The sequence below is a fragment of the Nelumbo lutea genome, chromosome 2 (genome assembly GCF_056320005.1).
Source record: "Nelumbo lutea isolate HS-2025 chromosome 2, American lotus-T2T, whole genome shotgun sequence".
Taxonomy (NCBI): Eukaryota; Viridiplantae; Streptophyta; class Magnoliopsida; order Proteales; family Nelumbonaceae; genus Nelumbo; species Nelumbo lutea.
The window spans coordinates 93052955-93125043 of NC_142685.1; the positions used below are offsets into that span (position 1 = coordinate 93052955).

The window sequence follows — 72089 nt, forward strand, 5'->3', positions numbered from 1 at the left end:
CAAGTAAAACGTTTATCGGAGCAATATCATCACTTTCTATTTGGTATCAGTATTACTCCGTATCTATTTTCATCACTGATACCCATTATAGGAATTTCATATCATTGCCCCATCATGTTCTCGTTGATAGCAACGAAATGCAATTTGAAAACAGGTCAAATTTGATTTTGCTCCAAACTACACCTTGATTTTTAAGGCATGGCTTAAAGCACTATTTTTTATAGAAAAACAATTCCAAAAACATATTGGCATTTCCTGGAACACCGTTTTTTTGATATAATGCTAATGTGATAGTGTTTTATTGAGCAACAACATCAATGCCAAATACACACCGAAAATTTGGAAAATTTGAGAGCAAGATACTTAGTGGAGTATGGTTGTGCTCCTCACTTAAGGGACATGTCATCTGAGCCAAGCTGTCGTTCATCGTTCTCCATGTCATCCGAGCTTAGGATTTGTGGTTGTTCAGATTGTCCAATTGTCCTTCCTCGTCAACAGATTATCCTATCAGAAATTGATCTCAATTTTGATTTGTACTTCAGGTTTAAATCTGTCGGGTGTCTCGTTAATGATGATGGTTGACACAAAACTATGAGGTTAGAAGTGAGGCCGATTAAATCGTGTATTTTGAATTGTTGTAAGTTTGAAATTCAGAATTCTGAGAATTCTGAGGTGGAGTGCAATGTAGATATTTTCTTTTTGTAAATTATAAACTCCTATCCTGTACCTTTCAAGCGATCTGTTTAAATTTTTGTAAATTATAAATCAAACTACGTATCCCTTTTCAACACTTTTTGGCAATTTCTTATTTTAGTTTCTCAGTGGTTTAGTTTATATATACTAAATGCATATTGTTTTTATTGCAATTCCAGGTTTTCATATATGTTTCTTGCTTTTTTGGTTGCAATTTCCTTTTTTTTTTCATAAAGAGTTGACAAGGTTTGTTATAAAAAAAATAATAATAAAAATAAAAATTTAAAGGCTCAGTTTAGAAAAAGTCCAAATCTAAATATATATAAGTATGGAATTCATCATTTATGAATTCCTCTCACACATAACTTGTCACATTTATTGAAAATTAATGCCAGAACAATACTGGAAAAGGAATCGCTTAATTTAAAGAATTGTGTAGACCTCTAGTTCATTTTTCACGTGGATATATCATAAAAGCTGGATACTTATCTTGATTTTAGTGCAGGAAATTTGATTATATTATATGACGTTAACTCATATCATGTGCCGTTACATTAAAATATATTCTAAATTAATTATCAGATTCAGTAAGAAAGAATCTTAATTATCACTTGTTCTATTCCATTCATTATGCTCTAACAACGTAATTAAAAAATAGACACGAAGCAAGCAAATGCAATTTATTTCAAATTCATGCAAATACAGACAGATGATGGAACCTTATGGTTTAATCTGATAAGCGAAGGTACTTGGACGTCCGATAGACGAAGGAAACAGGAATGCAATACATATAATAATACAAGCAACCTAGCTCTACTATCTAATCTTGTAAATTTTATTCTCCGAGTGGTAAGTGGTAAAGGCCTTTATTCATGAAGGTAGTAGACAAGTTGCAGAGTCATCAGGCTAAGCTGGTGGCCACGTATTTATCGCCCAAACCCTTGATTATCTCCTTTGCTCCGTCTAAAAATTCTTATTGAGGTCTCCGGCCGGGAGGATCTCCTTGATGAGGCCAACGCCCTGTCCGGCGTACATGACCATGTTCTCCAGCTCACCTGCAGTGGTGGGATTGGCCACTTGTCCGGCAAACCGGCGAAGAACAGTCTCCTGGGCATGAGAATGAACATGAATGTTAGTTAATAAACTTTTGGCAAATATATAGCAGGAATAATATATAGGAGACGATGAGATATTGATGAATAAAATGAATTACCACTCCATGGATGATGGAATAGCCTATGATGGGTTGTTCTTCATTGTTTTCGACAGACTCACTGCGTTTTTCCATTCTTGATGGAAGGGTATTGGACGAAGATAAGGTTTGCGAGAGTCCTAGGAGATCCCGAATCTGTATTCTGTATATTTCGTGTACAGTTAGGATTTAGAAGTTTTGTTTTTCTTTTTGGATTAGGAAGTCTTTTGATTTTTAGAAAGTTTTGGGAGCAAGAACTCCATCGAATTTGTATATATATAGCATAAGATCACAATGGAAGGGGCGCGACCTTTGGCTTCTGAAATTCTTGATGGTATCAGAGCGTGTGTTACTATTCGCTGCACAATCGGCGGTTATCGCTGCTGATCACTTTCGGGCAAGACGGTTCTCATCGTCATCAGGATTTCTTGATCTCCGATTCCTATTCTGGCTACAATAGAATATTTCTTCACAGAACTTACAAAGTTCTTGATGGAGCTCGTCATTGAAGATTGCTGTGTTTACAGAGTTTCTTGATGGGGCAGAATTTGACGTTCCTCTGTTTCTTCAAGGACTGTAGCTCATCCCCTTCCTTCGAACCCAACCCGGAAGACTGGTGGTGGTACTGTTTTCATCCTCTTCTCTCCTTGTTCGAACGGAACCAGCGATGGTACTGTTCATCTTCTCTGACCTCGCGACACCAGAACAGCGGCAAAATCTGACTCATTTGTCATTACATCTTCAATGATTCCTCACCATCTTCTGCAACCAGCGGCCGAAATTTCTCCTTTGCCAATTAATCTGCGGCAGAAATCTACTGCTCTCTAGTCAACCAGGTTGGGGTTTCTCAACTTTGAGTCGGAACTGCATCCAGCCCAAAGCTCAAAAGCAAGAGTTATCCAAATGGAGTTAATCTCTTCTCAACTCTGAAAGCTAGAAGTGGTTTGGAACTTCTGATGCCCGCAGAATCTAAATCCTAACCAAAGGAGATAACTGCCACCTACCGGTGACTGGTTACAGCCAAAGAACAAATGACAATCCCCTCATCTATGTCTTCTCTAAAAGAAATATTGACCTGCCGTCTAGTGGCAGCGACTATCTAGCTCACTGTTCTAGCTGGTGCAGCCCAACCAGCACCTCCTGTTGGCCCAGCTTGAAAACTGGGCGGCAGCTATTTTCGGAATCCACTACTCATCATCTCTGCGAATTGAACAGGGGTGGAGGCTGCCTCCTATCTCTATCTCTTTATTGCGTTCTCTAGACGAACAAATACAACCGTAGTAGACGTCATTACAAGTCTTGTTCAGCCGAGGAATCTCTGTAGCACCTCCCAGTCTAACAGATTTGATGCGTAGAGATAGTAGCAGCACCAGCACCTTTATCACAATCTCTTAAGTCACACCGGGTATTGTTGATCAGTCACCATGGCTGCCAACATTGATAGGAATGGTGAGAGCTCGACAAAGAATTGCTTCCAATTAATTGGATACCCTGAGTGGTGGGGAGACTGACCTCGTGGTACGTTGACTAGGCGTGGAGCAGGATGAGGAAAAGGGGGTGGACCCTCTGGCGGACATGGCTGAGATACGAAAAAAGCTCATGCTGCTCAGTCATCAGCGGGGCATGAGGTGGCTACTAATGCAACTGTGACAGACAGAGACCGGATTGGACTGAGCGGGCTTAATGACGAGCAATGGCAGACTCTTGTAATCATGCTTAATGCTTACAAAACTGAGACCAATGAAAAGCTCTCTGGTAAGAATTACTCTACTGAATGGATTATTGACTCTGGGGCATCACGTCACATGGCAGGGAATTTAAATGTGCTCGTCGACACCTATGATGTTGCACCTTGTCCTGTTAGGTTACCCAACGGTGCACACACCGAGGCCGTGAAAGAAGGCACTGTTGAACTTGGAAATAATTTTAAATTGTTGCACGTATTATATGTCCCAAAACTCAATTGTAATTTACTGTCAGTAGGTCGGTTACTCCGTAACACAAATTGTATTGTGACGTTTACTAATAAGTTGTGTGTGATACAGGACTGCATCTCGAGGACTCAGTTTGGTGCGGGTGAACAACTTGATGGGGTCTATGTCTTCAAGGGTGTGGTGTCGGTTCGTGCTTACAAGACAGATGGAATTGGATCATGCGATTTGTGGCATCGGAGATTGGGACGCCCTTCTTATCAAACAGTTAGTTTGATTCTTAATATCAGTAATAGTAAGAACAAAACCTATGATGTTTGTTTGAAGGCAAAGCAAACCAGAGATGTTTTTATTCAAAGCGGCAATAAAGTGACTGATTGTTTTACATTGATTCATTGTGACTTACGGGGTGCTTATAGAGTACCTGCATCTTGTGGTGTTGTAAATTTTTTGACAATTGTTGATGATTATTCTCGAGCGGTTTGGATTTATTTGATGGCTGAAAAAAGTGAAGTTGGTCGAACACAAAAATTTTTGTGCAATTATTGAACGACAATTTAATAAGAAGGTTAAGATGGTGAGATGTGATAATGGAACAGAGTTTAAATCCTTGAAATCATATTTTGACGAGTAAGGAATTTTATTTCAAACTTCCTGTGTTGGAACACCACAACAAAATGGTCTTGTGGAGAGAAAGCACTGTCATATTTTGAATGTAGGCAGAGCACTCAGGTTTCAAGCACATCTTCCGATCAATTTTTGGGGTGAGTGTGTTTTGACTGCAGGGTACTTGATTAACCGGACACCTTCAACCCTTCTGGTTATAAACATCTCAGAGTTTTTGGTTGCTTGTATTTTTCGCATACTCAAGACCGTGCCAAATTTGTTGCTAAGAGTAGGAAATGTGTCTTTGTTGGGTACCCTTTTGGGAAAAAGGGATGGAAATTATACGATCTTGAGTCTGGTGATTACTTCACCTCACGAGACGTGGTGTTTAGTGAGACCGAGTTTCCCTTTGCCACTCTGGAACATCAACCCTTAGTAACCAGTCCTCCCGTAGCCAAAGAAAATGTTAGGTTGCCTTGGCCACTCCTCCTGACATGGTATCTGAGTCACCTCATATAGAAGTCAGGGAGAGCGACACGATCGATGAAAAAGGACATTAGAGCACGGGTAATGATGAGAAGGTAGGTCCTCTTTATGAGACAAGGAGCCATATAGATTGCAGAAATAATGAAACTCCAGCTACTCCTCAGCCCACCACGGAGTTATTAGGCCACGGACATCGAGAAAAACGGCCCCCAGCTATTTACAGGGCTTTGTCACACACTATGTTCGTCATTTAGACCAGTCCACTGTTTCTCCCGCATCATCTCAGTCCTTAGGTACTCCTTATCCCATAACTCATTATGTGATGTATGATAATTTTTCTGTGAAACACAAACATTTCTTGGCAACTGTCACTACTGGCCGAGAACCTACTCGTTTCTTTGAGGCAATGACTGATGCTCGATGGTGCGAGGCTATGCGCCAAGAGATACAGGCTTTGCAAGACAATGGGACATGGACCTTGAAAGACTTCTCACCTGGAAAAAAAGGCAATCGGATGTAAATGGGTCTACAAAATCAAGTACAACTCTGATGGATCCATTGAAAGATTTAAAGCACGGTTGGTAGTCCTGGGCAACACTCAAGTTGAAGGTCTTGATTACAACGAGACGTTTGCCCCTATGGCTAAAATGGTCACAGTTCGAACCTTCTTAGCAGTTGCTGCTGCCCAACATTGGGAATTGCATCAGATGGATGTCCACAATGCTTTTTTGCACGATGATCTCCATGAGGAGGTCTATATGAAACCTCCTCCAAGTTTTTCAGCCTCCGGGACTAGAAAGGTATGCAAACTCCAGAAATCTTTGTATGGTTTGCGGCAAGCCCCTCGGAACTGGTTCTCTAAGTTAGGTGCTGCCTTGAAAACTTTTGGGTTTGAACAGTCCTATTCCGATTATTCCTTATTTACATATCGCAAGAATGGGCTTGTCTTGCACGTTGTGGTTTATGTTGATGACTTAACCGTTGGTGGGAATAACCTGGAGTTCATACACAAATTTAAACAGTATATGAACCGGTGCTTTCACATGAAGGACTTGGGTGTTCTTAAATATTTTTTGGGCATCAAAGTGACTCACGGATCATCGGGGATATTTCTTTGCCAAAGAAAATATGCACTTGATATTATTATAGAAATTGGCTAATTGGGGTCCAAACCTGCTCCCTTTCCTATTACTCAGAATCATAAATTTGCCCTTGCTAACGGAGCACTCTTGGATGACCCTGAACGATATCGACGTCTTGTGGGTCATTTCATTTATTTAACTATTACACGGCCGGAGCTCAATTATTGCATCCATGTCCTATTTCAATTTATGCAGTGCCCTCGTGTTGATCATTGGGATGCGGCATTATGTGTGGTTCGTTATCTGAAAGGACGTCCTGGTCAAGGAATATTTTTGCGCTCTAATAGTGATCTGCAATTATATGCCTATTATGATTCCAACTAGGTGAGTTGTCTTCTAACTCATCACTCTCTTACTGGGTACTTTGTCATGTTAGGACATTCTCCCATCTCCTGGAAGACTAAGAAACAACATACTGTCTCCCGATCCTCTACCGAGGCTGAATACCGGTCAATGGCTACTGCCAGTTGTGAGTTGAGGTGGCTGAAAGGTCTGCTGTCGTCTTTGGGTATATCTCATCCTCAACCTATACGCTTGTTTTGTGACAATCAAGCTGCTCTGCACATTGCTGTGAACCCTATTATCCATGAGCGAACCAAACATATTGAGGTTGATTGTCATTTCATTTGCAATGAGCTCCAAGCCGGCACCATTGCGCCTTCTTATGTATGTACTGGTGAACAAGTTGTCAACATTTTCACAAAGGCTCTCGGACAAAAACAGTTTGAATTTTTCCTTCCTAAGCTAGGCATTCGCAATCCTCATGCACCACCTTGAGGGGGAGTATTGGACAAAGATAAGGTTTGCGAGAATCCTAGGAGATCCCGGATCTGTATTCTGTATATTTCCTGTACAGATAGGATTTAGAAGTTTAGAAGTTTTGTTTTTCTTTTTGGATTAGGAAATCTTTTGGTTTTTAGAAAGTTTTGGGGAGCAAGAACTCCATCGAATATGTATATATATATCATAAGATCACAATGGAAAGGGCACGACTTTTGGCTTCCGAAATTCTTCAAAGAGGGTGTTGAGGCTCCTAACGGGGGCTCTCCAACTGGCACGGCTATACAGGTCGGTGCAGTCTGTGTCTGCTTCTGTGTAGTTGAGCAACTGTTGCTTGTAGTAATCGTTTGCATATGACCCTTGGTAGCCACAAACCTTGGATATATAGTCATAACATTGAATTAATGTACATTGATCATTAGCTAGAAGAAAAGATGATCAAATCAAATCAACTAAATTAAAGGTCATTCCGATCCCTTGAATTCGAATTCAGATTTTAATTATTTGGTTGGGTGGAATATGGGATCTCATCTCCATTCTTGGAGTGGCATTCTCTCATTTGAGGGATAGGCATTTCCTCGCTTGTCTGGAAAAGAAGAAATCTCATTCCAATTGATTCCAATTTCCATTCAGATTCCTGTCTGATCCAAACATATTGTGGGAACAGACCATCTTGATTCCAATTTTGATGGGCTTCGATTCTGATTCCAATGACTGTAAACCAAACGGACTCTAGCTAAAAGTTGTCCATATATGTATGATTTATTTTAAGTTTTTAATGTAACAAAGAAATACTTTGTTCCCATGCAAATCCCATCAGCACCCAATGACAAGGCAGCAACATAGCCGCGAGGATCAGCAATTGACCCAGCTGCTACCACTGCAATGTCCCTGTCGCCCACCAGATCTACTACTCTTGGAAGCAAAGCTATCAGCCCAACCTACGCGATGATCCAGTATTTATAGAGTTTGGTGTTATTTACTACTGGACAAATCAACTGAACAATTTTATGTAATATAAACCAGAAGCTCTTCTGTTAAGATACAGCGAACCCTACGGCAATGATATGTCCCCCTACTTCCACTCCCTGTACAATGATACAGTCGAACCCTACGGCAATAGCTTTCTCTACATCCTTCAACGATCCGATCTACAAGGAATATTGGATATAATAAGAAACAAGAGATTAACTTTGTTCGATCATCAGATTGGGTTAAAGGGTGTGCACGCATGTGAATGTGGCGCAGTGTGAGTTGCTCGAACAGCGATGGTTGCAGGAGCGAACCCTTCGGCCGAATGTTGGTCGAGAAACCGACCTCACTCATGAAGGAAACTCAACGTACAACTTCGATAGAACAACAGAATAAATTGATAAAGAAAATATTATTGTTGTTCTTAAAACTTAAAATAGAAGAAGTATTTATAACATGTCTAAGGATAAATTGTAGAATAAGAAAAATAATAGTTTTCAATACTATGTAGAAGTCTTCGATGCCCCTCATCCGACGATGGATATCTAGCATAGGAATTCCTTCCTAAGACGGATCTGGCGTTGGCTGGTCTCGAGCTGGCACTCCATCATTCACCTCCACTTGGAAAGGACTTGACCTCGAGTCATGATCAGGATATGCAAGTGTCACCTCAGGCAAATAACGATGAAGATCAACAACATTAAACGTTTTAGAAATACCCATGTGATTTGGCAAGTCCACTACGTAAGCGTTGTCATTGATCTTCTTTATAATCTTGTACGAGCCATACTTCCTAGGCTTTAGCTTGCTATGCTTCCAAACAGGTATGCGTTCCTTCCTTAAGAACACCATGACTTCATCACCGACTTCGAACACCTTGTATTTTCTATGCTTGTCAGCTGCCAGTTTATACTTCTCATTGGCTCTTTGAAGTTTCTGCTTTAGTTCCTCTTGTACTGACTGAATCTGACCTACCAACTACTCAACTGTAGTACTAAGACCTGGTACCTTGGGTAGCTTCACCAAATCCAAAGCATGGTTAGGTACTTTCATATAAACAATAGAAAATGGTGACCTACCTGTAGAGCTATGAACTGTTGTAGGCAAACTCTGCTTGAGCTACAGCAAACTCCCACTGCTTCGGCCTCTCTCTACAAATACTATGAATCAAGTTACCCAAAGTTCGACTCACCACTTCTGTCTGTCCATCAGTCCGTGGATGAGTTGTACTGCTAAAATTCAAAGACGAGTCAAATAACTTTCACAAAGTAATCCAGAAGTGGCTCAAGTACCTCGTATCTCTATCTGACATAATGGTCTTAGGCACCCCATGCAAATGAACAACCTCCCTAAAGAATAGTTTGGCTGTTGTTGTTGCATTTGTAGTCTCCTTACATGGAAGGAAGTGCACCATCTTGGAAAACCTATCTACAACCATGAACACGAAGTCCATGTTTCGTGGAGTTTTTGACAAACCCAACACGAAATCCGTAGACAAATCTTCCCAGATAGTAGTAGGAACTAGTAAAGGCATGTAACGACCAGTATTCTGAGCCAGTCCCTTAGCTATCTGATATATATAACACCTACTCATGATAGTAGCCACATCTCTCCTCAGCTTAGGCCAGTAGTAACGCCCCTTGACAGCCTCAATCATCTTGTCCCTCCCAAGGTGCCTTGCTAAGCCACCACCATGCAAATCTCTAATGACTTTCTCACGAAGGATGTGCAAGGAATACACAATTGGTCTCCCTTCATAAGAAACCCATCATGCACTTAATAGTCACCTGACGGGTGTCTGGCCATGCACTTCTCCCAAACCTGCTTGAAGTCTTCATCTTGAGCGTACAGATCTTTCAAACACTCAAAACCCACAATCTCAACGCTAAGGGTCTTAATCAGGGCCACACGTCTACTCAAAGCATCCGCCACCATATTCTGATGTCCTGTCTTATACACAATCTTATATGGGAATTTATCAACAAAAGCAGACCACCTATCATGCAGATCACTCCTCAGTTGTTTTTTATTACTTAGATACTTAAGGGCTTGATGATCGGTGTAAAGGAAAAATTCTTTAGCAATCAAATAGTGTTCCCATGTCTTCAATACCCTTATAACAACATAAAACTCTTTATCATATGTAGACCACTTCTTTCTAGCCTCACATAGCTTCTCACTAAAGAAAGCAATTGGTCTCTTCTCTTGTGATAATATAGCCCCTATGCCCATTCAACTAGCATCACACTCAACCTCAAATAACTTGTCAAAGCTTGGTAGAACTAAGACAGGAGCGGTACATAACTTCTCCTTTATTAGAGCAAAACTTTGCTCTTGTTCCTCTCCCCACTGGAACTTACCTTTCTCCAAATACTCTGTAATGGGAGCTACTATACTACTAAAGTGTCTAATAAACCGCCTGTAGAAAGTTGCTAGCCCATGGAAATGCCTCACATTACTCACATTCTTTGGAGTTGGCCACTCTCTAATGGCTCGCACTTTCTCCTCATCTACTTTAATCCCATCATTATTTACAATGAAACCCAAGAACAATAAACTATCACTCATAAAAGTACATTTTTTCAAATTAGCATATATTTTATTTTCTCTCAACGCACTCAATACCCCTCGGATATATCCCATGTGCTCATCAACGAATTTACTATAAATCAAGATATCATCAAAATACACCGCAACAAATTTACCAATGAAAGGACGTAGTACCTGATTCATCAGTCTCATGAAGGTGCTTGGTGCGTTGGTTAGTCCAAAAGGCATGACTAACCACTCAAACAATCCATCCCTTGTCTTGAAGTTGTCTTCCATTCGTCTCCGGGATGGATTCTGATATGATGATAACCACTTCTGAGATCAATCTTGGTAAAGACCACAGCCCCATCAAGTTGATCAAGCATGTCATCCAGCCTAGGAATGGGAAACTTGTAGCTAATAGTGAATTTTTTGATTGCTCTGCTGTCAACACACATCCTCCAACTCCCATCTTTCTTCGGTGTCAATAATGCCGGCACCGCACAAGGACTCATGCTAACTTGGATGTGCCCTTTTTTCAACACCTCCTCTACCTTCTCTCGTAAGATCTCATTCTTCTTAGGACTCATCCTATAGTGTGGAAGATTAGATAGGCTAGCACTAGGAACAAAATCAATGTGGTGCTGAATGTCTCCCATGGGTGGTAGCTCATTAGGTAAATTTTCAGGAACTACATCATGAAACTCATTGAGCAATCCCTGCACTTCTACTGGAATTTTGTTCACTCCTAGTGACTCACTCACACTCTCCCCTTTTATAACCAGTAAGTGGACCTCGCGGGTATCTTTACACTCCCTTACAAATTCAGAGTGGCGATGCGTTATGGTAAGAAAGTTCCTCCCCTCTACTTTGGAAGCTTTGGTTTGGTTCTTTTCCGCCATAGGCAACAATATATGGCGCACACCCTCTTTCTCAAGCTAGTATGTGTTCTCCCTACCCAAGTGTTTAGCATCTACATCAAACTGCCAAGGCTTACCAAGCAAAATATGGCAAGCATCCATATCCATAATATCACAATAAACCCATTAGTATACTTACCAATAGAGAATGAAACCTTGCAGTGTTCCTCCACACGTATGCCATCAACTTCCTTGATCCAACCAATCGTGTAAGGGTTCGGGTGTTTCTCAGGAATTAGTTGCAGCTTCTTCACCACATCTCTGCCAATAATGTTCTCTTGGCTGCCACTATCAATAATCAATTCAAATAGTTGACCTTGCACCGTACACCTGGTGCAAAACAGCTGGTGTTGTTGTGTGTCATCCCCATTTTTCTGAGAGAACATAAGCTTCTTTACAACACACGTGTCTCTTCGTGTTCATAAACATCTCCTTCGTCCTATCCATCGGACCCACAATACACTTCATCCCCACAAACTTTTTCCTCCTCCCTTTCTACCACGTTAACTGCTTTCCTCCTGGGACAATCACTAGACCTATGTCCAACCTCATTACACTTGAAACACTTAAAAGGAGCAGGTCTTGCATAAGGATTCATGTTTTTAGGAGGGTTTGAAGTGTTACCTCTAGTGCTTCCTCCCGTTGCAACCTTATTGGTGTTAACTACATTAGGCGGGTTGGGGGGTTGCACCCTTGAGTTGGCTTGCCCTTATCAGCCGCGGCCTGCCTATTATCATTCCCACTGTACCGTCGATAATTATCAGCCCGGGTCCTCTCTTGAGACATCAACTCAGCTTTCAAAGCTAAGTTCCTCGCTTCCTGTACACTCATAACCATCTAGACTCCAATCTTGTCTCGAATAGTAGGCCTCAAACCACTCAAATAACAAGCTGCTTGTTGATTGTCACTTTCTGACAGTTGATTCCTCTCGACCAGTCTCAAAAACTCCGAGGTGTACTCATTCACACTCCTCATTCCCTGCGCACATCTTTGATATGATTCAAACATGTATTGTTCGTAATCAGGAGGCAAAAACCCACCTCTTATTAACTGTTTCATGCATCTCCGTGTTCAAAATAGACCTCTTCCTTCTCTAATCCGAGTCTCCCTCATTCGTTCCCACCAGACAGATGCTCCTCCCTTCAATTGAAAAGCTACTAGTTTCACCCTTCTTTCTTCCAAGATCTCCATGTACTCAAAGAAATGATCTACCTCAGTAATCCAATCTAGAAGACCTTTTATATCTAGCTCTCCACTAAAAGTAGGGATATCCACTTTTAATTTAAACTCGTCATTATTCCGGTGTCGATTAAAATTGCCATGATATTGCCAATTTCTATCAGTCCTACCATCCCCGGGATTAACTGGAGCAACGGCAAACTCTAGCTCATCGTCGCTATCATCATCAATAATAGGGTTCCTGGGTAATTGAGGTATAGGATCAATGATCAGCCTACCATGGTTGTCTCCTCCGGCTTGATTCAATGCATTATTCCCATTCCTTGGAACATTCTCTCGCAACACAGTTCGTAGTTGTCCAGCAATCTCTACCAACTGTTGCTCGATGTTACGAGTGGCTGTTCATTGCTCTTCGATTGCTCTCCAAAGAGCTTGTAACCCCTGATCTCCGTCACGGGGTTGGTTGCGACTCCTACCGTCTTGGTTGGCCATCTGATTGGGCGAACTCCCGCTCTGATACCAACTGGCGCAGTGTGAGTTGCTTGAACAGTGACGGTTGCATGAGCGAACCCTCTGGTAGAATGTTGGTCAAGAGACCGACCTCACTCACGAAGGAAACAAGCCGATACCTCCAGCATTAGCCACAACAGCGACCAGTGCCGGGCCGGCCCATCGGCTCCCATGGGTGCCAACATAATTCCATTGTCAAAGCCAAGGATTCCGCCAAAAGCCATTTAGAGATTGGGTGTCTCTCCTACTTCTCTCCACAATATCAAGAGCACGAAGCAAAGATGATCAGTAGTGTATGGATGCAGGTGAGGAGCTCTCATTTCCTCCCCCTCCTATTTGTAGCATTTGGATCACACACTGTATGAGTGTATGGCTGAGAGATTGGCCAAGCCATCAACTCCCGTAATAATTAAAAAATATTATTTAATTTTCATTTATTGCCTTATCATCACTTTTATTAAAATGACAAATAAATAATAGTTTGACATTCCAAATTTTTGTATATATAATTAGAGCAACTAAGAAGAAAGAAAAAAGAAATATTTACGTACTCAAAAAACAAATAAATAAATAGCTCAACAAGCTCTAGCTTTGGTGAATGAAGTAGATGATGATGATGTTAGACAGTTTTTGTATGCCCTTAGCTTCAATCTGATTTGATGTGCTTTTGTTATTTAGTGGAAATAAATAAAGTGCATGTTTGATTCATGTTGTTTGGTTTAATTCTGTGTAAAACCCTAAAACTGGACATTTATAGAGACTCGTGTTAGTTTTAAATGTTCACAGCCGTTGGATAAGTCTGGGGAGATTTATCCTGCCAAGGCTGATACTGGTGTGCCACCAAGTGTTGGGATGGCCTGTCTCAGCCACTAGGGTAAGACCCGAGGCACATGCAGTATGGGATTACTTGAATCCTTGAACCGGACCAGATTTCCAGTATTGCCCTGGACCTTGGAGATAGATGGGCAAAACTGGAAAGTTACACCTGACCCCTAGACTCGATTATGACACTTCACTAGGTGTTGGATCAGGCTGCCTTTGATATGCCAATCAGTGAGATCCTTAGCGGGGATCAAAACCTGGGTATGTTGGGGCAGTTTGAGAATTCATCTGAGTGGGTGATCATAGTGACAAAATCAGCCACTTTGTCGGACAAAGGGTAATGATCGGGAATGCACTCTCTCTGATGGAAACCAAACTATCGGCAGTTGATTTCAATCGTTGGAATTTTTTTTTGCAAAATTAATATATTATATATTATATATATATGTACGGCTTCAAATTGTTTGCAAATGGTTTTGATTCCCGGGATCCATGTGAGAGGAGAGTGCGGCACTGTTCCTTGCAGCCGAGGGAGAGGTCCTCTCTTGTCGGGCAGTGCTTGATCATTAAGGGCTGAGAAGTTAAGTGTAAGACCATTGAGGATAATACCTGATGGGCTAATCTTGCACCTGCCCACAGTCCCTGGGTTTTTATAAGATGGCTTGGCCCAGGGACCACTTAATGTAAGTGTTGGGCCCATAGGGTCCATATGATGGACTCAAGGGGTTCATTGAGTTTTTCAGTGAATTCGTCTGGGCCTTGTATTAAAGGCTGGGCCGAACCCATGTGGCTGGTGTGTGGATCAATGCTTGGGTCCCACGCCATACAAAGAAGCCCAACTGGGCAGCAGATTGGGAAGTAATTAGACACTGAACACTTAATGGGCCAGAAGCCCATTTCAAGGTGGGCTGATATGATCACCCATCCTTGGGGCGAATCTGAGATTAATGTTAGTAAAAGGATTGGGCCTTTAGCCTTATCCACTCTTGGAGACCAAATTCAAATTAGATTTGAATCTGGTAACCTCCTGATAAGATCAGGAGTAAGCTAACTTTATCTGCAGATAGGATTAAGATTATCCCCTATCCAAATACTGATTTGGATTGGGATAACTCCTAATTAGGAGGTTTCTTAATCAAGAAGAAAGGAGGAGAAACCCTAACAAAAAGAAAAAGAGAAATCGCAAGAAAGGTTCCTGCGAATTGAGATCAGATCTCATACTCCAGAAAAAGAAAAAAGGCAGTTCAGCCTTTTCGCCTTTAGAGTTCTCCTCCTGCCGCCGCCATCTCCTTTGCAAGATTAGATCTTTGTAGAAAAGAAAGTCAAGAAATCTGTTCTTGACATCAGTCTTGCAAGAAAGACTGAAATAGATTCAGTGTTTAGTGCTTCCAGAGGATACTTGCGAAAGATCCAGTGTGTAGGACGCACCCTGTTGGTTTTGTTCCATCCACAGCTGTGTCATCTTCAGCAGGAACGGATCTTGGAGCATTCTTTGGGCGTGAACACCAACTTTGGGAGATAGTGCTTCTCCGGACCAGGTATATTCCTCCCATTTGTCTTTTGGTACAGATCTGGTTTGATTATAGTTCAAGTAGGATCATTGAATATTGTATTCTAAATTTAGGGAATATGATTCCCAGTTGGGAGAATGTAGGAAATATTTGAAATTCGCCCACCCATTCCGTAACCTTTATGACGTCCATTAGATGGATCCTACCATTCTTTCAGATGATATTGTTAGTTTTACCACCTAGGCCCCAGCGATTCCTCTCCCCATTCGATCCCCAACTACTATATTAAATGATCTTAATTTCCAAAACTATATTCGGAAATTATTCCATGTGGTTTCAATGATTTTAGATTTTTATGTTGTGTTTGGTATCATTTCTGCTTATATTAAACTGTCGGGATATATTAATACAAATATACCACTGCCACTCCTTCATAAGATGCCAAATTTGATGTCTTTATTATAAATGCAAACAACAATCCAATTTTATCTGATGTGATATAACTGCACTTTATCAAAAATTTGTATTGATAAACCCTAAATGTTCCGAATTGAAATACCAGTCGTACTAAACACAACCTTAGTCTAATAAAATCGAAGTATGTGTTACCAAAGAAAACGATTTTGGATTTATCATGTATGAAATGTTAGAAAATGAAAAAAAAAAAATATATATATATATATATATATATAAATGGAGAAAGATGTGTATTATTATTATTATTATTATTCGAAAGTTGACTTTGATTTATTGAACAGATCGGAATTAATTGTGTCCAAAGTGACCCTTAAGGAATTTTCGCATTTTCGCATCCAGCTTCATCCCACGAGCTTCATGCAACAGCCATCTCCCACGAGAAGCTTTCTTCATTAATGCCCCACGTTCAAGGTTTTAAGTTTTAATGAAATCCATGTGACATCCAATCAACCGTTGGAGAATGAAGACGTATGGATGCTTCCAGCATTTGCTACACTCATTGCTTGTGGTATCCAACCCACTCTCAGCCTCAAGTTCTCAACTCGTCATGGATGGAGAATCGAAAGCGGCAAATCCAATGGAGGAGTTGCTACCGAGATCCAGAAGTTCCAATATTTGGTAAGAAAGAATCTGCTCGGAAATGTTTTTGTCTGAAATCAGTAGTAGTCTGCTCTGCTGGTTGCCACGCGTTTGACGTCGACCCAGGTATTCTTCTGTTCAGGCGTTCTTCATCGTTAGAAGTCGTGATTAAGGTTTATGTGGCCTTCCAGTTGTGGTGATTGGGGATTCTCTTCATATTACAATGGCGGCCTATATTTGTAGCTGAAATGGCAGAATGTGCGAGACCTGCATGCTTGTCGATCGGTTTATAAAGGGCACCCACTATAATTACAATGAGCTCAGTAATTAGAGGAAAGATGTAAAGGAGACTCAGTTTGGGAGGCGTACAAATACAAATTTGTACGGTGCAAATGTAAGGTTTAAAATACCGTATTTATGGTTTGCACTCTTCCCAAACTGAGCCAGAGATCTTGATCGTGGAGACAGCCATCTTTATCCTAACAGCCCGTCTGGAATATAATGATGATCTATGGCAGAAGCTCTTATGGTATCTTTCATGTTTGGGCAAGAGCTTTACATCTTGATCGTGAAATAGAACCCCCTTCTCTTGGTGGTTCTCTTCACTATCGAGTTCCTCCATTTCACACGGAAGACTTGAAAAGTAACGAAATAACAAAGATAGGTTTAGGAGAGAGAAAGAAAGAGAATCATTGGTCTCTATGCGCATAAAACTTTTGTCATGTGTCAACATCCTAAATGCCATAAATTTGAAAATCCAAGATGAAATCTCAAACATACAAAAAACTCAGGTCTAAATTAAAAGGGCTTGGCCAAGCCCAACTCTATAAAACTCAATGAACTCAAGTGGGACCTATTAAAAGAGTCCCTAAACTCCCAATGTTATCCCCAAAGAAATCTAGATAAAAAGATAAGGCTAACTAAATCTTGTTCAAGAATGTAGAAGGTAATTGGTTGAATCCTAATAAGGCTAAGTAAATCCTTAACACTACGATAAGGAGAACACCTTACCATGTGGGCCCCACAAGTTGAAGGCAATTGGTTGAAGCCCTAACCGATATGCTTTTCACGAAAAATGTCGAGACCAACTAAGACTCTCTCAACCCACCTCTATAAAACGGTTCTCATTGATAGAGTGTAGACATGTGAATTTCAAATCCAAATAAATGGACTTAATTTACATGATAACCTCTAAATTAATATGGGCCTCCATGGGCCTAAGGCCCTAGTCTACATAAATATGACTTAGTGGCCCAAGGATCCAAGTGTATTAAGTCTAATATGGCCCACGTCCTATTGTAATGGGGTGGTCGCATTGGCAAGACCACTAACTCCTACATAATGGTGCATGTATGGGAGTTAACCTAGCCCAACACCCCACTCACATGGGATTCGCTAACTATGTAGGCTGAAGTGGCAGCCCTAGTCCTTGGCTATAAATAGCCTTGCCTAGGAAGAAAGAGCTCCTTTCTTTTTCACAATCACATTTCCAGAAGCTCTAAATCACCAACACTTGAGGATTGCAAACAACCACAAGCTCCTGCAAACTCCAACATCTTCAAGATCAAGAGAGAAGAAAGAAGGGAAAAGCTTCTAAGTTCTCTACAACACATTGGATTCAAACTCTCCAAAGAAGATCAAGCCACTACAAAAGGGCCCTTCTTAGAGAAACATCATTTACAATCGACCAAGCGTGAAGCCTGGAGTGAAGAAATCTAGATCAACTCTTCAGAAGCACCAAATTCAAGGAAATCTACATCAACACTTCAAGAAGTATGAGAAACACCGACGGTCCTCATCTTCTCCAAATTTGACTATTAATCAGAGGTTGCTCACATCATCGAGCAGAAATCAAAGAGAGTTCAAATCCCTTGTATTTTCCTTTATTACATATTTATTTTTGTAATTGGTCTCCATATTTTGTGTTAATCCAATACACGAAATTTGTGTTGACAATGTTCTAGTACACCCAGTGGGACGCTCTCTTCCTCTCATCTTTCAAGCGAGGTTCAAAGTATTGATACGATACACATATCGGTAGTATCGTATTGGTACTTAAAAACGCCCGAAACTCTTTTTTTTTTGTTTTTTTAAATTTTGGTTTCTTGGGAAGCTAAGAACATTTTTTTATTATTAAAAAAAGTTGGGGTTCCAAAACACCTAGAAACAGGTGTTTCGGAGCATATCTTTATAGATACGATACAATACACCCAATACAGGGCGTATTGTATCGATACTTTATACCATGCTTTCGAGTCGACAACTACAATAGTCATCCAATGGCTACAAAGAAGGCTGCAACTTCCTTCCACAAGTCCACTGGTGCTTTTGGTTCTTCCTACAACCGTCCTGTCACACGTGCCATGGAAAAATGGCTTCTAACACTTAAAATGACCAAGGCGTCTACTCTGCAAAAGCACAACCTCTTCAACCCTTTGCACTCTGATTTGAAAGGAAAGAAGCATTTTCTCCTAGATGACGACAAAAGCTTACTTTGGGTTGAGGACGGTGTCTTACTCCTCTCCATCATACAACTCCTACTCTGGGTTGTAGGAGTTGAGGATGGAGTCTTACTCCTCTCCTTGTAATGCTCTGGGTTGTAGGATAAAAATAGTTGTAGGAATAAATTAGAGCTCATAACCTAAGAGCATTACTGTGCCAATGATATGTCCTCATTCTTCTACTCCCTGTACAATAATACAATCGACCACTATAGTAATAGCTTTCTCTGCATCCTTCAACGATCTAACCTACAAGGAATGTTTGATATAATTAATTACTTAAGAAACAAGAGATTAACTTTTTCCAATTGCTAGCATGTATATGTGCATCATCAAATTGGGTTAAAGGGTGTTAATGTGAATGGAACATACTTGATGCAATTTCTTGACTCCGTGCTTGTGAGCTCACAAGCTTCGTGCTCATGGGTTTCATCGACCATTCCCATGTTTGTCTATCTGGATCTCTAGGTTATGAGATTGAGTAGCTAATTCTTCGAAGGTGGTAGGGTTGTTCCCTTTAAGGTTGTAGAGTAGTCCCCAATGCATCCCTTGGACGCATGTGTTTATGGAAAATGGTTGATTGATTTATTCCTTGCACTAAAGAGAAAGGTTTCTCCACCATTCAATGTAGTCAATAATGATTCCATCATTTCTTTGCCTTGTAGTGGAGAGTTCTGGAAGTCCAATCGTTCATTGTGTACAATAGAAGTGAGTGTGGAATTCCCTCTCAAGCTGGTCCCAACTATCAATGGAGTCTGACTAGAAGTCGATGAACCAATCAAACACTGTAGACTTGAGGGAGTGAACAAACTACTTCACCATTTGGTCGTTGTAGGTTCCCACATTGTTTCAAGTCTCCATGAAGTGGGCTATGTGTTACTTCGGGTTTCCCTTCCTGTCAAATTGCTGGAACTTAGGTGGTTGCTAACCGATTGACATGCGCATCTCATCAATGCAACGAGTGTATGGTTTGGCATACACTAGAGAGGTTTGTAGAACTCCTCCATACTGAGCCCTTATGGTGTCAGTGATCATGTATTGGAGTTGTTGCTCTATCAGAGAAGTGCCAGAGACTTTGGTGGTGTCTTGCATCATATTCTGCACAATGACACGACCATGTTCATCTTGTTGCTATTCCTACTACTCTTGGAGGTTGGAAGTCACTGAATGAGTTAATCCTAGAGGGTGTGAAGGTCATTGATTAGACTTTGATTGATGGTTTTGTATCTCTAGTTTGTTCATCAAGAAGGCAATCTGGAGGTCTTTCTCAGCATTGAAGTTTTTGAGGTTATCGATGGCTTTGACCATCTTCTAGTCGTTCTTCCATCTTTGTAGCTTCTATCATCATCACTAGCATTATGCCACTAGAAGAAGAGTAGGAGTTGTATGATAGAGAGGAGTAAGACTACGTCCTCAACCCAGAGTGCGAAGGGTTGTAGAAGTTGAGGACAGAGTCTTACTCCTCTCCATCATGATGTAAAATCACATCATCGAGCAAAAAGAAGCACAACCTCCTTAACCCTTCACACTCTGGGTTGAGGATAGAGTCTTACTCCTCTCCATTATACAAGTCCTACTCTACTTCTAGTGGCATTATACCAGTGATGATGATAGAAACTAAGACAATGGAAGAACGACTCTAGAAGATGGCCAAAGCCATTGACAATCTCAAAAACTCTAATGTTGAGAAAGACTTCCAGATTGCCTTCTTGATGAACAAATTGGAGATACAAAACCACCAAGTAGAGTCTAATAAAGGACCTTCACATCCTCTAGGATTCACTCCTCCAATGATTCCCAACCTCTAAGAGCAGTTGAAGCAGCAAAATAAGGAACATGATCGTGTCACTACGTAGAACATGATGCAAGACACCACCCCAAGTCTTTGTCGCTTATCTGATGGTGTAATAACTCCAATACATAATCATTGACACCATAAGGGTCCAATATGAAGGAGTTCCACAGGCCTCTCTAGTGTCTGCCAAACCATACACTTGTCGCATTGATGAAATGTGCATGTTGATCGACTATTAACCACCTAAGTTCCAGCAGTTTGACGGAAAAGGCAATCCTAAGCAGCACATAGCCCACTTCATCAAGACTTGCAACAATGCAGGAACCTACGACGACGAAATGGTGAAGTAGTTTGTTTTCTCCCTCAACTCTACATCGTTTGATTGGTACCTCAACCTCTAGCTAGACTCCATTGATAATTGGGACTATCTTGAGAGGGAATTCCTCATTCCCTTCTACTATACACGACGAATGGTTGAATTTCCAAAACTCTCCACTACAAGGAAAAGAAAGGATAAGTTCGTTATTGACTACATTGAGTGGTGGAGAAATCTTGCCCTTCAATGCAAGAAACAAATCAGTCAACCCTTTGCCATAGACACATGCGTCCAAGGGATGCACTAGGGGCTACTCTACAGCCTCAAAAGGAACATGCCTACCACCTTCAAAGAATTAACTACTTGAGCTCCTAACATAGAGATCCAGATAGCCAAGCATGAAAGTCCCCAATTAAGTGATCCTCCTAGGAAAAATGAGGTAGGAAGGAAGTCAAGAAGGACCTTAAGACCTCTCCTCTTCCAAAGGAAAGAAAGTCATAAATACTACCACTACCCTAGTTAAGATCTCCGACAAGAAGAAGAAGATGGAGATTAAAGTGAAATCTTTTGTAAACCAAGGCCAAGAAAAGTCTAGGCCTACTTTGAAGGCACTAGAAGAGAATGAGTACCCAATCCCTGACTCTGACGTTCTAGAAATGCCTAGCCAGCTACTCCAATCAAAGTTGATTGAGCTTCCATCGCCCAAGTGATTTGAAGAGCAAGTATTGCTAGTACCATTGGATGATAAGTCATCCAACTAAAAAGTGTTTTGTCTTGAAGGACAAAATACTTCATCCTATAGAACAAGGAAAGATCGAATTACGTCTTGGTGACAATTTCGCTACTACAAACATCACCATGGTGACTTTTGGTTCTTTTGACCCAGTACCATTACAACCCTCCACGGGTTCTTCCTCCTCTGTTCAAGCTACAATGAGCATCCAAACCTTAAGGAACTTTACACCCACAAAAGGGAATTCGACACCACAACACAACTTAGTGAATTCTCCTCAATTGCAACCCTTCACAAGTTCTTCCTCCTTTGTTCAAGCTACAATGAGCATCCAAACCTCAAGGAACTCTGCACCCACAAAAGGGAATTCGACACTACAACACAACTCAATGAATTCTCCTCAAATTATGGAGACTAAGGTGGCGTTTGATTGCACGTTTTAGAGGTCTGAATTTGAAAATGCTACTTTTTAGACCTCACCTTTTGTTTGGTTGTACCTCTTAACCTGGGTCTAAAATTGATTTTCAGATCTGAAAATCATAGACCTTGAGCCAGCTCTTAACATGCTCAAACACATTTCAGAGCCAGCCCAATGTCCAAAATATCCTTGCAATTTTTCGTAATGACCCGAGTAACCCCTGATACCCCTAAACCCAAAAAGCCTAAACATACAAACTCTAGTTCTCTCTAGCTCTCTCTCTCCCTCTCTCTCTCAATCTCTCTCTCTCTGCCCTGTCTTCCTATCACTACCATTGCAAGTTGCAGCAGTGACTCTCTTTCTCCCCCTATCTTCTCTTTCTCTCTCTCTCTCTCTCTCTTTCTCTCTTTCTCTCTTTCTCTCTCTCACTCTCACTCTCTTTGCCTTGTATTTCTGTCACCGCTGTTGCAAGTTGCAACAGTGGTTCTCTCTCCCCCTATCTTCTCTCGCTCTTGCTCTCTTTCTCTCTCCTTGTCTTCTCTCTCTCTCTCTCTCCCTCCCTCTCTCATTGCATGTTGCCGATTGCTCCTTCTCACTCTATAAAACTCCCCCTACCCTCTTGCTTCTTCTGCCACCTATCCCACCTTCGACGTGAAGTAGAGGACCGGCATAGCATCGCCACTGATTTTGCCAGATAATTTGGGCTTCAGTGAAGCTCAGAAGCAAGCTACCCCCTTCTCAATGGAGTTCAATCAAGCCATTCCCTTCTCTAGTTTGGACAGAGCACCAGTTCATCTTTTGTGAAGACAAATGGCTTTGTTAGTAGGATCGAGTGGGCATCATCGATGGGCTCGCATGGCTTCTGCTGAGAGGACTTTTGTAGTGTCCATCATCTTATGTTTTCTTCTCTCTCTACCCTGTCTTCTCACCACCGCAGCTATCTTTCCCTTGTCAGTTCTCGCTCTCTCTCTCTCTCCCTCCCCTGTCTTCCTAGCACCACCACCGTTGTGTGGTTCGATGAATAATAAAAATTATATTTTTATTAATTCTTAATTATAAATTATTTTTATGAATTATTATTTCTTTAATATTTTTATTAAAAATTAATTATTTTTTATTAAATTTATTGGTGTTATTTACTAAATATTAATTATAAATTATTTTTATTAATTATTAATTATTAATTGTTTTAATATTTTTATTAAACATTAATTATTTTTTATTAAATTATTTGTATTATTTATTAATTAATAATTATTTTTATTAACAAGTAATTTTTAATTATTTCATTAATTTTTAAAAATTATTTTAATTTATATTTGTGTAAATTTTTAATTATTTTAATATTTTTGTGGCCATTATTTTTTTAATTTTAATCATTTCATTTATTAATTAGTAATTATTAATTATTAATTTTTTATTTATATTGTTTCAATATTATTATGAGGTTAAAAATTATTTTTTATAATGCAAATTGAATTCAACATTTCCAAATAGTATGTTTTAGGGGTAAAATAGTAAAATTAGTAAATTTCAGATGGTAAGGGATGAATCAACACAAACAAACTTATGGATTCAGATCCTTTAAAAAGTAGAAAAGTATCTATGCCTCTTTTGAGATTTTAGACACTTTTAATATCCTTTTAAATTTTCAGATCTGAATTTTCAGATTTATCAAATGCCACCTAAGGGCAAGGTAGTTGGACCCCCAACAATGACTTTTCCTATAGTATCCCTCCCAAAGGGGACAATTCCTATCCAATTCATTGTTGATTAAGAGGTGACGATGGTTTATGCCTATCCTAACATGCCGAGGTTGGAAATCCCAACATCCCAGCTCTTTATGAGTTGATGACTGATGACTTGGACTATTGGAAAGAATTGTCTATTTTAGAAGATGAGATAAAAGATGGGTAGTCCACCTTCACTAGAAAGAATCCCAAGGAGAAGGTACGACACTAGTCTAAAGGGGTCATTTCAAATAGGGGCAAGACTATTTCCATCTATTCTAGTAATTTAGAAACATCTCCTCAAGACAAGATTAGATGGACTGTTGTCTCTCGGCGTAAGAATAAGGCTCCTCATCCTGTTGTCCCTGCGTTAAACAGACCAAAGTAGACTAGTAGGCGATGATACACAACACCTCTAAGAAAAAAAAAAGTGCCAAAGAAGAAAGCACCTTGGATACCGCCAGCTAGTGAGGAGTAAATGCTTTAACAATATCATCCAACTCCAATAATCCTTTGGGAGTTCATGCCTAGAGAAATTTTCCCAAAGGAGTGTGTAGCAGTATACATGGTGATAGTTAACGAAGAGTTGGGGTCACTGTCAATAGAAGAAGATTAATCCGATGAGGAAGAAGACATGACAAGGCTTCTTCAAGAGCACCCCATGTGTGATGAAGAAGTAACAAAACAACTAAAGGAAGTGTCATCCCACTTGAGCCTTACCCAAGCACTTTAACTACCACAGAAGGTTTGCTTTGCAATGGTGATGACCTTGATTATCCCCAACAAGTACCAAAAGAGGACGATTGTGCAGATTGCATGGCAACAGTTACCTTTACAGATGTGGATTTACAGCTTGGATCATGTCCACACAACATATCCTTCTATGTTCCTGTATATGTTCGTGAACAGAAGATGCCACACATCCTCATTGATTGTGGATCTACCGTCAACATCCTATCAATCTCTACTATGAAACAACTTAGGATTGACAAGGATGAATTGTTAAAGAGCAAGTTGACAATCCAAGGCTTCAATCAAAAGGGATAACATGTTGTGTGCATGGTGCGTATCAAGAGAGAAATGGAGGACTTGACATCTTCGACTTCCAATATCAAGGAGTGACATTGAAGTTCTCGAGAAGGATCTTATGCTTCCAACAAGTAAAGTAGGGCAACAACAAGAAGGGTGGTTTGACCCCAATGCTAAGAAGCTCATCAACAAGGTAGGGTACAGAAAAGGTGAAAATTGTTGGTTAGGGGACCTTGAGCCAGTCCTTACATGTGGACAAGCCTATAGCCTAACAAAGACATAAAGAGCTTTACAAATAGAGGCTTCTACATCCCTTAGCAAAATGTTGGCTTAGGGTACCATCAAAATCCACCAACTCGAATTTCACAGAGAAAGTCGTCATCCAACCATGTTTCTGTAGAAGTGATGGACAAGAAGGAAAAGAGGCATAGACAATGGAGTTTAGTCTTCGACTAACTAGGAGAACCGAGAGAAAGACAATCCATGATCGATAAGCTTGGAGGACAAGATGCTACTCCAGCGTCATCTGCTTAACCACAAAGGACTTCAGTACTCTCCTACATAGGGCCCAAGGATGCCAATATGAAGAAAAATGGTCGAGAACAAAGTCAAAGCCTACAATGCACCATTGCTATAAAGGAAAAGTCAAAACTTCGGAGTGTTGTTCCTTCTCAGATGAAGAGGATGGCGAAGTTGAAAGCTTCCTCTAATGAGACCTTGACAGTTAGATAACAGACTACTATCATCACATCTTCATTTTCTTCTCAATCAAAGTTCAACCATCAACCAAGACAAGGCATGAAAGAACAAAGTGAAGGGGTAACTGAGGATGAAGACATTGTCTTAGTTAATCACATCACCATTGAGGAGGAGGATGAAGATCTGTCAAACACTTCTTCAGATGAAGAACTTAACCTTGCCCCACCTACCTTTGAAGGAGGCCAAGCAATAGTGGATGACTTGAAGGAGTTGAACCTTGGCACTAAAGAGGAACCTAGACTAATCTAAATCAGTGCACTCCTTAGTTTGGAAGAAGAAGCCAAATACTTCAAACTACTTCAAGAGCACAAGGATATTTTTGCTTGGACATACAAGGAAATGCCTAGGTTAGACCCAAAGGCTGCTATCCACCACCACTCTATAAGGCATGGGGTTTGACCAATCAAGCAAGCACAACGTCAATTCCAACCCAAGTTGATTCCACAAATTGAAGCTGGTTTTATACAAGAGGTGAAGTACCCAACTTAGATTGCAAACATTGTCCCTGTGAAGAAGAAGAATGGCCAAATTTGAGCCTGTGTTGATTTCTGAGACCTAAATCAAGCATGCCCGAAATACGTTCCATTTGAGTGGGATGAGGCCTGAAAAAATGCCTTAGAGAGCATACAGTAATACCTCCTCAAACCCCCAATACTTGTTGCACCAATTCCTAGGAAACCACTCATCCTATACATCACAGTATAAGAACAATCATTGGGAGTTTTGTTGGTACAAGTCAATGAGGATAGGAAAGAGAATGCACTTTACTATCTAAGTCGAATACTAATAGGAGCAGAGTTAAACTACTCACTTGTAGAGAAGACTTGTCTTGCTCTAATCTTTGCAATAAAGAAGTTATGACGTTACATGTTGGCACATACTGTCCACCTTATCTCAAGGGTAAACCCCCTCAAATACATCATCACACGACTTGAAATTTTAGGGAGACTAGCTAAATGGGCTCTCCTCTTGTCAGAATTTGAAATCACTATGTCCCACAAAAGGCTGCGAAAGGATAGGCACTAGCTGACTTCCTTGTAGTTGCAGATCACCTTATTCCAACAGATTGGGAACTCTCTAAAGACCTTCTTGATTAAGAGGTTTTCTACAAAGACACCTTACATTCATGGATGACATTTTTTGATGGAGCAACACACAAAGACGGTGTAGGTGCCGATGTTGTTTTTGTCTCGCCACAAAGAGAAGTCCTCACGTACTCATTTGCCTTAACTAAGCTTTGCTCCAACAACATGGCAGAGTACCAAGCTTTAATCATTAGCTTAGAAATGGCCCTTGACTTGGAAATCTACCACCTCATGGTATTTGGGGATTCAAAATTGCAAATCAACCAATTGAAGATAAAGTATTAGGTGTACAAGGATGACCTAGTTCCCTACTACCATCATGCAATCCAATTACTGAAGGAATTCGAGCATGTTACCATTGAACATGTACCCAAAAGCGAAAACAAGCAAGGAGATGCCCTTGTTAAACTAGCGGCATTCTTAGCACTCACGGGTGATGAAGCAACAACAATACCCATTTGAGCAAAATTGATTCTACCCCCTAGAACAAGAAAATAATGTGGTTTCTATATTTACTATGGAGGTTGAGGACTAGAGACGACCCTTCATTAACTACTTGTAGCATGGGAAATTGCCTAAAAATCCCAAGCGTAGAGCTAAGATACAACATTGAACACCTCATCTCTTGTACTATAATGACAACCTCTATAAAAACTCTTTTAATGATGTCTTCATAAGGTGTATCCACGGAGACGAAATCCAAAGCACACTCGACGAAGCACACTCTGGAGTTTGTGGTGCTCATCAATAATCACCTTAAGCGGATGGGCTTTTATTGGCCAACAATGGTACAAGACTCAATTGGATATGCCAAAAGATATCAGACATGTCAATTTCATGGGAATTTTATTCACTAACCTCTTGAACCTTTACATCTTACATTTCCGTCATGGCCATTTGACACATGGGTACTTAACGTGGTTGGTCCTTAAGTTTTCTCGCCAACACCTCTTCATCGTAGAAGCTACATGTTACTTTTCCAAATGGGCTGAAGTTGTTCCTCTTTGAGAAGTAAAGAAAGAAGATGTCAACTTCCTATGAACTCACATTATCTACCTCTACGACATTCCATGTTATATAATCACAGATAATAGGAAGCCATTCTCAATGGCATCAATGACACAATTTTGTGACAAGTTTGGCATTAAGTAGAGGTTTTTGACCATGTACAATGTAGTGGCCAATGGACATGCAGAGGTTTTTAACAAAACCCTTTATAAATTATTTGATAAGATTGTGTCCAAGTCCAAGAGAGATTGGCATGAATGATTGGATGAGGCCTAATGGGTGTAACAGACACCTTACCACACCACTACAAATGCAACTCTTTTGCTTTACTATATGGTGCAGAAGTTATATTCTCCCTAGAGAGACAAATAAACTCCCTAAGGATGGATATCCAAGAGAGGATTACAGAAGATGAGAATGCAAAGCTATGACTAGCTGAGCTTGAAGTGCTAGATGAGAAAAAGTTAGGAGCTCAACAAAGAATAGAGTGCTACCAAGCTCGTTAGCCTCGTGCATTCAACAAGAAGGTTCATCTTTGCTTCTTTAAGGAAGGAGATCTTGTCCTTGTTGTTCGATGACCTATCATTCTCTCATACCATTCAAGGAGAAAATTTGACCCTAAATGGGATGTGAGTCATGTGGTGGAAGAAGTCTATATAATGGAGCTTATCTCCTTGTCACACCTGAGGGTCTACATCTTGGGCCAATTAATGGAAAGTACCTTAAGAGGTACTATCCCTAGTCTTTTGTATTGTAAAGCTCCTGGCCTGCATGATCTTAAACTGTGAAAGACAAAACAAAAGAAAAATCTTTTACATTGTAAAACTCCTAGCTCGTATCAGCCTAAAATATGAATGGCAAAAAAAGGCATTTTTGCAAAACAAAAAAAAAGTCTTTTGCATGACAAGAAAGAGTATTTTACAATGCAACGCTCTTGGCCAACATGCGCCTAAATTGTGTACGACAAAACAAAAATAAAGTCATTTGCATTGTAATGCTTCTAGCCCGCATGAGCCTAAATTGTGTACGACAAAACAAAAATAAAGTCATTTGCATTGTAATGCTTCTAGCCCGCATGAGCCTAAACTGTGAATGACAAAACAAAAAAAAAAGCCATTTGCATTGTAACGCTCCTAGCCCACATGAGCCTAAACTGTGAATGGAAAACAAATGTCAAACATGAGAATTTCTCTCTTAGAAGAAAAAGAATGAAATATTAAGCCCATTTCCTACATTGTTTGACTATAATTTAGAAGTTGCTTCATTTACAAGAGAAAGACAACTTCTTGGAGATTTACATAATTAAATCTACTTTTACAAAGAGCAATGAATGCTTCTACAAGATGTGTTCTCACTTGTCATTGACTTGCATTACTTGTTTGTTGGCTGCCTTCAGTTGTTTCAACTCGCCATGTTGAGCTTTTCCACTACAAGTGCTTCACTATCTTCCTATTGCTTTTTACTAGAGTATTGTCTTTGGAGGTTAAGGAAATGTGTAATTACACCTGTTTTTATTATTGCTAATCTATCCATTGTTGTTCCTCCTTAACTGTACAAGACATTGCATCAATGCAGGGTTTCTTGTCAATGGAAGTTATGCCAATTGTAATTTGAATCCTTTGGTTGTTGGAAAAGGACCTATTTAACATGTGCATTACTTCAATAATTAGATCTACCAATTTCTGCTTACTTCTGTTTCTTAGAGCATGTTTAGCTCTATCTCTATAAGCAAGGTACTCTTCTCCACATGGTGATGAGGAACCAACCTCTTAGACAAATGACAACATGTCAAGATGGTAAACCTCTTCAAGAGCCTATATCACCATGGGAAGTTTGGTCATAGACATTCGTTCATGTGGGTAGAGATCTTTACAGCAAGCTCCCATAGAAAGGGTATGAAGAATTTTCTCCCTCCCATGTTAAAGAAATGAGCTCACCACATATGATCTCATAGAAGTCAAACAAACTCTCTAGAAGCAAAAAAGGACTCTAGCACTATGTGAACCATGACAACTCCTCTATATTGGAGAGGAAGAGATGAACCTAGAGAAATTAGAAAATTGACACTACAAGATTAATGAAGGATTGTTCCTCAACATGACACATGGCCAAGAATCACATCAGCAAGGAGAGAAATCATCATTATTGTCTTCCAACACTTCTTTTCTGCTTTCATAAGGTTCAAAGAGTTATCCTACTCAACCTTTTGTTGACAATAGAGATTTATCAAAAGTTCATCAGCTACAAGCATAAGTATGTTAAACATTCTGCAAGGAAGTAAAGAAATCATTCCTTCAAAGTTGGTTCTTCAGATTTGTTAACCTTCCTCCTTGAGGCAATTCCTTCTTTGGAAGAGGAGGTATAGAAGATGACCGCGAAGACTCAATGACTAAATGAACTAGAAGAAGATGTCATTTGCATAATCAAAAGAGAAGTGTTAGTACAATAAAAAATAAAAGTACCTTACCTCGGAGAGAAGAAAGCTTCTTGCATCAAGTCCTCTAAGGAAGAAATTTAACTCTATGCAACACCTCCTTACACACTGATTTTTTTGTTTTTGGTGACAAACAGTGGCATTCCAAGGTATTTGTCCCTCTCCTTTATCCGACCCCCCTTCAACGTTCTACAAATAATTTGACAATGTTCGGAAGGATAATTTTTACTAAAATATATACCCAATTTTCCAAAATTCACTTCCTGCAATGAACATTGACCAGATTCTTTTAAAATGCTCACTAAAGCCCCAACCTCTCTCAAAGAAGCCCATCCAAACAATAAGAGGTCATGAGCAAATAACAAATGACACACCATAGGACATCCCCTACTGACCCTCACTCCATGCAAAGCACCGTTTTCAATCTCCCATTGGATCAATAAGGATAAAATATTCATCCCGAAGATGAATAAATAGGGAGACAATGGATCCCCTTGTTGTAGACCACGACTAAGATAAAATCTTTTACTCTTCCCCATTCACTAAAACTGCAAATTGTGTGGTGCACAAACAGATTTTTATCAAACGCATCCACTCTTCACTAAATCCCATCAACGCCATGACCCCCAAGATATAACCCCATTCCATTCTATCATAAGCTTTGGCCATGTCCACCTTCAACGCAAACACCCATGTCGACCTTTTTTCCTCTTCAAGTAATGCATCACCTCATATCCTATGATGACATTATCAGTAATTTGGCGCCCCGGTACAAAAGCAGCTCTCCATGGGGATATTATTTTATCAATTACTACTTGTAATCTATTGGACAACAGTTTTGAGGATATTTTGTAAAGGCTAATAAGTCGATTACTTATTAGTAAGATTTAATTCAGGTTCTAACTCATCTCCCAAAAACATGGATTGAATAAAATCAACATCAGAACCAATTATATTCCATGAATTTTGAGAAAAAAAAATAGCAGACAAACCATCAAGACCCGGTGCCTTCAACGAACCAAGTTGGAAAACAACTGCACGTACGTATCTCCTCCAGTGTAGAAACAGCAGTGAGAACATCATTATCTGTGGAACTAATTAAAGGTTGCACTAGCTCTTATAGTGTGGGAGACAACACGGATTAGAAGATGATCAACAAAATGCTTCATAAATTAATTGTTCATCTCAGCACCCTCCTCCGTCCACCCCCCAACTGCTTTACGCAGTCTCTTAATTAATAAATAGGGGTAATAGCATATAACTGCAATTTTTGTGGTTTAATATCAATAAAAGTAATATATTTAAAAAAAAAATAAAAAATGGGTTAACTTTTTAAAAATAATGTCAATGAAGGGCAAAAATATTGTTTATCATCTTCTTCTTGCCATTTGTTCATCAAAGCCGTTGTCTGCCGCTGCCCGCCGCCATCCGCCACCATCATCCACTGTGACCTGCCGCTGCCTCTGCCTCTGCCCACCTCCCCTCCAGCAACGTTGCCAGAGGTGGCAGCGGTGGCACTGGTGGTCATTCCTCTGCCTGCTGCCACCACCACCTCTATCATCACCCATCTCCGGAAATGTTGTCGGAGGTGGCGGCTTTGAACATTGAAATCACCAGCGTCGCCGCCGCCACCTCTGCCTTCGGCCACCTCTGACAACACGTTGCCAAAGGCGGAGGTGGAGGCGGAGGCGGATGGCAACGGACGGCGGTGGCGGGTGGTGGTGGATGGCGGTTGGCGGCGGTGGATGGAAGCTCTGATGAACAAATGGCAAGAAGAAGATGATGAACAGTGTTTTTGCCCTTTATTGATATTATTTTTAAAAAGTTAACCCATTTTTGATTTTTTTTAAATATATTAATTTTGTTGATATTAAACCCCAAAAGTTGCCCTTATATACTATTACCCCAAATAAATGACCTCTTTCTATTCACACGTGTATTTAAGGGGGCGCTCTTTTTTTGAATTTTGAGAAGGGGGAAATTGGTCAATGGGATTTTGGTTCCCATTGACCAAGAATCCCATGTTCATTCTTTAGATTTATGTGGGCACCAGGGAATGTTTATTTTCTTGGGTATCACTTATATCCGGGTAAGTGATACCCATCTCCTAGGTGGATAAGTAATTTTCCCACATAGGGGAAAATTTTTAACACTTGAATGGGACAAAAATGCCCCTTTTAATAATAGATTTTTATAACTAAAATGGTCATTACCTTATTTACCTAAGAAATAAAAGAACATGGGTAAATGCACTTACCTGGGTAAATGTTTGCTAGGAAAAACTTACTCAGGTAATTGCATTTACCCGGATAAGTAACTTACCAAAAAATGAATAGAACCTAAGTGAAAGTACTCTGTGTTCCTATCGAAACCGGATCTTCTCCTCACAAAGGGTGCCTCACACTAACCTCATAGGTACATCCCACCATGTATTGGGAACATCTTCTGTACTTATGTGTTATTATTTACGAAAAATGTTTCCAATGCACGGTGAGATGTGCCTGTGAGGTTGTTGTGAGGCGCCCTGTGTGAGTAGCAGATCCCAATTCGTTCCTATCACCCTCCTGCAACCACAGTTCACGAGATCTTTTCTTCCAAAACACTTCTTCTCATTCCAGTAATTCTTCCAACTATTTAACCATCTCCTTCTCTTTCTTCAAATTTTCAATCATAGGTGGTTGACCCTGTAAATCTACCACCTTTTTCCTCATCCCTTCAATTTGGTGAAAGATATTACCAAACATCCTCCTATCCCACTTAATTAATACAACTCTCACTCTTTAATTTATAACACACTGATCTAGCACCTGTCTCACCAACTTCCCTATGAACCTCTTGAAGGGATGAGAGATCCATCATATGGATGGCTGAACCCTACAAGTAGGTTGGGCGAAATTTAAAAAATTTCTCTCTCTCCCATATGGGAATCACATTCCCTGTTTTAGAAAACTGTATTTTCAATGATCAATCTTGAACCTAAACTGGACCAGATCTGAAACCAAAAGGTAGGAGAGGGATATACCTGATATGGAGAAACAATAACTCCCAACAAAGATGTTCACTTCCAAGGAAAATGCCAAAGACTGCTCCCACTGAAGATGACACAGTGTAGGGTGGAGCAGAATCAACAGGTGGTTCTTCCGCAACAACCGAACTCTTCAGCAAGAATTCAATGGAGGGTGAGTGAGCATGACTTCAAATCAGTTTTTCACCAAAAACTGATATCAAGAATGCTTCTTGATCGCTCCTACAAGTGGAGAATAAATTAGCAATGGCAGCAACAGGAGGAGAAGGCAAGAGCAGAATATGGCGTCAGTCTCACTAGGGTTGTCTTCTCTCTTGTATCTGCAATCAGAATTGAGTGCCGAAGGGTTTGCCCTCCTCCTCTATTTATAGCCTTAAAGATAGGTTCTTTTAATTCCATTAGGAGTTTCCAAATCCAAATCTTATATTTGGATCTGGACTCTCTTTAAGAGATAAGAATAACCCCTCATCTTATCTGCAGATAAAGATCAACCCTCCTAATCTTATTAGGAGTTTCTTGATCCAAATCTCTATTTGGATCTTGATTCTTTGACTAGATAGGGATAATCCCTTATCCTATCTACTGATCTAAATCCCAGAACCGCCCCTCTTTAATTAATAAAATTAAACCAGTTCGAATTGGGCTTTAGGCCCATTAAGTCCATGTGCTCATTCAGCCTCCAAACTATTTTCTAGTTGGGTATCCTTGTATGGCATGGGACCCAAACATTGATCTACACATCAACCACATGGGTTCAGCCCTGCCTCTATTACAAGGCCTACCAAATTCAATATAAAAGACAATGAACCCCTGAGCCCATCACCATGGGCTCTTAATGGGCCCAACACTTACACTAAGTGGTCATTGGGTCAAGTCACCTTATAAAAACCCAAGGACCTCTCCCTTAACCTCTCAGCCCATAATGATTTTACACTTAACCTCTCAGCCCATAATGATCAAACACTGGCCGACAAGAGAGGACCTCTCCCTTGATTGTAAGGAACAGTGCTACACTCTCTACTTACATGGATATCGGAAATTAAAACATTTTGCAAACATTTTGAAATCATAAATATATATATATATATATATATATATATATATATATATATATATGTATATCTCTATATAAATATATTTTGTAAAACAAATTTCAACAACTGAAATCAACTGCCGGCAATTTTGGTTTCCATTAGAGAGAGTGCATCCCCGATCATTCACTTCGTCCGACAAAGCGGCTGATCCTGTCACTATGATCACCCACTCAGATGAATTCTCGGATTGTCCCAACATACTCAGGTTTTAACCCCCTCTAAGAATCTCACTAATTATCATATCAAAGACAGCCCAATCCGACACCTAGTGCAGTATCATAATCGAGTCTAGAGATCAGGTGTAACATTCCAGTTTTGCCCATCAATTACCAAGGTCCAAGGCAATGCTAGAATTCTCGTCCAAGTCAGGGTTTCAAGAAAACCCACACTGCATGTACCTCAGGTCTCACCCTGGCAGCTAAGACAAGCCACCCCAACCAACTTGGCGGCACATCAGTCTCAGTCTTGGCAGGATAAATCTCCCAGATCTATTCAATGGCTCTAAAGATTCTAAACTAACACGAGTCTCATATGTGTCCAATATAAGGGTATTACACAGAAACACACCACAAAAACACGAATCAAATATGTACTTTATTCATTTACAATAAATGTCATAATGTACATCATTCTGATTGGAGCTAAGGGCATACACTGTCTAACACCTCTTTCTTCCAACTAGAATCCACCACTTGAGGGAAGCCCTTGTGTCTAGGGGTGTTAATTGGACTGGATTTGGTCCAATCCGGTCCAGTCCAATGTGAGTCCATTACAAGTGGACCTAGTCCAATCCAGTCCGATGAATATTTTGGACCATTTTGGACCGGTCCAAAGACTGTCCAATCTGTTCAAATTTATATTAATTTAGATTGGCTTCAACTCAAACCTGGTCCATTGACACCTATTTTTTTATTTTCCATCAATGGACCAGATATTAGCTCAATCCAATAAAAATTCATTATAGACAGACTAGGTCCAATCCAATATGTCATATTAGTCCGTCCAATCTGTCTAAATTCAATATGTCTTATTGGTCCGTCCAATTCGTCCAAATGAATTTTAATTTGGATGGAGTCCAACCCAAAACTGGTCCATTGACACCCCTACTTGTGTCTTGTCCACAATGCTTCAAATTTAAACCCCTTCCGACGCTTAACCTTCTCACCCCATAGATTGAAAAGGAGGAGACAGTGATATGATGAAATTGCAGTTAGGTGATCTGTTGAATCGAATTATATCCTATGCAATCCGATTTATTTGCGGCTAATCTATAGAAGGTTTAATACATCTTCTATAATTAACCTAAGAATAACGATTTGGGTGAAATCTAATGTTGCTGGATGATGGATGAGGTAATTTGATTATTGATATTTCATTTCTACAATTGCTAATTTATATTTTAGGGTTTTATTGGAATAACTTGCCCCTCAAGGTTGTGTGACGCAATTGCATTGGTTTCAGCCTTTCAGGCTTTCAAGTTTTATGTTTGAGCCTTTATTTGTAAAGTGGTGGGCTTGGACTGCTTGGTTTGCTAGGCGTATTCGCTTTCTTGTTTTGCAATTACTTTATTCTTTGAGCTGCTTCTTTCTTACTCTTTTCTTTTTTTTTTTATGACAAAAAACAGAACCAAAATAATTTGTACACATAGCAAATGTGTCAAAATTTTTTAATATAATTCTCTCAGTGACAAAAGCCAAACCAAATCAAACTAAATTTGGTTCTATTCGATTTGGATTGATTCGGTTGGGGAATATGATCAAATAAATGTAGAAAATAGCAGTTTTAGCAGTTTTAATCATAAGAAATTAGAAACAGAAAATGTCATTTTTATCCCTAGTAAAACATGGACAACCACTTTATTTTTCTTTAATTGGTCAATTTTGTTTTCTATACAAAAAAAGTGGTAACGGTACTTTTGGAATAAACAACCATGAATCCATAGGCTTAAACATTTTTCACTCAGTCTAGGGGTACTTTTGAAATAAACAAATATGAGCCTACCCATGAACATTTTCCACTTAGTTTAGGTGATCATGTTATTATTTTCAGATGGCATAGCAAATATTTCTTAATGAAAGGTCGATTAATAATTAATAGATTGCAAACTATAAGAGGTGTTTTAGTAAAATGCAAAGTATATATAGAATATGTTTAAGTAAATCTCAGAAACTATAGGAAGTATTTTACTAAATGACCCTAAATAAATTATATAAGCTAACAGCTGCCTTGGTGTCATTAAGTCGATCCTTGTCTCTTTCCCTACTTTCACTCAATTCAAATTCTACATATTACTTTACTCCACTTAGAACCATTCAATGTGTTTCACGATCATTTTCAAAAAAATAAAAAATGTGTTTCACGATCATCACTTTGTAATATTCCCCCCAATTTCATCTAACTTAAAGCTTTTTCAGTTTTACTTTCCATTCTCTATAAAACCCTGCTTCCATTGGATATATCTTGAAAATACAAACACTTACTCAGAGAGAGAAAGAGCAGATTTCTTGGCATTAGACTTAAGACAACTTCAAAGAATACATCATAATTTGTGAGTTGTTTTCAATTCTCTTTCTCTCCACTCTCGTTTTAGTTTCTTTTATTAATTATCATTATTATTATTATTTTATTATTATTAGAATAGTTTCTGTATCGCTCTCTTTAATTCTCTCTCCCACTCTTGTGTTTTCATTTTTCTCATTTTGCTTTTTATGCCTATTATACTTCAGACAATCCAGTATTTTTTTTGTTCTCTATGCAAGTTAGTTTCCTTATTTTTGCCATGTTCAGGGATATTGTGGCTATTCAAATTGTCCATCCGAGAGTAGTCCTTATTATATACGTATCAACTATAGTGGAGCCTCTTTAGGTCCTCTCTAACATCAAAATTTCTGGGTGATTAAGTCTTTTTTTTTTTTTTCTGTAAACCAAGGTGGTTAGCCCTCTCCCTATTCATATTGTTATCATGCTTCTGTGGGATGAATTCGCTAGTGGGGATTTATTATTTAACATTTTTTACTTAGAATATTTTTTGGTAGTAAAAAAAAATTGGCGGTAAGCCATTACAAGAGTCAACTGGGCAACGTATCAATCTAGAGGTTGGCCAATCTGATCTACTGTTTTAGTCATCATCTCATATGCATGGATGTAATGGATGAGAATTATTGATCTGATTTGGAAACTTTTTTATTAGTCATTATTATTGCTTCTGTTTCCACTACTTCTATTAAACTACATTTTTCTCTGGTCAAGAGTTAGACGGCCCATTCTGACTAAAAAATTTAAAAAAATAAAAAACAGTCAAAACTGTTGAATGATTCAAATGACTTGAACGATTTGACTGTCTGAATCAGTGATTTGCTGACTAAATCAACAGTTTTTGGTAAAATAACAGTTATGGAATAAAATGAAACCAATCATCACACTAATTCCTAGTTTTTCTGGTCTGACTATTCGGTCTGGTCCGATTTTAAAAACCATACTATATATGCATGCATCAAAATAAGCTGTCTTTCAGTTTAGACAGAAGCAAGGCTTGTAGACAAATATAGGATTTGCATGATTTTTATTTATTTTATAATTTATAATTTCTACAAATCTTTGTATAATATTTCCGACATTTTCAACCTCTGTTATATTCGGAAGACTGATCACATTTCCTCCAATACCCGACATTTCTTTTTTTTTTTTTGAAATTTTTTCTTTTTAAGTTGATATATATATATATATATAGAGAGAGAGAGAGAGAGAGAGAGAGATTTTTAATTTTTATCACTTTATGTATTTTTTGTAATTGACTTTTTTTGAAAAATTTATCATGTTCTTGTTTTCTACAATTTATTGCTTTTTTCTATATAATTTTTATCATTTTATGTATATTTGAAATTTTTATTTTTATCCAATCTTTATATTTTTTGAGTTTATTTTGTCTTTTTCAATTTTCAATTTTCTTTTTTTTTTTCATTTTTAGTGTTTTGTTATTGATGGAGCGCGATCCGGCCGGTCTTAGCTGTCCGCGGCCTTGCTTCTGAATGGGGTAGCAGGGAACCTGAAACGGAGGAGATGGGGAAGCTCCGGGGGGAACCCGGTGTAGAGGCTCCGAAGCTCAAGTTAGAATCCTTCAAAAGCAAGGTAATACCAGATAGCGCAAAGTTTGCATACCTCGTTTGTCGGGGGGTAGGGGGCTCTTATAATCACTTCGTGCACTCGTCCCGAGGCCCTTGTCAGGTCGGGTATGATTACCCTTGTGCTTGTCAATTCGGCCGTCGTCCTTTCTACTGAGACAGAACCGTCACTGCCTAACCGTCTTTCTAACTGGAGATGGCGGTGGCAGGTGGCCGTTTAGAGTGTTGCCGCCAAACGTCAGATCCCAAGTCAGTCAGGCGCGGCACCATCGAGCACGGACTTCCTTAGTGTCAGGCACCGTACGACTTGTTTGGTTTTGGTGCCCAGAAGGTGATGCGAAGTGCTGAGCGAGGCGGTCTTGAGCTCGGAGGTATCTATAGGGCAGGTTAGTTCGGCGAGGTGTATCCCGAGCTGTTACAAAGTGGGTCAGTTCGGCGAAGTGTATCCCAAGCTGTTACAAAGTGGGTCAGTTCGGCGAAGTGTATCCCAAGCTGTTACAAAGTGGGTCAGTTCGGCGAAGTGTATCCCGAGCTGTTACAAAGTGGGTCAGTTCGGCGAAGTGTATCCCGAGCTATTACAAGGTGGGTCAGTTCGGCGAAGTGTATCCCGAGCTGTTACAAAGTGGGTCAGTTCGGCGAAGTGTATCCCGAGCTGTTACAAAGGGTGAGTTCGGGCCCCCGGTAGGGAGTTCAGTCCGCTCGTGTCCCCTTGTTCCCGCCTAGGCTTGGCCCCTTTTGCCGAGCTGTTGTTTCTGCCACGTGTCACGTAATAGAGAGGTTGGGCCAAATCTTCCTTCATCAATTACACCTCACCGAACTAACCTGCCTTATAGATACCTCCGAGCTCAAGACCGCCTCGCTCAGCACTTCGCATCACCTTCTGGGCACCAAAACCAAAAAAGTCGTACCATGCCTGACACTAAGGAAGTCCATGCCCGAGGGCACCGCGCCTGATTGACTTGGGATCTGACGTTTGGCGGCAGCACTCTAAACGGCCACCGGCCACCGCCACTGACACCGCCATCTCCAGTTAGAAAGACGGTTAGGCAGTGACGGTTCTGTCTCAGCAGAAAGAACGACGACCAAATTGACAAGCACAAGGGTAATCATACCCGACCTGACAAGGGCCTCGGGACGAGTGCACGAAGTGATTATAAGAGCCCCCTACCCCCCGACAAACGAGGTATGCAAACTTTGCGCTATCTGGTATTACCTTGCTTTTGAAGGATTCTAACTTGAGCTTCGGAGCCTCTACACCGGGTTCCCCCCGGAGCTTCCCCATCTCCTCCGTTTCAGGTTCTCTGCTACCCCATTCAGAAGCAAGGGCGCGGACAACTAACACCGGCTGGATCGCGCTCCATCAATTGGCGCCGTCTGTGGGATAACGCTTCAAAAAGCCTCCCTCCAAACTTCGATAACCCCTTTTCTTCAAAAAACCCAACACTCATGGCCTCTTCCAGCAACATCGGACGTGGCACGGAGACAAACGCCACCGAGGAACAACTTGAAGTCCCCGTGGTGTGCGTTGGACAGTTCACCATCCCCCTTTCGGCGGATGGGATTCCCAGCTTGAATGCGCCACAAGCAGTGGCGCCCGTAAACCCTCCTACCACAAGCATCCCATTTCCTCTCCCCATTGAGACAACCTTCACTGAACCGACTGCCGTCCCCCTATCAGCCAGCCAAAACCGGTTGGAGGACCTGATGCAGTGCATGCAGGCAATGCAAGCCCAAATGCAACAGTTCCAGCAGCACCAGCTTCACCAGCACCAAGTACTGCACAACATCTCCCAGTATCACTACCAACAGCAGTTCCCCCAACTGCCACTGAACCAATCACTACTTCCACCTCGCCACCCCACTTCGAGGCCGGTTAAGGCCTCCCCGCAGGATGGACGCCCCCACCAGGCGAAGGCCTCCCGACCCCAGAACCCCCCTAACAGCCAGGCCTCGTCCCCAGGCCGAAGAGAGAAAAATGCCATCCCCGCCTCACAACCCGCAGGCGGGTCGGGAACCTCGCCCGCGAGGTCAGCACCCTGGCACTCCAAGCCCGAGCTCCCGCTCACCGAAAATCGATTCGGCACCATGGCGACAGACTACCAGCATTCCGGGCCCATCGAGCTCGGTAACACGGAGGCCAACAGCGCCAGTACAAGGCCCGCTCAGCAGCGAAGGCGCCGGTGAAGTCGCCGAACTGCCACCCGTGCCTTGTCGGAATTCAGAGGAAAAGACACGAGCTCGGACGAGGTAGGGGCTGCTCCGATCCTCTCGGTTCCTTCCCCCCTTGCATCAGAACTCCTGGCGGTCCCCTTACCCAGAGACTTCAAGCTCCCACCTCTGGACAAGTACGACGGGTCCTTCGACCCCAACGACCACGTTGACGCCTTTCATTCCCAAATGCACCTTGCCAGGGCCAGCGAATCGTGCATGTGTGTGGCCTTTACCACCACCCTCAGGGGAGTAGCCCGCACTTGGTACAGAAACCTGGCCCCCGGGTCGATAAAGTGCTGGGCCCAGTTCGTGAAGGTCTTCACCGCACACTTTGTTACCAGCCAACGGTGCCCCAAAACAGAGGAAAGCATCTTCGGAGTAGTCCAAAGAGAAGGAGAATCCATCCGGGGCTACATCAAGCGATTCAACGAAGCATGCTTGCAGATACCGCGGTTGGACCCCGCAATGTAGCTCGCGGCGGCCAAAAGAGGGGTGACGCACAAAGAATTCAAATGGCACATGGTGGCTAACCAGCCCGCAACCGTGGCCGAATTCCTCAAGCTCGCGGATAAGTTCATGAGGACAGAAGAAGAAATCAACTAACGAACCGAAGGCGGGAACGAGAAAAGAAAGAGAGAATGTGAGCTCTCCAACCCGGTGGACAGAAAAAACCCGACCCGGGAGCCAAAGCCGAACCAGTCATTCCGGGCCCCCTAGCAGTTCGGACGGACTACACGCCGTTAAACACGAGGCGGACGGAGATCTTAATGACGATCAAAGACGCCCCGTACGTTAAGTGGCCACCTTGCCTAAAGGGAAATCTGAACGAGAGAAATAAGAATTTGTATTGTAGTTTCCATAGAGACCATGGTCATAGTATCGAGCAGTGTAATAACCTCCGGGACGAGATAGAGGGGCTCATCCGTTGCGGATACTTGAGAAACTTTGTACAACACAACAATAATAACAATAAGGCAGGTCGGCAAGGGGAGCACGAAAAGGATGCCCTCGAGTCTAGCGACAGACCTGCCGAACCGTTGCAGAAGCAGCCTCCGGAAGAGAGGCCAGTTCGGGGAACCATCCATGTAATAGTGGGAAGTTCGGTGGTAGCGGGGTGTACCTCGGCAGCAGCCCAGACTTCAGTTCGTGAAGCGGCCCTCGAAGAACGGAACCCCCCAAAGAGACCAAAGACCGAAGAACCAATCTTCTTCACGGAGGACGACGCGCGAGGGGTCCACTACCCCCATGATGACGCGCTTGTCATTAAACTAAGGATCAGCGACTTCGAGGTCAGGCGCGTACTCGTAGATTCGGGCAGCTCAGCGGACATCCTCTTCAAATTAGCATTCGACCAGCTGCAGTTACAGAGGAGCGAGCTGAAGCCCGCGAACACTCCCCTGGTGGGTTTCAGCGGAGAGGAAGTCAGGCCCCTCAGAAAAATAACCGTCCCTGTGGAAATTGGCACATGGCCTTGTGCAGTCAGACTCAACCATGATTTCCTGGTAGTCGCGACCCCCTCCCCATACAATGCCATAATAGGGCAGCCGATCACGCATATCCTACGGGCGGCGGTCTCCACCTACTATTTGGCCATGAAGTTCCCTACGGACTTCGGTGTAGGGGTAGCACGGGGCGACCAGCTCGAGTCCCGCAAGTGCTATGTTGCCGCCCTGAAGGGAAAAACCAAGGCGGCCGACGACCTCGAACTGGAGCAGCCTGCGGAGCAAGGTGAGGAACGAACTTCTCCCATGGAGGGAACGGTCGCAATCCCGACTTCGGCTACGGACCCAGCTCGCACACTTCAGATCGGAGCTTCCATCGAGGATCCCCTACAAACCGAACTAGTGAGTTTTTTACTTCAAAATTTAGATATTTTTGCTTGGTCTGCGACCGACATGCTCGGCATTAGCCCCGGACTAATAACTCACAAACTTAATACCGACCCTGTAGTCAGACCCGTTAGACAGAAGAATCGCAACTTAGCCCCAGAACGCTGGAGGGCGGTCGACGAGGAGGTCAAGAAGCTCCTCGCAGCAAACTTCATAAGGGAAGTCCATTACCCGAGCTGGGTGGCCAACCCGGTGTTGGTAAAATAGGCAAGCGACAAGTGGCGCATGTGCGCCGACTACACCGACCTGAACCGAGCTTGCCCGAAAGATTGCTTCCCCCTCCCCAAAATTGACCGTCTAGTGGACGCGACCTCGGGAAACTAGTTGCTAAGCTTCCTAGACGCCTACTCGGGCTACAACCAAGTTAGGATGGACCCATCCGATGAGGAAAAAACCAGCTTCATAACCGAGTTCGGCCTGTATTGCTACAAGGTCATGCCCTTCGGACTAAAAAATGCCGGGGCGACTTTCCAAAGACTTGTAAATAGGCTATTTCAGCCCCTGATTGGTACGAAGATAGAGTGCTATGTAGACGACATGGTCATCAAGACTCAGTTTTCACAAGAATTAATACAAGACTTAGATTCAGTTTTCCAAATCCTGCGTCAGTTTAGCATGAAATTGAACCCTAACAAATGTGTCTTCGGCGTCACCTCGGGCAAGTTCCTAGGGTACATTGTCAATCGGCGCGGTATTGAGGCCAACCCGGACAAAATAAAAGCCATTCTAGATATGAGACCACCTCGGAAAGTAAAAGAGGTTCAGAGGCTAAACGGCGGCATAGCCGCTCTAAGCCGCTTCATGTCCAAATCAGCAGACTGCTGCCTACCCTTCTTCAAGGCAATCAAAGGCAAAGGGTTCGAGTGGACCCAGGACTGCCAGCTCGCATTCGACGAGCTAAAAGGTTACCTCGCTAGTGTGCCAACCTTAGCCCGGCCCGAGGTGGGCGAGGTCTTAGAACTGTACCTCTCGGCAAGCGACGAGGTGGTCAGTTCGGTACTAATAAAAGAAACAGACCGGGTCCAGCGACCTATCTATTATGTTAGTAAAATTTTGCAGGGAGCAGAGGCAAGGTACCCGCAGATAGAAAAACTACCATACGCCCTAGTGACAACAGCTCGGAAACTCCACCCATATTTCCAGGCTCACACCGTCATCGTCCTGACTGACAAACCTCTTAGACAAGTTTTACTCAAACCCGAGGTTTCCGGTTGACTGACGAAATGGGCCATCGAACTCAGTGAGTACGACCTCCAGTACAAACCAAGAACCGCTATTAAGGCCCAAGCTTTGGTAGATTTTATCTCCAAGTACACTTTCAGCCACGAAGCCCCACAGGTCGAGCCTGCGGTCCCCAGTTCAAGTGAACCCGGAGATCCCGAGCCCATAGAGTCTGAACCCCATAAAGTAGTAGCCAGTATGGCATATCTCCTGGTCAGGCGAAGCGCAAACTGGGATGAGGAGCCCTGGATCCTTCACGTGGATGGTTCCTCGAACCGGCAAGGCAGCGGAGCTGGAATAGTCTTGTGCGGCCCGAGCGGCACAAAATTAGAATACGCACTACGCTTTGAGTTCGCGGCATCCAACAACGAGGCAGAGTACGAAGCACTGATCGCCGGGCTGGACCTAGCGCGAAAGGTAAAGGCAAAACACTTGGTCATCTGCAGCGATTCTCAGCTCGTGGTCAACCAAGTTACAGGCGAGTACGAAGCACGCGAGCTCTCCATGATAGCATATTTGGCCAAAGTAAAAGAAGCCCTGCTCAACTTCCAGTCACACATCATCAGGAAAATCCCGAGGTCAGAGAACACTGAGGCCGACGCCCTATCCCGGTTATCCAGTACAAGTCACAACAACATGAGAACTGTGTACATAGAGGACTTACCTCGGCCTAGTATTCTCGGGGGGACAGAGGAGGTCGCTCCCGTCTTGGAGGCAGAGCCTATCTGGATCGATCCACTCGCGAGCTTCTTGATAGACGGAACCCTCCCTGCAGAACGCAATGCGGCCAAGAGGGTGCAGCGCCAAGCAGCCAAATACGTCATAATAGACGAACGGTTATACCGACGGTCGTACACGCTCCCCTACTTGCGTTGCTTGCGACCTGCCGAAGTCGAGTTCATACTCCGCGACACTCATGAAGGCCTGTGCGGCGGACACTTGGGGGGCAGAGCACTTGCCCAAAAAGCACTTCGACAAAGATACTACTGGCCAACGATGAAGGCAGAAGCTATCGAGCTCGTCAGAAAATGTGACAAGTGCCAGAAGCACGCCAATATCCACCATCAACCTACCTCCAACCTCAAATACCTCGCCAGCCCATGGCCCTTTGCACAAAGGGGCATCGACCTCCTGGGGCCATTCCCACTAGCAACAGGTGGAAGAAAATTCCTAGTTGTTGCAGTAGATTACTTTACGAAGTGGATAGAAGCCGAACCTCTGGCAATTGTTACGACTCGAAACATACAGAACTTCTTTTGGAAGAGCGTAGTATGACGATTCGGGTTACCTTGGGTACTAATCTCCGACAACGGCAAGCAGTTCGAGGATATCAAGTTCCAAGAGTGGTGCCAGAACAAGGGGATTCGGCAAAACTTCACGTCAGTTGAGCACCCACAGGCAAGCGGTCAAACGGAAGTAATGAACAGAGCCATCCTGCGCGGACTGAAAGCACGTCTGGGTCGAGCTAAGGGATTGTGGGCCGAAGAGCTACCAAGTGTCTTGTGGGCTCACCGAACTACCGAAAAAGCCGCCACGGGAGAAACCCCCTTCAACCTCACCTACGGCACTGAAACAGTGATCCCGGCGGAAATCGAAGTACCAACATTGCGATTAGAAACATACGACGATCGGACGAACGGAGACAAGTTACGTACCAACCTCGACCTATTGGATGAGGTAAGGGACCTCGCGCACATCCGAACAGCAGCATACCAGCAGCAGGTAGCTCGCTACTACAATAGTAGAGTAAAGCAACAAAGCTTCCGAGTCGGCGACCTGGTCCTTCGTAAGATTATGGCGCCCAAACCCGGCGTGGGCAAGCTCGAACCTAACTGGGAAGGGCCCTATAAAGTAAAAAGAGCGCTCGGTGGGGGGGGCATACGAACTCAAAACCTTGGAAGGCAAACAAGTACCTCGAGCGTGGAACATCGTGAACTTAAGGCGGTACTACTTATAAACCAACAAGCGAAGTGGACGAAATCAGGTCCTATGTGCCACGATGCAAGCCAAGAGAAACCTCGGCGCAAACATGCAAAGAAGTCGAGCATATTATCAGCTCGGCAAAAAACCAGTTCGCGGTAGAACAGGTCGCGGAAGTATAATAACCCAGACAAAGTGACCGACAAAGAATCAGTTCGAGGAAAAAAGAACACGGGCAAAAAGACTATTTATTCCATTGCAAGAAACATGAGTACAGTGGCCATCAGAAAGGACTTAAAAAAAAAAATTACATGCCCAGAGCGACCGCTTCGCCATCAGAAGGCACTTCAACAACACCTGAAGGCCCTGCCTCTCCTTCAGAGTCCGGTTCGCCATCGGCAGCATTGGCCATCTCCTGAGTTATACGCGAAATGGATATGGCACTTACATCGAGGTCGGGGTACGTATTCCGGATCATCCACCGGCTCAACTTGAACCCCCTCCTGTAAGAATCCACCATCAGATCGTCAAAATGCGGAGAGGCAATGTAGACCTCAATTGCCTTCTTCTTGGCGTCTTCAATGCCTTGGGAAAAAATCTGTGTTCTCTCCCTGATGTCTTCTTGAAGATATTCGACTTGATGCTACAAATCCAACTTCAAGTCCGCCATATGCTTGACAACTACCCCCATGGCCTCGGCGTCATGCTGAGACCTCGCTTGCCTGGCCATCGCGACGCGAGTAGCCTCTTCAGCAGCGTAAGCAGCCGCCTCAGCAGCCCGGGTATTTTCCTCTGCAGCACAGAAAGCTTCTTCAGCAGCATGAGCGGCAACCTCAGCAGCTCACGCCTGTCGCGAGCTCCTCTCCACTTGGGCCGCCAAGGCATGAATTGAAGAATTCACCTACCAAAAGAAACAAGTGAGCAAATAACAGCAGAAGCAACAGAATAAAAAAGGAAGACGGAATCTAACTTACCACCATGGCATGTGTTACGGCGCGGCAAGGGAAGATCGGTCCACACCGCGACCTCCTCAGGGAAAGTAGCGTCCCTACTCTTCTGAAGAGCGTAGTTCAACATCAACACGCTCCTAAACTCCCCTTGAGCTCCCGAGCCCGAGGGCCCAGCCCGCGTATGAGCGGACCCGGAGTGAGCAGGAGCACTTGAGTATGCAGGAGCGCCCGTATGAGTGGTCTCAGCGTAAGGCGCCCCGGCAGTTTCGTGCATCGGTGGAGTCACTTCGGGCTCCCTGGGCAGATCCTCCGACGTATGGTCTGGAACTTGGGTCTCCTCATCCAGGGGCAGCTCGGTACGAGTTCACTTGGTGACCCACTTCCTCCTCTTCATACCTTGGAACAAACGCCCCCCACGAGTTCTCTCCGCGTCCATTACACCTGTAGAACCGAGTTCGACATCAGAAAAAATGAAAAGAACAGAGCAAGCAAGAAAACCGCATAGCTAGAAACCTACCCGAACTCAGGCCGACTGCAATAAGCTTGGCCTCCGTTAAGTAGTGGTGGCACTTTAAACCTTGTCGTGCCCATTGCCGAAGGCCCTTCACCGTCTCTTTATCGAGAGTCACGCCTAAATCGGGAGCGGCCTCTCCCCACCCGGTCTGAAAGGGCCATCCTTGTGCACTTCGCACGCCGAAGTAGTCCCGCTTCCACGCCGGGACCTTATTAGGAAGATCGTGCAGAAGCTTAAAACCCTGGCGAGGAGAAAGGTAATACGCCCGTCTCCCCCAGGAAGAGAACCCGCCTGTCTCTTGAGCATCAAGATAGAGGAGAATATCTCTAAGTCCAAGGGGAAGTTCTGCTCGCAAAAAAGGGAAACTGTCCCCACCAGGTTCCGAATAGAGTTCGGATGAAGTTGGCCAATGGTGACACCGAAGTGGTTTATGACTTCGACGATAAGGGGATGGAAAGGAAGTCGCAACCCCGCAGCGAGCTGCTCTCGAAAAATCACGATCTCGTCAGGACCATGTTCCCAAGGAAAGCTACCCGAAGGAATAAAATATGTGTACCCCCAGGAAGATTGTAAGACATAAGTATGGATTGAAGCCCCTCAGGCGTCATGGTCGAAGGACCAAACCTGTCTAGCATCCGACCTCGGCGGAAGGTAAACGCCAAACTGCTCGAAGCGACTCGGCCTACTGGTTCATAGTCCTCAAGCTCCACCTCAGGATCACTGAGGCAGTCGGGGGACACGGCTCGGTTGGTGGAACCTACGTCGGCCCCACTCGAAGAATCCTATGAGCTATCAAAGCTAGACATTGGGGAAAAGATGGATTCAGGAAAGTACTCACCCGAAAGTTTGAAGAACAAGCCAATGAACCGTGAAGACTATATAACCAGCCTTGACGCGAGCTGGAAAAGACTTGGATGCGAGCTAAAAGGTTGGACGCGAACTCAGTAGACAAACCGCAGAAGTGACAAACCGACTGGGGTCCCCCACTATTTATACCTATAGTAACCAAGAATCGAACGTGCAGATCGAAGACGATCCGACGGCCCACGTTCTTACTGACTGCACGACCCTTAAGGTCGAGACGTGATTGGCGCACGTCTTTCCGAAAAAAGGGAAACGTCAGTGCACATCTTTTTGAATCCGACGTCGCTTTGACATGCGTCTTTCCGAAACTGATGCGCCGCTCGTCTCCCTGACAGTCGCCCGCGCACGTACAGCAGTGGCGCACCTTTTTGAAATGACCCGCTATCACGTCCCAGCGGCGTGAATTGGTTTGAAATTTAAAACGCGCGCTGTCACAACCACCAGCATTCTTGAGTAAGCACGTTTCCAGCCTTCTCGGAAAACCGAAAGAACCCTAGCAAAAGCAACTCGCGCAGTGAAGATTCGAAGGACGGGACAAATCCACCTGCTACCTCGCGAAACTCCCCGCACCATGGCAAGACCCCCGGTGCAAGGAGTGGGGGGCAATTGATGAAGGAAGATTTGGCTAGACCTCTCTATTACGTGACACATGGCATAAACAACAGCTCGGAAAAAGGGGCCAAGCCTAGGCGGGAACAAGGGGACACGAGCGGACTGAACTCCCTACCGGGGGCCCGAACTCACCCTTTGTAACAGCTCGGGATACACTTCACCGAACTGACCCACTTTGTAACAGCTCGGGATACACTTCGCCGAACTGACCCACTTTGTAACAGCTCAGGATACACTTCACCGAACTGACCCACCTTGTAACAGCTCGGGATACACTTCGCCAAACTGACCCACTTTGTAACAGCTCGGGATACACTTCGCCGAACTGACCCACTTTGTAAAGCTCGGGATACACTTCACCAAACTGACCCACTTTGTAACAGCTCGGGATACACTTCGCCGAACTGACCCACTTTGTAACAGTTCGGGATACACCTCGCCGAACTAACCTGCCCTATAGATACCTCCGAGCTCAAGACCACCTCGCTCAGCACTTCGCATCACCTTCTGGGCACCAAAACCAAACAAGTTGTACCATGCCTAACACTAAGGAAGTTCGTGCCCGAGGGCGCCGCGCCTGACTGACTTGGGATCTGATGTTTGGCGGCAGCACTCTAAACGGCCACCTGCCACCACCACTGACACTGCCATCTCTAGTTAGAAAGACGGTTAGGCAGTGACGGTTCTGTCTCAGTAGAAAGGACGACGGCCGAATTGACAAGCACAAGGGTAATCATACCCGACCTGACAAGGGCCTCGGGACGAGTGCACGAAGTGATTATAAGAGCCCCCTGCCCCCCGACAAACGAGGTATGCAAACTTTGCGCTATCTGGTATTACCTTGCTTTTGAAGGATTCTAACTTGAGCTTCGGAGCCTCTACACTGGGTTCCCCCGGGAGCTTCCCCATCTCCTCCGTTTCAAGTTCCCTGCTACCCCATTCAGAAGCAAGGCCACGGACAGCTAAGACCGGCTGGATCGCGCTCCATCAGTTATAATTTACAATATTTTTTATAATTTCTGTTTTTTTACATTGTTCTAATTTCTACGATCCATAAAGTTTCTTGTATTTTTTGTTATTTATTTGCAGTTTCACTATTTTTTATAATTTTTTGTGTTTTTTACAATTTATATTTTCTGATTTTATTTTTCAATTTCTATAGTTTTTATAATTTAAATTTTTTTTTTTGCTTTTTTTTGATAAAATATTATATATATATATATATATTATTTTTCTATAAAAAAATAAAATATTAATATATTAACAATCATTAATCTATTTAACGTCAAGTTAGTGACATGGTGAGAATCGTGAGATTTAGACATTTTCTAAAAGTTACGGTGAGATCAAGAGAAATACTGAAACGTCATGGTGATTTTATACAATTTCCCTAAAATCAATTACTATCTTGAGGGCCGGAAAAGCAAGATTGAAGCATCACCAGAGGCAAGCGACTGGTTGAATCGTGGTTTTGAGGCATCACCAGACTGGATTATCTCTAATTCTGTTTTTCCTTGGAACTTTTATTTCAAGACTAGGTAAGGATTCTTGTTCTTTTGCTTTGACAAATCAGCTAGAACAGAATCCACTGCATGAAAATCCTCCCAAACAGGCACTAAGAATACTTGAGGCAAACATAATGGTGTTCGTGGGAAGGAATCAGCTGCTGGCTTTTTGGCAGCGATGCAGTGGTGTGTGAAGCCATGGAGGTGCAGTTTCCGGCGCCTGCTGGAAGTGTTGTGTTAACAGGTCGTGGTGGACCGACATTTTCATACTGGGCCCATTGGGCTTTTTAGTCGGTTGATGTAAAAATAGGGGTCCAACGCTTATTTCGTCTAGTTGGGTGTTCATACTGGGCCCATTGGGCTTTTTCTTTTCTATCGAGAGAGATGTGGTCCCAGTCCAAAACTTTTTTTCCTTTTGGAAATGGTGAAATTTAATTAGAACTAGATCAAAGACAAATTATAAAGACCCATAACTGTACCGATTAATAATTGGATCATTTGATATACCTGATTATATTGAAAACCGTTCATGCCAGACAAATAATAGGAATCGGCATTTCGATTCCAATTTAAGGCACAAATTCCTGGAAACCAAACGGGCCCTTAGTTTAAAGAGGATTATATTTAGGCGGAAATATAGGACCGATTCATCTTTGAGGGTATTTTCTGTTTTCTCCTTATAAAAGGCCCCTAACCACCTCCCCACATGTTTCTAGTTTTTCTGGTGAATTTTTTAGGTTTTATATCATCATCATCATCAAAGCCCTATTCCAAATTTATGTGGTCTGCTGCATGAGTCCTGTTTCGACTTGTTTAAAGCCATGCCTACTGTTAAATTATTTGTTACTAATAATCTAATACCCATGTCCTTTTTGTTCTACCCCAAATCTTTATTCTATCCCTTTCAACTTGTAACTTCACTTTTTAGGGGTGTTGTTAATGCTCTATTCTATGAATTTTGACCAAATAATTTTAGCCTATTTTCTCTCGGTTTAGGGTTTGTATAAAATTAATATTAATCAGTCGTTTGCATTTAAAAAGATTCAGTACTTGCAAAATTGGTTTATGGGAATGGGTCTAGAATCAGAATCAGAATGGGTTATTCTTTCCGATTCCGACTGTGAACAAAACGGACCCTTACATATATCCCTTCAGCTTATTATACAATACGCCAAGCTCTATTAGTATATTCTTTGAAATCCTCACCGAGTTTACTCTACTGACTTTCGAGCCTAACTTCAGCACATACAGCTAACCAAACTTAATCCAGAACTTCGTAGTTCTAAAGCATTCTTTTGGTTTGATGCAGAACACTCAACAAAGTTTCTACTTTCTACACAGAGGCACAACATGACATAAAAGGTGCGTGATATCAGAACAAATTCTTTAAACCTGATTTTTATTTGTGAATCCAAATGGATGAGGAAAGCCAAAATAGAACGATAGAGATACGGACCGGTACTGAAAACCAGGATGACTTAATATTTTATAATTCCATAGTGGACTGGAAGCCAAAGCATGCTGAATCTAATAAAGAATGTCGGATTCCGACGGTTCCGAGAACATTGCGAGAAGTCGAAGGTAACGGGGCAGCCTATGATCCACAGGTGGTCTCCATCGGTCCTTATCACCATGGAAAGTCTAATTTCAAGAGAATGGAGGACAAGAAGATAGGAATAGCACATATGTTAGTTTCAGAGAGTAAACAAATAATGAATAAAGGGAAACCGAGGGATCAACCGGCAACATCAGGACAGACGATTACAAAGTCGGACATAGAGGCGTTATACCAGAAGGTGAAAAGCCTGTCAATAGTAGCAAAGAAATGCTACAGCCACGAGAATTTTCCAGTCAAGTTACAGAACAATGATGAATTCCGTCGCGTTATGTTTTTGGATGGTTGCTTTGTGGCCTTTTTCATCCATTGTCTAATAAATGATAAGCTCAAGAGATGGGAGTTGAAAAATGAAGATGTATTTTTCATAGGAACTGACTTGTTTCTTTTGGAGAACCAACTTCCTCTTACTCTCCTCTATGCATTGATGACTGAAGCATTTCCAGAAGATGCAAAGGATGGAATTTTCGACAAGTTCATCGAGAGAATCGTCTGTTTCGACTCCGATGACCATCGGCAACGGCACCGCAATATACAAACCCAATCCGCTTGTAATCTCCTTGACCTTTTCCGGAAAAAACTTGTCATCAAAAGCATCGATCGAGGTGATGATATATTATTTAAGTTCCGATCTGGTTTTCGTAACACGATTGGATATTTCAGGAACTGCTTTCAAAGTCAATCCGAGGAGTCAATTCCTTGGCATTCAATCCGTTCAGCGGCCGAGCTTAAAGAGGCGGGGATAAATTCCAAGAAGAGCAAATCATTTTACTTGGATAGTGTCCATTTCCAAAAGGGTCTCTTCTTTGGATATCTGACACTCCCTCCAATAATCATCGATCGCTCAACCAAAACTTTGTTTCTCAACTTGTTACCCCATGAAAGATCTCTTCCTCCGGGTAATTCGATGGTGGCTTCTTATATCTGTTTCTTGGATTCACTCATTGATCAGGCTGATGATGTGAAGGTGCTCAGGTCAGACGATGTATTAATCAATCTTCTCAGTACAGATGAAGATGCCGCCACCATGATCAACCACTTGGCCAAGGAGCTGGTGGATCATAACGATTTTTCACGTGTTACCGACCAACTTAAAAGGTATACCCAACACAACTGGACGGTCTGGTTTGGCCAAGTTTACCACACACACTTCAGTACCCCTTGGATTGTGATTGCATTCTTGGGTGCAATATTTATTATCTTCCTCACCATTGTCCAGACCTACTTCACAATCTTCCCTCGGTAAGACGACGTACTGCAAGTAGAGCTGCTAGTATGTGGAGCCCCTTCTCCATTGCCATGGTTTTGCTTCTTTCACTATTGCTTTCGCTAGCTGTTATTCTAACTGTTGATCATGATTTGTTTTCTTTTCAATATTTAAGCTTTATCATTAATAATTAAGCCGATGGCCCAATGTAATACTATTCATGGATTGAAACCTTTGTAAGTTGAGTTGGTAATTTTTGTTTTGTGATATTTCAAATTTACATTAATTTCAAATATAATATATTCTCTATTAATTAGATAATTAAGAGGGTCAGAAAAGAAAGAGCCAAGACAAAGGAAGAAAGAAACAAACCATGTGTTTGGTTTAAAGGAAAAAGTAAGGAAAGGAAGGGAAAGGTAGGGACATCTATATAAACTTTGTATAGGTTTTCTACCTTTCCCTACCTTTTCCTTCAAACCACACATAGCAAGGCAAAAGAACCCAGTCTGAAGCCTTGAGAATTAACCACCACGATGAAGGAGTCTTCCTGCCGCATCCATTCGAACCAGATCATTAAATAACCACAAGCCAGGAATGGAGGAGAAAGTGCCTTCTCGTACATGACCTTCGTTTGTACGTAAACCTGGCAAAAAGATGACCCAACCTGGAAACCCGACCCAATACAACCTGAAAAAACAGGGCTAGAGTATCATAATTAGCTAACTAAATGTGAGAATGACCTGATCCGATCCGATCAGACCCCAAAAAACTGGGTTGCGTTGGTTCATGGGCCAACCCGCTGACCTGATTGTCAAGTCTAATTGGGACTATTTATGCATTATTAGAAGTTTCCACTCTTTAATTTTTTCTATTTAGTCTTTACTCTTTAAATTGTTAAATGTTCAAGTTTTTTTATTTATATTTGGAATTTTAAGGTTAATTATTTTAATTTTAGCATTTTCATGTAGTTTTTCTTTATTTCTTTAAATTTCAGTTATTTGTTGGGATGACCCAAATTGACCCATGGGTCAACCCTAACCCAAACATTTAGGGATAGGGTCTAGCATTTGATAACCCAACCTGAAATAAAACCTGATCCGAAATCAACCTGAAGTGTCTTGACCCAACCCGAACCCAACCCACCCAACCCAATTGCCAAGTCTATTTGTAAGCCAATCAGCTACAGAGTTGCCTTCCTTGAGAGTGTGATTGTAGGATATTCTAAGCTTCCAGTCAACTAGCAGTTTCCTTACAATCATCTATCAGCAAGAATCACGTCCAGGGGACTTTGAACTTTCCTTTAGGCTGTGTTTGGTTGTAGTCCAATTTTATTTGCACTAGTACAAATGCATGGAAGTGTAAATGTAAAAAAAAATGCAAATTCTTGTTTAATATTGTTTTAGATTTTATTTTATTCTAGTTATGTCTTAATTTACTTCATTTGTATTGTAATCAAACAAAATAAGCTAAAATTTAAAACAAAAATAGGTTAGAATTTACACTCAAATCATTTGCACTGCCATGATTTTGCATCATTGCAAATTTATTTGCATTGCAACCAAACACAGTTTTAAGGAAGTTCATGACTACCGGTATGAGTGGAAAATTTTCACCCAATCCAGTGAACCCACCCAACCCACCCAGCCTGCCCAATTACTTGGCAGGTTGTGTGATCAACCCATCACCCAACCCGCCTATTTAAATGGGTTTGGTTGGGTAAGGTTGTGGATAACCATTGGGTTAACCATTACAGACATAAGTATTAATTCCTTAGCATTTCTTTTATTTTAATAATTTATAATTAATGCATTAATTTTCTATTAATTATTGACTAAATTTAGTTTTGCCTTGAATTAACTCACTTCACCCAATATAAATCCAAATCAATTTATCCCGAGTTTGGACCAGTTTAACATTGCCCAACCATTATTCACACAGCCCAACCCGACTCGATACGTGTTGATCCGGGTTGACCCAAACCCGAATCGTTTTCGATCAGTACCAACCTGTATTAGGAGCGACCTGATTTACTTACCTTGACCCACTTCGAGTCAGTTGGTTCAGTCCCAAACCTATGCACAAACCTAATATGGTCCGGTCCAAGTCAATCCACCATTGGCTGAACCAGTCTAGTCTAGTACGACCAAACTGATCCAAATCTAAATGGTTCAACCACCCTTGATGTGATTAGCTCGAAGATAATCCAATTAGATAGTTCTAGTTGGTTTGACCAGTTTGAACCTAAGTAGTTCGATCAAACCCAAAATTTGAACATAGTCAAATGGCTTCGTCGCTTGTGTAAAAATAACATCCATGTAATGTGATTTGAGCCTTCACGACTTGTGTAAATAGTAGCTACAATTACCACCAAGCTATGACCAACTTATTTGTTAAGAAAGAGTTAGTTTGTTTTTTAAGTCCATAAAAATAAGATTAATACCCCATAGGGGCAGCTCCCATCCTCTTTTGTCGAAGCACCAAAATTTACTTTTAGTTCATATAGCTTTGATCGAGGGGATGGGGATCGATCCAATGAGTCCACTTTGGGTCACTCTCGACTGTCAAGTTAGTGGTTTGATAATTGGCTTCAATGAACTCACTTGCGTAATAACTTGCTCTCAAGATTCTCTTGGGGAGGGAGTGACACATTTTGAAAATTTTATTGTTCCTATTCTTCCAAAGAAACCAGAATAAGGTTGTTACCCTTTTTAGCATCCAACACATGGATTTATACTAGTTTAATTCCAAAGTTTTGTTCCATCAATTATTTAAGTTCCAGCTAGGATCCTGGCGTAGTACGAAAACAAACCACGTTCTAAGAAGCTTCAAAGAAAAGAAATAAAACCAAAATAAATAGGAAAAACAACTCTTCACTGAATACTTAATAGAAAATCAACATCAAAATTCCCCAAGTATTTCCCTAGCTACTCTTTATATAGACTTCTTCACACCCTTATGCCTCCTACAAGAAAGTTTCCTAATCTAATAAAACATTCCTTATTATACTCCTAAAACTCCTCAAAAATAAATTCCTAATTGAGCAACCCTCATCTAAGAAAACACTCCATACTAGAATCCTACTAAAACTCCTAAAAAAAGGTCCAAACTGAATAAAATTCAGAAATGTCGCTAATACTAACTTGGTAAATACAAACTAAGATAGAAATCCTGTGATGGCACTAACTTGGTAAAAATGAACTAAGATAAAAATTCCACGATGATGTTAACTTGGTAATTATTTACTAAGTCGGGTCAGTGTCGTCACCTTTGCTTCTTACATATCTTGTAGTGGTCCCAACTAGCATAGAACTTTTTAGCTTCCCTATGTTAGATAGTCTTTGTATGCCCTTAGCTTCAATCAGAATGATGTACTTTTGACGTTTATTGTAAATGAATAAAGTGCATTTTTTATTCATGTTCTTGTGGTTTGTTTCTGTGTTATACTCTTAAATTGGACACTTAATGAGACTTGTGTTAGTTTAGATTGTTCACAGCCAGTGGGTCGGTCTAGGGAGACCTATCCTGATAAGGTTGACAATGATGTGCCACCAAATCGGTTGGGGTGGCATGTCTCAGCCGCCAGGGTGAGACCCAAGGCACATGCAGTGTAGGATTAATTGAATCTTTGAACTGGGCCAGATTTCCAGTATTGCCCTGAACCTTGGAGATTAATGGGCAAAATTGGAAAATTACACCTGACCCCTAGACTCGATTATGATACTGCACTAGGTGTCGGATTGGGTTGTCTTTGATATGTCAATCAGTGAGATCCTTAGCGGGGGTCAAAACCTGGGTATGTTGGGACAGTCTGAGAATTCATCTCAGTGGGTGATCATAGTGACAGGATCAGCCCCTTTGTCGAACAAAGGTAATGATCGGGGATGCACTCTCTCTGATGGAAACCAAGACTGCCGACGGCCGATTTTAATCTTTGAGATTTGTTTTGCGAAAAATATTTTATATAAGATATAAAAGTATATATATGTTACGATTTCTAAAATGTTTGCAAAAGGTTTTAATTCCCGGGATCCATATAAGCAGAGAGTGCAACACTGTTCCTTGCAGTTGAGGGAGAGGTCCTCTCTTGTCGAGCAGTGTTTGATCATTATGGGCTGAGAGGTTAAGTGTAAGGCCACTAAGGGTAATGCCTGATGGGCTAACCTTGCATCTGCCCACAGTCCCTGGGTTTTTATAAGGTGGCTTGGCCCAGGGACCACTTAATGTAAGTGTTGGGCCCAATAGAAGCCCATGTGATGGGTTTCAAGGGGTGCACTGTCCACAACAGTGTATTTTGGCTAGGCCTTGTAAATAAGGCTGGGCCGAACCCATGTGGCTGATGTGTAGATCAATGCTTGGTCCCCACACCATACAAAGAAGCCCAACTAGGCAGCAGTTTGGAAGTAGTTTTGAGCACATAGACTTATTGGGCCTGAAGCCCATTTTGAGCTGGCCTAATTTGATTAGTTAAATAGATGGGGTGGATCTAGGATTAAATCAGCAGATAGGATAGAGTCCTACCCTATCCACTCAGAGAGATCAGATCTAAATTCAGATATGGAAACCTCCTGATAAGATCACGAGAAGGTTGATCTAATCTGCAGATGAGATGAGGGTCGTATCCTTATCACTTAAAGAGAGTCCAAATTCAGATAATTATCTGAATTAGGAAACTCCTGATAAGATCAGGAGCTGATCTCTTTAAGCCTATAAAAGCAGGAGGGTGTGAACCATCCAAACCATCCTAGAAGTTCCAGAGATACTAGATTTCGAATTACAGAGAGAAGAATACACAGTGTGACTGCGCCTTCTCCCTGTGATCCCTTCCTGCCACCGCCATACTGCTACTTCGTTCTCCAACATTGTAGGAATGGTCAAGATTGGATCTTGATATCAGTCTTTGTTGTAAGGCTGATAGGAAGTTGTGCTCACTGCCTCCATTGGATTCTTGCTGAAGAATTTGGTTCGTGGGACAGGCCCTACTGATTTTGCTCCTCCATCCACTGTGTCATCTTCAGTGGGAATAGTCTTTGGTGATCTTCTTTGGGCGTGAACACCTCAATTGAGAGATATTATTTCTCTGTATTAGGTATATCCCTCTCCTACTATTTTGTTTAAAATCTAGTTCGGTGTATGGTTCAAGATTGATCCTTGAAAAGTATGATTTTTCTAAAATAGGGAATACGATTCCTAGTTGAAGGGAGAGAAATTTTTTGAAATTTTCCCACCTTAATCCGCACCTTTTGGGCGTCCATGTGATGGATCTGACATCCCTTCAGTGGTATCAAAGCAAGGTTCAAGTCTTGAACCAAACAAACCAGATTTGAGACCTGCACAAATACGTAGAAGGTGTTCTACCCGATTTGCGCAGTTTAAAGTTTTTCTGGGAAATTTGTTCCCAGTTAATGGGTGAATGATCTGAAATTAATTTTTATAAATCTAGAATTTATTTAGAATTTTTTTTATTATTTTCTTGATTTATGGGCTATTCATACAACTGGAGATCAAAATCTTGATTGGCATAGTGAACCTGTGATTTGTAGTTTCTATTAATTCATTATGGTCTGTAAATAATTTTTTTTTCTAGACTGAATGTATAGGATTCGATCTAATGTAATATTAATAGAAAATTATGATTTCTATTTATTTTATTTTTGATCGAAGCTGGCGGCGTAGGAAGGAGATTTCGTAGATGGAAAAATCGTTATCTACGATTTACAGTTTAAGAAACTGCAAACTGGTATCTAACCTCTGTTTTGTAGGATGGAATGTGCGAATAGCCCTATCTGGCTGAAGTGTCTTGACCCAACCCACCCAACACAATTGCCAAGTCTATTTGTAAGCTAGTCAGCTACAGAGTTGCCTTCCTTAAGAGTTTGATTGTGGGATATTCTAAGCTTCCAGTCGGCTAGCAATTTCCTTGCAATCCTCTACCAGCAAGAATCACGTCCAGGGGACTTTGTACTTTCCTTTAGGCTGTGTTTGGTTGTAGTCCAATTTTATTTGCACTAGTACAAATGCATGGGAGTGTAAATGTAAAAAAAAATGCAGATTCTTGTTTAATTTTGTTTTAGATTTTATTTTATTCTGCTTTATGTTTTAATTTACTTCATTTGTACTGTAATCAAACAAAATAAGTTAAAATTTAAAATAAAAATAGGTTAGAATTTACACTAAAATCATTTGCACTGCCATGATTTTGCATCAGTGCAAATTTATTTGCATTGCAACCAAACATAGTCTTAAGGAAATTGATGACTACCGGTAGGGGTGGAAAATTTTCACCCAATCCGATGAACCCACCCAACTCACCTAGTATCTAACCCATCCAACCCACCCATTTACTTGGCGGGTTATGTGATCAACCCATCACCCAACCCGCCTATTTAAATGGGTTGTGTTGAGTTAGGTTGTGGATAACCATTGGGTTAACCATTACAGACATAATTATTATATCCTTAGCCTTTTTCTTAATTTTCTTCATTTCAATTAAAATTATTTATAATTAATGCATTAATTTTCTATTAATTATTGGCTAAATTTAGTTTTGTCTTGAATTAACTCACTTCACCCAACATAAATCCAAATCAATTTGACCCAAGTCCGGACCAGTTCAACGTAGTCTAACCCGATCCTGGTTGACCCGAATCCGAAATAGACCCGTGTAGGATGATTCAGTACTGCTTGCTCTGCCCGATTTTTGTCGCTGGGCCAACCATTATTCACACAGCCTAACCCAACCCAAACAAACCAATCTGGGTTGACCTAAACCAAAACCATTTTTAGTCGGGATTGACCCGAATCCGAAGTGACCTGATTTACTTACCTTGGCCCACTTCGAGTCAGTCAGTTTGGTCCCAAACCCGTGCACAAACCTAATATGATCTGGTCCAAGTCAATCCACCATTGGCTGAACCAATCCGGTCCAGTACGACCAAACTGATCTAAATCTAAATGGTTCAATCACCCTTGATGTGATTAGCTCGAAAATAATCCAATTAGATAGTTCAAGTTGGTCTAATAGGTTTGAACCTAAGTGGTTCAGTCAAACCCGAAATCTGAACATAGTCAAATGGCTTCACCAGTTGTGCAAAAATAACATCCATGTAATGTGATTTGAACCTTGACCACTTGTGTAAATAATAACTACAATTACCACCAAACTATGACCAACTTGTTTCTTATGAAAGAGTTAGTTTGTTTTTCTTCCATAAATATAAGAATAATGGGTGTGGGTGGGTTGCATTGGATTAAAGCAGGTTTGGGTTGAACCCAACCCATTTAATTTTATATAACCGGGTCATTAATGGATTGGCGGGTTAAATGAATTAAATTAAAGCTCAGCCCAAACCAAACCTAACCCAACCCAACCCAACCCAACCCGCCCAATTGCCACCGCTAACTACCGGCGAGTCCCCTTTAATGATTAATGATGACGATGTGACTTGCATGCCTAGCTTGCCCATTTTGGCTAAAATTATCTCTCCTCTATAATTTCTATTAATACCCCATAGGCGCAGCTCCCATCCTCTTTTGTCAAAGCATCAAAATTTACTTTTAGTTTATATAGCTTCGATCTAGGGATGGGGATCGATCCAATAAATCCACTTTGGGTCACTCTCCACCGTCGAGTTAGTGGGTTGATAATTGGCTTCAATTAACTCACTTGCCTACTAACTTGCTCTCAAGATTAACTCTTAGGGAGGGAGTGACACATTTTTGAAAATTTTATTGTTCCTATTCTTCCTAAGGAACCAGAATAAGGTTGTTACCCGTTTTAGCACCCAACACATGGATGTATACTAGTTTAATTCCAAAGTTTTGTTCCACCAATTATTTAAGTTCCAGCTAGGATTCTGGTACAGGAAATAAACCATGTTCAGAGAAGCTTCAATGAAAAGAACTAAAGCCAAAACAAATAGGAAGAACAACTTTTCACCAAATACTTAATAGAAAATCTACATCAAAACTCCCCAAGTATTGCCTAGCTACTCTTTATATAGATATCTTCACACCCTTATGCCTCCAATAAGAAAGTTTCATAATCTAATAAAACACAGCTTATTATACTCCTACTAAAACTCCTCAAAAATAAATTCCTAATTGAGCAACCCTAATCTAAGAAAATACTCCATAATAGAATCCCACTAAAACTCCTATAAAAAGAATGTCCAAACTGAATACAAATTCGGAAATCTCACTAATGCTAACTTGGTAAATACAAACTAAGATAGAAATCCTGTGATGGCGCTAATTTGGTAAGAATGAACTAAGATAAAAATTCCACGATGATGTTAACTTGGTAATTATTTACTAAATTGGGTCGGTGCCGTCATCTCTGCTTCTTACATATCTTGTAGTGGTCCCAACTTGCATAGAACTTATTACCTTCCCTATGTAATGCATCCTCCTCCTCTATATGTACTAAGATGGGTATTCGAAAACCAACTTTATAAATGTTTACTTAGTTGGTGCAAATCCCATACAATATAGATCCATCATGAGGATTTCATAATTTGGATAAAAAATCCTCCGAACTTGTTCAACAAATTGACAGTTGACTAGAATATGGTCTTTATCCTCCACCTGGTCGCAGAATGGTCAGTTCAGGTCGATGGATAGCCATCTTTCTACCAAAATTTTCTGGGTTGGGATCTTGTTTTGAATGAGGAGCCAAAGGAATATTTTAATTTTTTCAACGCAGAGTGTCAAGCGACATCTCTTTATTAGCTTAATCATCTCATCATTTGAATTATTGTTATTATCTCTCAATAAGTTATAGGCCGACTTCGTAGAGGTTTCCCACTTGGACATAGTCCCAACACCTTCATCTCCGTTCTTGAGGGGATGTGAATTGCTACTATCTTTTTTACACAATCCTCAGCGATTGTTTCTTTCAATATTTTGAGGTCCTACTATATGTTGTTCCTATCATTGAAGTCTCCCACTCTTAGGTTGAGTTTGCCTGTATCTGATCCCTCTAAGAACAAATTTCTTTTAGCGGTCTATCCTGGACCAAATTATCCTTCCAGAATTTGCAAGTATTCCCATTACCAATTCTCCACCTTAGACCCTTCTTAATATGCTCTTTAACTTGATTTATTTTTTCCATGCCCATGAACTTGCTTTTGGGGCTTTATGATGTAAAAAATCATCATCCAGGTATTTTCTCTTCATTACTTGTATCCAAAGATTGTTATTGTCCGTCATAACTTACCTATCCTAACTTCATAAGATTAGCTTGGTTTATTTGGACTCATTCAGCTTATATTTTGCTTTTGGGCACCACAATGTTGTGGTTTCTAAAAGAATCATTCAACCTAAAAGCTTAAGCTATTAGGTGAGGTCCTTGAATAGGTTGATATTGTCTAACATGCCTCCTTACACGAAAGCCCATTGGGCTTGAAGCATGAACAAGCACAGGCCCACCCATACCTTGTGTTGAAACTTATTTAATTATAATGGGAATAACAAGGATTGAACACTAGAACTACTTGGTCAAAATGACTCTGATACCATCTCAAAGAACCATTCAACCTAAAAGCTTAAGTTGTTAGGTGAGGTCCTTGAATACGTTGATATTCTCTAACATGGATCATTTGGTACTTCAGAAACAAAAGGGTTTTTTATGAGAGAGAGTTTGATCTAACATCAACCATTTTACAATCTAAAGCTCATGTCGAACTCCTCCATGCTAGATCAGCCAGCACCTCTGAGAATTTGGTAACCAGCAATTCCACCCAAAATCCCCATTGGATCAAACCCCATCACTAGATAGTTAAAATTAACATTGATGGTATTATTGGTCCAAATTCTGCTGGCGTTGAGATTATGATTCCTGAAAATTTTGGTTCACATATTTATTCCCGAGCAATGCTTTCCCGGTGTGTTCATCCCTACAAGCTGAAGCTTGTACTTTCTATCATGGTTAGATGATGGCTTCTGAATTGACATTGCATAATGTAATCTGCGAAGGTGATGCAACATCAATTGTCAAGCTCCTGTCGGTGTACTTAGCTGAGCACCATGGTGTTTACACACCATAATAGCTGATTGTAGGAACTTAATGGAAAACACACCTTTCATCTTAGTCAGCCATGTTAATAGATCAGCCAATGCTGTTGCACATTGGATAGATAAACATTCCTTGAACTGTACTAGGATTTGTACCTGGCCGGTGTGTCTAGAATTTCTTTCAATTGTTATTGATGCCAATGTGCTTCTTTCTTAGATGAACGAATGGTTAGAGCTTTGCACCTCGAAAAAAAATGTACCTTTCTAATGTATTGATCAGGCCATCGAGAAGGTGTTCTTAATATCAGTCTTTGCTGAAAGGCTGATTTTGTATGGTGCTCTTCGCTTCCATCAAATTCTTGTGAAGAATTTGGTTCATAGGACGAACACTGCTGGTTCTGCTCCAGCATCACTGCGTAAACACCGACGTTGGGAGATACCAATTCTCTATATCAGATATAACCCTTCCCTTTCTGTTTGGTTCAGATCTGGTTCAGTTTTGGTTCGATTAGATCCTTGAATATTGTATTCTAAAATCAGGGAATATGATTCCCAGTTGGAAGGGAGGAGAGAAATTTTTGAAATTCGCCCACCCTATTCCGCTGCATTCTTGGCGTCCATATGATGGATCTCTCCCTCCTTTCACCTCGGGCACCTCGGCCTCACTTGGGCTTAGAAGTGAATAGATAGTGTTGTCCTCGGCCAATCCGAGTATCAACAATTGGCGCCATCTGTGGGAAATGTCGCTAAGACTTCCCTCAATTTACCTTAAAATCAACAAAACATTCCTGAGCTCCAATCAGCATGGTATGTAACACCAGGAACAACCAAAACCTGTGTCCCCAGTCAGCATGGTATGGAACACCGGGCCAAGCCCTCGAAATTTGATAGTAGCCAACGCACCAGCCAGCCAGCCAACCACCCAAGAATGCGAGACCCCTTAGCTAAAGGGGGGAAGAATCGGTACAATCCAGTGACTACTACTAGAACTCCAAACAACACCACCATCGCCGAAGTAGAGAGATTTCTCGGGACAAAGGTGAGCGGTCCAGCCACCATAGCCCCCAATCAAGGGCTGAGGGCCAACGTCATGCCAAAAGGAATGAGTGCGGCCCCACATCTGAGTACTCCGAGATTTAGGCCGACCCCCACCAAGTCCGTGAGGACCAGAATGGGGCATAGGCCCCCCTCGACTTGTTGATCATGGACCTTCAAGCCCAACTCAGAGCCGTCAAGGACGAGCTCCGCCAAGTCAGAGAGAGCCAAGTTGAAGCCTCAGCTAGCCAGATGAAGGAAAGGGAGATCCATCATATGGATGGCCGAACCATGCAAGGTGGTTGGGTGAAATATCAAAAATTTCCTTTCTCCTTTCCGGGAATCGTATTCTTAGTTTTAGAAACACTACATCTTTCAAGGATCATTCTTGATCCAAACTGGACTATATCTAAAACCAAAAGAAAGTGAGCAATACCTAATATGGAATCCATATGTGTAGCTCCCAAAGTAGGTGTTCATGCCCAAAGAGGGTACCAAAACCCGCTTTCACTGAACATGGCCCAGCTTGAGATGAAGCAGGTTCAGTAATGCAGTCATTAAGCAAAAACTACAATCAAACGGCTTGGATTAGGCAAGGGAGGTGAGCAAAAATTCAGATCTGATTTTTCTTACAAAATCAGAATCAAGAACTGATCTTTATCAGTTCAATAATGGAGATCAAACAGGGTATATGGCGACAAGAGCAGAAGGAGAGGGAGAACTAAGAGCAGTGTGTAAAACTTGAAGTAGTTCACCCTCCTCTATTTAAATAGCTTAAAGAGTTGCATTCCTAATCCAATTAGGAGCTTCCTGATCCAAATCATTATTTGGATTTAGACACTTTAAGTGGATAAGGCTTATCTGCTTATCCTTATTTGCTAATCCAAACCCATATCCATACCCAAATTTTCCCAAGTTGATTAATTCAATTAATCTTTAGGTTTTAGGCCCATTAAGCAGGTGGCTCACATCCCTTATTAATTGCTGGCTAACTTGGCTCACTTTGTATAGTGTGGGACCCTAACATTGATCTTCACAAAAGCCATATGGGTTCAGCCTAGCTTCTTATGACAAAGCTTGGCCAAATTCACTACTAAACACAGTGAACCCTTGAGTCCACCAGTATGGGCTCTTAATGAAAATAACATTTATAGTAAATGGTCCTTGAGTTCAGCTATCTTATGAAGGCCCAAGGACTATGGTCTTAAGTGAGATTAGCCTATCAAGTATTGATGAGGGGCATTTTGGCCACCCCACACAATTATCGACACGTGGACACTGGTGATACCGCAACGTCCAGCATAGCAGAGCAGCTGCCAAAGTGGCATGTGGCAGTGAGCATCAGGTACGCGGCCGAGTGATAACTCTGCATTTTGATGACTTAAGGGAATCAATTTAAGGGTATTTTCGGCCTTAGAGTAGTCAAATTGTGTCCTTTTCCCAGTTAATTTCAATGTTGTGGTCTCTGAAGGTCTTTGTGCAAATTCTATGCAAAAGTGAGAAGTTTTCATGGATGAAATGCAGATTTTGGGAAGCTGGTGTGAAGTCCAACTGAGAGATGGGTGTTTTTGTGAAAAACTGAAAGCAGGATGGCGCTTCCAAGCTGCTAAACCCAGTTTGGTGCCCCTCCTACTGTATTAGCACGCTCCCCACGTTTTAGCAAACCCTAGGGCACCTTTTAACCCATTCTTTTCACTCTAAACAAACCTTAGGCACCCCTAACTGCTAAATCCTCACCTTCCATCCCTTTTAATCTCCACCATCTATTCTAGATTACTCTCTTTTTAGCATTCTAACCCTAGGAGCCACCTAACTTCTAATCTTTACCATTCAACCTTTAGCCATTAAATCTAAGCCTTACATAATATTAGGTGCCTTCTCCTTTTCTTCTGAGCCTTAGGATCACCCTACAACCATCTTATCCCTTTATTCTAAACCCTAGGGCACCCATATTTTTGCTAAAACCCAACTACCACCCCCCTCTTTCTTTCTAATTCCAGTTATATCCACCCTTCTCTATAGAAAGGACCCCAGGCACCCTGTAGAAGGGGTTGGTCAATTCACCCAGTTAACAAGGCTAAGGTTTCTTGAGGAGTTCAAAGGTTGTAGAAGTGGAGGATGCCCAATTCTTGTCAGGAGGGGTTCCTGCAAGTTGTTCAACCAATTTGCAACTATCGCCACTGGATTTAATCAACCATTCTTTTCTTTTCTTTATTTTCCTTTCTGTTATTTTTATTTTTGCAATGTTTTAGATTTAATTCTTATTCGTTTCTCTGTTTTGCAGATCTAAATTCATTCGGTTCAAGGTTAAGGTGTTTCGAGGGGTTCGAAGGCTGTAGAAAGGAAGGATGCTTGGTCCTTGTCAGGAGGGGTTCCTGCAAGCTATTCAGCCAATCTGTAGCTACCGCTACTGGATCCGAATTCTGGATCAACTTTGTTTATTTGTTTTATTTCTTTTGTTGATTTCTGCACTTTGTTAAATTTTTAATTTTAGTTATTATTTCTTTTTATTTTTAATCATTTAATTTCAGCAATAATAGATTTTATTTTCATATTTTCTGTCATTCCCGATTGCATTCTCTTGTCTGGACCTAAGGAAATATTAATCTTTCACTTGCTTCCCTGTGGATACGACCCGTTCTCACCCATTTACTACATTAGTAGTTATTTGAAAAATGATAAAAATTATAAATGTTTAAACTAGTGTTCCAGGGTGTTTAACGACGTGCTTTCAGACACACCACCGAGCTGGAGCGAGCTCGCCCAAAACCGAGCCATGTGCCATGCACGCTCGAACACTGTTACCGCGACTACAAGAATAGCTTGTCAAATTGTACGCCGTAGGACTCATGGGCGACCTGTAACTGCCGCACAAATCTAGCAACTTACACCTTAATGCACCTGAAAATAAGGAAACAACTCCGTAAAGAGGTCTAGACATTTACCTGAGTCCAAGAGCTTATATAAGACGTCTAGATCCACCTAGAAATGTATGCACATTGATACTCTCAAGCTCCCTTACATTTTTAGATATTACTCCTTGACATTCACTGACATAAGAATCGGAGTGCCCTCCCCAAGTAAAAGCTACCCAAGCACTCTCACCTTCTTCTCTTTTTACAGCTTGCTTCTATTCGGATACCCAGCTTGCAACTCATCCACGCAACTTATCCACACAGCTTAGCCCAGCCAGATTGCTGCCAATCGGAGTCCGACTTACAACACACATGGGAGCATCCAGATTGTGCATCATCTATTGGTGGTCCCATTTTTGGCCTTATCAATTGGCATCATCTATGGGAAACGCAACAAAAAGCGTATGTTCCCCTTCATTCATCTCTTTATCTCTCTCATTTTACTCAAAGAAACCTTTTAATGGCATCTTCTAGCAACCCTTCCGCCAACAATGTCAACGGCCAAGTGCCGACAATCACAATAGGCCAAATCTACCGCTAGCCAATGTACAAGGAAATGTAAACATGCCACCCCCACCTCCAACTATGGATCCCATGGAACCTCCCATAGTGGTGGACGTACAGCAGTTTAACGACTTGGTATAATGTGTGCCCAACATGACCAAGTAGATGCGGTCATGGGAAAACAGATTTGTCTTTGTTGTTGGGCAACAACAACAACCATTCCAATAGTAACAACAACAAGCTCAGCAGTATCAACAGCAACAACAATATCAATAGCAACAACAATATGAACAACAGGAACAATATGAACAACAACATTAGTATTAATAGCAACAGTAGTATCAGAAACACCAATAGCAGTAACAACAGTAACAAGTTCAACAATGACAGCAACAACAATAGCTTCCAAAACACCAATAGTAGTACCATCACCAACGCCCCATGGTACCAGATCAACCAAACTTTGTAGATGGTCAGCAAGTATTGCGAGGCATCCAGCTTTAAAACAGTCATCATAAACCTCCTAACAACCAGCAATTCCCTTTACACAATAGTAACTTGAGTCGCAAGGACCCACCTCGCCCGCGAGAGTGCAACCAGATTTAGATCATGGTTAGGGAAGACACAGCAGTCCAAAATGAGCAGGTACCCATAGAAAGCCAAGCAGAAGCTCCTGTCGAGTCCAATCCAGTTAGCTCCACTATATGTACTAGAAGGAAGAAATAAACGCTAAGTTCTCACCTTTTAGAAAGCTGAGTTTTCACCTTTTAATTTCCATTTCTATTAACTCAATGAAATTTTTAAGCAACACTAACATCAAGAATGAAGAATTAATCACTAGGGGCAAGAACATCCGTGATGAACCTTGAGAACCCCCCCATGACAATCAGATGTAGACATGGGAGAACAATTAATAGTAGAATAATTAGTAGTAGAACGACCTGAACAACTAGTCTTCCATTGACAACATGGCCCCGATAACAACCAACTACTAGTAGAGAGTCAAGCTACGGCTCCTATCAGAATTGAGTTCGCCATCTCATCTGTGGGGACCAACAAAGGCGTAGAAGGTGCACTCAACATGCTAGAAAGAAAAAAAAAGAAGCCAGCCTACTCCGGCCATGGAAGCATCAAGAGGTAAAGTGAAAAACAAGAGACAACCAACAACGAGAAAAATAAGAGAAATAAATCTCCTAGAAGAAGCAGGTCACCTCGGAGCAAGCACAACAGATCATCAGAAAGAGAAGCAGGTTGCCTCGGAGCAGGCGCAACAACTCATCATGAAGAAAAAACAGGTCACCTCGGAAGAGGCACAATGGCTCATCCCAAAGAGAAGTATGTCACTTCAGAGCAGGCACAACAACTCGCCACAAGGAAAAAGCAGGTCGCCATCTTGGGAAGACTCACCAAATAGGCAATCAAGCTCAGTGAATATGATATCCGGTTTGAATTGTGCACATATATAAAAGCGCAAGTCCTGGTAGATTTCCTTGCCAAGTATACCTTCAATTTGCCATTGCCTGGATAGATAGAGCCAAAAGTGGAAGCCTCATCTAGCGCGACACCCCCTCCTCGCGAGATAGCGAGTTGGGACAAGGAGCCCTGGATACTTCACATAGACAGCTCGTCCCACTAGGGGGGAAACAGAGTTGGGTTGACGTTATATGGACCTTGCGTTACAAAGCTGTAGTACACACTCCAATTCCAGTTTCGACAAACAGCTCGCTATGTGATAGTAGGCTTGCAGCTCTACAAAAGATATTGCAACACACAACTTGCTACGTGATAGTAGGCGAGTAGGTCTATAGAAGATATTACGATAAACAGCTCGCTACGTGGTAGTAAGTGAACAACTGCACAAAAGATATTACTACAAACAACTCATTACGTGATCATAGGCGAGTAGCTCTATAGAAGATATTACGATAAAAAGCCTACTACGTGATAGTAGGCGAGCAACTCTACAGAAGATATTATGACAAACAGCTCGCTACGTGTTAATAGGTGAGCAGCTCTATAGAAGATATTTCTACAAACAACTCGCTACATGGTAGTAGGCGAGCAGCTGTGTAGAAGATATTACTACAAACAGCTCGCTACGTGGTAGTAGGCGAGTAGCTATATAGAAGATATTACTACAAACAGCTCGCTACGTGGTAGTAGGTGAGTAGCTCTACAAAAGATATTATGACAAATAACCCACTACGTGATAGTAGGCGAACAACTCTATAGAAGATGTTATGACAAATAGCCCGCTACGTGATAGTAGGCGAGCAACTCTATAGAAGATATTACAATAAACAGCTTGCTACATGATAGTAGGTGAGCAACTCTGCAGAAGAGATTTCACAGAGCCGAGTTGGATAGATCCAACCTTCGACAAAGTGTATTGCCAAGAGAATGAAATGCAACTTGGCTCATAGAATGGAAAGTAGCACGTGATTGTAGGCAAGCAGCTCTTACACTACCATATCTACAATGCCTGGGCCGTACTAATAAAGCAAGTGACCTATGAACTAGTCAGACCAATTACCCTTTCTGAGAGTTACTCTCTTTGCCAAGCTAACGATGACTCGAGAGTGGGGGGCAGTTAATGAGGGGTAATTTGGTCCTCTAAATCGTACAATGACATATATCTTCTAGATGACACATCAGCGCCAAGTTAGCAAACTTGCTTAGTGAAATTAGCGCCAAGTTAGCGAGAGTGGGGGGCAACCGAACTGGCTACGAGAGAAGACCAAGCTGAATTGACGATTGAAGCAAGCCGACCCAAAATTCCCTAAAGAGCTTCTACTTTCTTCGTCTACTAAACAATGATTCGAGAGTGGGGGACAATTGATGATGGGCATTTTGGTTACCACACACAATTATCGACACATGGACGCTAGTGATAACGCAGCATCTGCCATAGTAGAGCAGCTTGCCAAAGTGACACATGGCAGTCAACATCAAGTATGCGGTCGACTTAGAGCAAGCTTGGCACATAGCATCCAGCATAGCTGAACAGCTCATCAAAGTGACATGTGGCAGTTTGCATCAGGTATTCGGCCGAGCTGGAGCAAGCTCGCCCCACCAACTTGCCCAAAACTAACCCGCACACCACACCTGCTCGAACACCGTTACCGCGGCTACAAGAACCACTCGTCAAACCATACACTGCAGGACTCGCGGACGACCTGTAACTGCCACGCAAATCTAGCAATTGACACCTTAATGCACCTGAAAATAAGGAAACGACTCTACAAAGAGCTCAGGATAGTTACTTGAGTCCAAGAGCCTATAATAGATGTCTGGATCTACCCAGAATGGTATGCACACTGATACTTTCAAGCTCCCTTATATTCTTAGAGATTACTCCTAGACATTCGCTGACTTAAGCATCACAGTGCCCTCCCCAGGTAAAAGCTACCCAGGCATTGTGACCTTCTTCTCTTTTTATAGCTCACTTCTGTTTGGATACCCAGTTCGCAGCTCATCCACACAACTCAGCCTAGCCAGATTGCTGCCAATCGGAGTCCGAGTCACACCACATGAGGGAGCGTCCAGATTGTGCATCATCTATTAGTGGGCCCATATTTTGCCTCATCAAGTATAAAAGACCTAAATGGTCTTACACTCAACCTCTCATCCCTTAATAATCAAACACTGCCTAACAAAAGAGGACATCTCCCTCGGCTGCAAGGTTTAGTGTTGCACTCTCTGCTCAGATGGATTCTGGGAAGTAAAAACTTTTTCATTCCTTTTTCATAAAACATAATATATATATTTCATATAAATATATTTTGCAAAACAAATCTTAAACACAGTTGAAATCGACTGCCGAAAATTTTGGTATCCATTAGAGAAAGTGCACTCCCCAATCATTCACTTTGTCTAACAAAGGGGTTGATCCTGTCACTATGATCACCCTCTCGAGTGAATTCTCAAACTGCCCCAACATACCCAGGTTTTGACCCCCAATAAGGATCTTACTGATTAGCATATCAAAGACAACCTAATCTGACACCCAATGCAGAACCATAATCAAGTCTAGGGTGTTAGGCAGCTTTGCCCTTAGATCTAATCAAATTGATGTATCTTTTGACATTTGTTGTAAATGAATAAAGTACAAAATTGATTCATGTCATTTTGGTGTGTTTTTGTATAATACCCTTAAACTGGACACTTATGAGACTTGTGTTAGCTTAGAATCTTCATAGCTGTTGGATATATCTAGGGAGATTTTTCTTGCCAAGGCTAACATTGATGTGCCGCCAAGTTGGTTGGGGTGGCTTTTCTCAGCTGCCAGGGTGAGACCTGAGGTATATGCAGTGTGGGTTTTCTTGAAACCGTAAACTGAACCAAATTCCAGTATTGCCCTGGACCTTGGAGATAGATGGGCAAAACTAGAATGTTACACCTGACCCCTAGACTCGATTATGTTACTGCACTAAGTGTTGGATTGGGCTGTTTTTGATATACCAATCAGTGAGATCCTTAGAGGGGGTCAAAACCTGGGTATGTTGGGACAATTCGAGAATTCACCTGAGTGGGTGATCATAGTGACATGACCAACCCCTTTGTCGGGCAAAGTGAATGATTGGGGAATACAGTCTCTCTAATGGAAACCTAAACTACTGGCAGTTGATTTCAAACATTGAAATTTGGTCTTGCAAAATATATTTATATAAAAAAAATACATATATATTATGGGTTCAGAATGTTTGCAAAAAGTTTTACTTCTTGGGATCCATGTGAGT

The 72089-nt window shown here is 41.7% G+C and overlaps 1 protein-coding gene across 1 annotated transcript; it reads left to right on the plus strand.

Moving 5' to 3' along the window:
- Positions 1 to 16220: 16220 nt before the first annotated feature.
- On the plus strand, positions 16221 to 53123 carry LOC148871991 (UPF0481 protein At3g47200-like). The gene is made up of 4 exons (XM_088970076.1): positions 16221 to 16455; positions 36741 to 36804; positions 51373 to 51425; positions 51564 to 53123. Exons 1-4 carry the CDS (start codon positions 16221 to 16223, stop codon positions 52922 to 52924), a joined length of 1713 nt encoding a protein of 570 aa, XP_088826202.1. The 3' UTR covers positions 52925 to 53123.
- Positions 53124 to 72089: the final 18966 nt, after the last annotated feature.

Excerpts from the sequence above, each read along its gene's own strand:
- LOC148871991 (XM_088970076.1), top strand. The coding sequence starts at position 16,221 with ATGGATGCTTCCAGCATTTGCTACACTCATTGCTTGTGGTATCCAACC. Across the intron at positions 16,456-36,740 it reads CGCGTTTGACGTCGACCCAG|AGAGAGAAAGAGCAGATTTC; the intron begins GTATTCTTCTGT and ends ACACTTACTCAG. Across the intron at positions 51,426-51,563 it reads GGCACAACATGACATAAAAG|TGGACTGGAAGCCAAAGCAT; the intron begins GTGCGTGATATC and ends ATAATTCCATAG.